This window comes from Arvicanthis niloticus, chromosome 4, assembly GCF_011762505.2.
Source record: "Arvicanthis niloticus isolate mArvNil1 chromosome 4, mArvNil1.pat.X, whole genome shotgun sequence".
Classification (NCBI taxonomy): Eukaryota; Metazoa; Chordata; class Mammalia; order Rodentia; family Muridae; genus Arvicanthis; species Arvicanthis niloticus.
Window position 1 is genome coordinate 21,334,798 of NC_047661.1, and position 61,306 is coordinate 21,396,103.

At 41.9% G+C, this 61,306-nt stretch overlaps 1 protein-coding gene and 1 pseudogene across 1 annotated transcript; both read right to left on the bottom strand.

Annotated features, from left to right (window-relative positions):
* Nucleotides 1-5,120: 5,120 nt before the first annotated feature.
* LOC117707522 (pyroglutamylated RF-amide peptide receptor) lies at nt 5,121-45,724 on the bottom strand. The gene is made up of 6 exons (XM_034500912.2): nt 45,311-45,724; nt 14,832-14,990; nt 13,553-13,614; nt 8,063-8,298; nt 6,547-6,644; nt 5,121-5,868 (listed from the first exon to the last, which is right to left on the bottom strand). Exons 1-6 carry the CDS (start codon nt 45,648-45,650, stop codon nt 5,462-5,464), a joined length of 1,302 nt encoding a protein of 433 aa, XP_034356803.1. The 5' UTR covers nt 45,651-45,724; the 3' UTR covers nt 5,121-5,461.
* Nucleotides 37,032-37,680, bottom strand: LOC117706743 (POU domain, class 5, transcription factor 1 pseudogene; annotated as a pseudogene).
* Nucleotides 45,725-61,306: the final 15,582 nt, after the last annotated feature.

Genomic DNA, 61,306 nt, shown 5'->3' on the forward strand with positions numbered 1-61,306 from the left:
GATTCTCCTCTTGGAAGAGACCTAACTGCACAGAATTTTCCAGGTACTTACCTCATATCCATCACCTCCAGAGTGGAGAAAATCCTTTGTGCTCTCTAGAATACAGGTGGCTGTCACTTAGACTGGTCAAACAGGGCTAATAATGCCATTTATGCTTCTCTGCAGAAGTCTCCAGGAAGCATTGGGGATTTCTGTCGAGTTGAGAACAAGGCTTGGTGTGGAGTGTTGAGCAGCACCCCAGCCCACATCTGTTCCTCTCTATCTGGCTCCTGAGGCATGGTTGACCTCAATGTTGCTGGAAACTCTGGGGGTATCCTTGCTTCTCAGGTCTGGAGGCCTAGCCACCACACCTCTGTATCTGGAAACTAACAAAGGATCATTCATCTGGCTGACTTGATTGCCTGGGCACTTGTCGACCTTATCAGATCTGCAGACTTGATAACCCTTAGCACGCAGCCCACTAACGTCCAGGCATGAGTCATCTCTGCTCATTGGTGAGCTTTATTTGTTCTATAAAGTTCATAAAGAATCAAGCTAGTCTAAAAATCATTACTTTTCACCAAAAGTACATCTGCTTCCCCTACCAGGTGGGTGTTATCAATGTGTAAGTATGATATGACTCTCATGATGTCTACAAGACCTATGAGACTTTGTGTGCGCTACATACACATTGGTAGCTGGGTGAGGTCAGATTCCTAGAATTGGAGTTATTGGCAGTTGTCAGCCGTGCATGCTGGGAGCCTAACCTGGCTCACCTACAAGAGTGGTAGAGTGGTGCTCTGAACTGCTGAGCCATCTCTCTACCCTACAGTACAGCTCTCTACTCCAGTTTTGAAATGCAGGTCTCCACTTCTATGTGTGCCCATCCTCTTATTCATTTCCAATCTTGTTAAGACAATGTTTACAAAACTCTATTATAAGTCCTAAAAATGTATTCTCTCTTAGGTTCTTTCTTCTCACCTGTACTAATCTTCTTCTTCCTGCTCTACAAACTATCCTTTTGAAATGGACCAAATTCTTGGAATGATGTGTAAAGCACATAGTGGATTCTCACGTTTTGTTTCAAACCTAACAGGACAATCATCTTGTAAGTTTGGCTTAAAAGGTGTGGCTGATTCATATTCTCTCTCTCTCTCTCTCTCTCTCTCTCTCTCTCTCTCTCTCTCTCTCTCTCTCTCTCTCTCTCCAGCTTAGCACTAAGGGTGCACACTGCTCTTGCAGAGAATCCATGTTCAGTTTCCATCATTCATGTCAAGTAGTTTAAAACTGCCTATAAACCCAGTGACGCACTCCACTGACCACTGTGGGAAACTCCGTGTACACAAGGGTTTGTTGTTGTTGTTAAGAGTATTTATTTATGTATTTCAAAGATTTCTTTATTTTATGCATGTGTTTGCCTGCATGTATGTATGTGCACCATGTGTGTGGCCTGGTGTCTGTGGAGAGCCAATAGAGTGCTGGTTATTGTATCCCCTGAAACTGGAGTTATAAATGGTTGTGAGCTTCCACGTGGGTGCTGGGAACTGAACCCAGGTCCTCAGCAAGAGCAGCAAGTGCTCTCAATCACTGAGGTGCCTCTCTTGCCACCTTAATAGTTTTAATTATGTGTATGCGTGTATGTCTGTGTGTGGGTGTATTCACACGAGTTTGTGTGTCTGAAGAGACCAGAAGGGGGCGCATATATCCTGGAGCTGGAGTGGCACATGGTTGTAAGCTGTCCAACGTAGGTGCTGTGAGCTGAACTCTGGTCCCCTTCAAGAACAGTAAGTGATCTTAACTGCTGAGCCATCTCTCTAGCCTTACCTCCAATTTCTTTAGAGAGGAAAGTGTGTATAGAATAGTAAAGAATGAGAATTAATTATCTTCTGGATATAAATTATGTTCATCATGTCCAATGAATACCCTGCAATGACTAACAGTTCTGTAGATAGTGAGATACCATCTAAGAGAGCCTCAGTTTCTCCAAGATGCTGCCAAAGTAAACTGTTCTTTAGTGCAGTTGTCTTCTCTGTCTGGGCATGCCTGATGGCTTCCTGTATTGTCTTCACACTTATACACATTTGTCATTAAATGTCGGTTTTGGTTACTAAGACATTTATTGTGATTTCTCGTTTACTCTGGCTGCCCTTCCCTTTCATTATTGCTGTGGTGTTGTGCATTTGTTACTCTTTTATCAGCAACCTAGCAGGATAAACACATGTTTATACAACCTGCCATTTCAACTCAGGAATCATTGCTCATTTACTTGTGAACCAACCCTGTCATGGGATCTTTAAGAACAAGCACACACTTGCCCTGGTTGCTCCCTGCAGAGAAGAAACTCGCCAGTGGCTTTGCAGGTGCCCCTTTGCCTTGGAGTCGTTAAACATTCTTTGATTGATTCAATTGTGAGGTCTTCTTTTTGTGTACATTTTCCTAATTTAATATCACTGTGCAGACACAGAGAAAGCCAAAGACTGTGGCATACTGACCAGAGGCTGCTGGAGGCCAAGCAGTGCCTTATTTCCTACTGTCTTTTCACAAGTACAATAATCAAATAGGTTTATTTTTAAAAACTATTCCTTACCTCATTTATTTCTAACCTTTTCTCCTATAAAATAAATCCTGATCCATGTTTGCAGTCTAAGAATTTTGCCATGTAAGAGGAAAACATGTTTAATATCTTAGTTGATAGACACATGTTCCATTTTAAAACTTATGGGTTGACTCTGTTATTTCATTGGTCAGCCAACCTAAAATCCTTCAGTCAATCAGCATTACCTGGGTTAGAGAGGGAAATGTTCATGATTTCGGAAGGGAGAGAAGGTGTCTAGGTCCGACACACTGCGGGAGCTTCAGAAATACTGGCTGATTCCATACCTAAGGCTAGGGGGAACCTCGAAGAAGAGGGAGCAGACAGATAATAAAGGCCTGAGGTCAAAGAGCTTTGCTATGAGATTGTGTCTCCTAGTAATGTAAGAAGCTTCACCCAGAAAGTCTCACCAACATGTTTGCCCACACATGAGCTGAATAAGAACAACAATGGATACGCTAAAGTGGATGGGGAAAGCCCATGAGGTCTCAACCCTACACAAAGAACTATAAGCAACTGAGGAAAGATGAGAGTGGGAGAGGTGGTCTTTCCTGATGAAGAGCACACCCATTGGCAGCCCAGCGCCAAACAGTCAGCCTTGAAAACGTACACATAGGTAGCATTATCCAGACTGAACAGGTTATAGTTAAGAACGTGTGTGTGTGTGTGTGTGTGTGTGTGTGTGTGTGTACATGTACATATATATGCATACAATAACAATTAGTAGTAAAAAAGACAATGAATCTGAAGAGGAGCGGGAAGAGGTATGTGGGAGGGTGTGAGACAGGAAAAGGGAGAGAGAAATGTTGTAACTGTATTATAATCTAAAAGATAGAATTAAAGAAAAATAATGATAGCTGAATAAATGATAGCACCTACTGTCCTTTTTAAAGCATAGTCCATAAAACCTTCAAATGCTACCCATGAAGGGCAGCAGCAGGCTCACATTACCTGTGAGGAACAACAGCACATCCGTACTACCTAGGAAGGGTAGCAGCAGGCTCAGCTCCATTTTTACTCACAACGACGTCTCAACTCTTCTGCTATTCTTACAGGAAATGAAGTTAAGTGGTTACGTGGTAAACTTCGGGCAATAAAACTGTAAATTGTCAGATTAGGGCAAAAATAACTAAAATTACGTCAGCCATCACACACATCCATCAGTGATGCTTGAAAATACGGACCATGTTGAGGTTGCGTTATTCATTCAGCTGTTCTTCTGTTGGAAGCCGTCAGGAGTGACTTTCTCCTTTGAATTTATTATTTATGGATAAATGCATAAACATACACACAATTTTTTATTGTCATATTGATGCCATATGACTTTTTATCAGTTAAATAAAGATAACCCAAATCAGCACATTAGGTCCATTCGTAAGGATTTAGCAGTGTAATGATCACTGTTTTGTCACAATGTAATTAGACAAAAAAGGTGACACGGTACAAAAGCAGTCCATAAGAACCAAGTATCTCTCCCTTCACTTTGCTAATTTTCCTGTGTCATGCACTTTGTCTTTCTTATTCTACACCATTTTTCCCTTTCTCCTTTTCAATAGCACTTCACTGATGCACAGGACATGAAATGCCTGGAACGAAGGGAACCCAAGTAGGTCGTGCTCTTTGGTTTCCAAATCTTAATGCTTAAATTATAAAATATTCTGAGTTCTTCAGATAGAAAATGAGTGCTTGAGGAACAAGTTAGGCAATGAGGCTGTGGCAGGGCCTTGGGTTCCTTGACTGTTGGGAAGGCCGCAGCCACAGTGGTGTCCTGATTCCCGATGTGTGGAACACAGGAGCGAGGGGCTGAGCTAGTGGCAGCTCTGTTCTTCCCGACCCACCATTTGGAGGCTGGCCTTGGACATAGCAATATTTCACAGGCTTGGAGTTGCTTCACACCTCTACATTAGTCTACTACAGAGAAAGTCTCTCTTAAAGTCTTCCATTTCACTAGAGGAAATAAAGTGCCAAACAGAGATAAACATCTGATATCTTTGTCCATCAGCTGTTATCTCTCTGACATCTATCTCCTATCTATCTATCTATCTATCTATCTATCTATCTATCTATCCATCTACCTACCTATCACCTTACTAATAAACGAAGTTACCTACTTCCTTTCTTTTAATGGGAAACACGTTACAAACAGGAGAGGAAAGTGAAACAGCACTAGAATAAATCTTAGCAAGGAAAGCAGGGCGGGAAGTGGGGGCCAGAGACAGGAGGGGCAGGGCCAGGACTCAGAGTTCATCCCTTTAGAGTGAGAAGTGCCTTCCTTCCTCATCACACTTTGTTTCACCACGACTCTATGATGTAAACAAGGTAGGGCCTCCATTCATACAGAACAACAGAGATTTAAAATGATGATGTCACTTGTCACCACAGAGGCAGTGTGCATTTGTCTCTTAAGTTATTAGTTGTTACTTGCCCGATTCTTCATCCTCTTTGATTTTTTTTTTTTTTTTAAATTATGGTACAATTGTCAGTTGCAAAGACTGTTCTCCAAATTTCAACAGCACACTATAAATTACAGTATGATACTCAAATGCTTAACATTCAAGGATGATGGTACAGTTTTAATACTTTTTCATTCAGTTTAGCAATACACAAAAATCACATCACATTGACTACATGGATAAAACTGCTGCCAAAGCCATTGCTATATTATGCACAAAGTCTTTCATAAATCAACTTTAATAATCTACAAAGCTGTTATAATAATTTTTCAAAGTTACAGTGTTACGTATTATGTTCATTTAAATGGAAAAGTTGTCTTGTGTCTCTTCTTGTCATTAAAAAAAAGTAGTCCTGACCTTTGCTTTAAATAGCTTTCCATACAGATGATATTAACTATATCAGAATCAGATGATATAACTATATCAGAAGATACTGCTACAATTCATGTGCACTGCCGAATGTAGAGTTTTCAGAAAGTTCAGAACCAAGGAAGGCAAGCTGCCGCTTGAGCTGTCTTTTCTCCCTCGGCTGCTCACACAGTCTGACATCAGTGTTGGCACTGCTGAATGCGTCTCCTTTGGTTTCCTTCACTGTGCGCTGTGGTCGTGATAACTTTGCTCTCTTCTGCGCCATTGAAATTCCAGAGTTTCCAGGCTTCCGAGCTGGGGAGAAGGTTTCTTTTACTATGCAATAACAAACCGCTGACAAAAAATTCTTTTTGAAGTTTTCATTCATAAACGCATACACAAAAGGATTGCAGATGGAGTTGAAAAAGCCAATTGTTTGCGCGACAGCGAAAACCATCTTGATTGTGACATCATCATATTCCTTTTCAAAATTACCTGAAATAGAATGGTAGTTTAGAACGATGGTTGGCTTTATCAAGAAAATTAAAAACCACTTATCATGTGATGTTGTCAGAGGCAAAAAAAAAGCATGTGAATGTCTGAAGACAGCTTGCGGAGAGGAATCTGATTATCCAGAAACAAACAACCTTTGTGAGGACCTTTCTTACATACACAGTGTGGTGTCCAGCATGTTACTGGGCCCGCAGCTTTTCAACTAAATAGTTCAACTGCCAGGTAAACTAGAAGCAGGAGTGGCCTTTCAAATATTCACCTGCCTTGCAGAAAACACAATCTTACAGAAAACCATGTAGAGTCCTCACTTCCCAGAGAGAACCTCCTGAGGTGCCAACTGAAATCCCAGGTATTAAATTAATAAGGTGGGAGTTGAGGTTGTAAAAAGATGCCACATTGCCCCCCTTAGGAATCATGGGAGATTATGGAAGCTTTTCTTTACTGTACACAACAACTAAAGTATGCTTATTTACCCAAGTGTTTTTCTCACACACAATCACCCAGCACACAGAAGGCTGGCGCTCCTTGAGCAGGAAAGAACCAGACTCAAGGCTTGGTATTTAATTAAGCCAGTGAACAGCAAGGGGTTTACAGTCGTTACTGTCTGCTCTAGCGGGAAATGGCCTGGAGAGTCACCGAACAAGAACGCCAGGTACTCACTGTACTCAACCATCATGTGAACAACATGGAACGGTGCCCAGCACACAGCAAAGAGGGCCACCACTGTCACCATCATAACGACAGCCCTCTTCTTCTTCCTAGATCCGAAAGAGGTTATTGTGTTGGTTCACTTTCCCGTGGAAATGCGTTAGACAGCAAAGCTGGAATAAAAGCCGAGCTCAGCCCACTCCAACATAATTGCATTAACGCCTTTTCCAGTTTGTTTCATCTGTCTTCACCATCTTTGTGTAATAAACATGCTTATGACATGTGCTCGTTGTGGGCCTAGTATTCCATTAGGTTACTGACACGGATTATATCATTAATATTCAAGCAAATCGGTGAGCCACTGCAGAGACGGAGTCACAGAGAAGGTCTGTGGTTTGCAGTCAGATGGCTAGTAATGGCTGTACTTTGGGTTTGGATTTAGGAGTCTAAGTTCAGTGACTTTAACTCACTGTGTATTGAAAATCATTCATGTCTGTGACAGCAAAAGATCAATATTTATGAAATACAATAAGCTTCAGGATAGAATTAAAACCGTTTTACCGGGAATCCAAACTCATTTCTTTATTCTTCTTATAAGGTAGACAAACATCTGCACTAGAACTATGTATTTGCTTTATATTTTAAGAGTTCACACCTGGCATCTTTCTTTTCAACTCAATAGCTCTCCCTCCTCTACCCCCCGCCCCAGGAAAGGGACAATTAATTTAATAAAAATTCCCATGGTAATTAAGTCTTGGTACTTTCATAGAGAGGCCCGTCTGTACACAAACAAGCCACTAGAGGGCGCTGCAAACTCGCGATTCAAATAAACCCTTTCAAATCCCTGGAAGTCTGAACAGGAGGCATTAACTGGCTTTTTTCCATTCGAATGTTCAATTAATATTATAAAGTACATCTTCTATATAATATATGCAGCATCATAGTGTTTTTAAGTGGATACTAACGAATAAAGTCAGAAAGACAGCTGTTATGTTAAAATTAATTTTCAACATAAATCATTTAATATACATAATAGGCTCTGATTTAAAAATATTTTTATACATTCCATCTCATGTACACTAATCAGCACCTTCTTTGAGTATCAGAAAGTAGGGATGCTATAGTAAGAACAACTCGGTTACTGGAACCATTATGTAACTTTGTATATATGAAGAAACAGGTGGGGGAGCTAAGATGCGGAACTGTGTCACGTGGCCAGCATACCGACAAGAAGAGATCCCATTGGATCGCACAGCTGTGACACTGGCTCATAGTTCTTCTTGCAGATTATATTTATATAGAGATGAAAATGTAACCATGATCTTACCCCACCCTCACTTCTGATTCAAGGACTAATGATTTTGATCTAGCTTTCTGCTACACATTACATTTCAAAAAGCTTCAAGGGTTTAAATACTCTCAACTGAGGCTACTTTGGCTAAATTACCCGAGAGTTCTGGCATCCTTGACAACTATCCCTTCTAGTACGATGAAGTAAAACCTTTGACACAGAAGTGAGCAAACAGACCTGGCTATTTTGGACATTTCTTTCCCGTGGATAGTTTGCAGCGCTGAACTGTCTCCCACTCTCTTCTTGATCCACAGCTCATAGCCAATCTTGCTGTAAAGGACCAGCATCACCACAAGAGGCAGGAGGAAGAGGATGACGAGGATGACGGTGGTGTAGATTCTCTGGTGCACCGGGCTGGCCCACTCTTCCAAGCAGCAGACATGTTCTTTTTCATATAGGAAGTCATACTTAATCTTTATGGTAAGAATAAGTGGGTTACAAGAGCCAGCAGTCAGCACTAGAAGCAGCGAGTGCCCCTGCCGTACACCTTTGAAAGACTTTCCACCTCTGTCACTGAATATTTCAAATGCGCAACACTGTTTTGTTGCTATGTTGCAGTGAAATGCAGTTTCCCACTCACCTGCTTAGGTTTTTTTTTTTTTTTTTTTGAACTTTGAGCTTTTTAGATTTGGATTGGAATTGAAGTCTCTGCGTGTTTCCTTCATTTCTGGCCTTTCTCAACCTTCTGCTTCTTACAACTTGCCAATGAGCTAAAAGACCTTACTCACCGCGCTGACTGTTGATAACACCATATGCTCTCTGCCATCTGTTTTAATACTAATTAAACTAATATATTTTGCTTTCTCACGTGTTGGGGAAAAAAAAAAAAAAAGGAACAGACGTGGAGAGTCGCCAGATCCCCTTTAAGTATGAGATTCTAATAAAGGCATTAAAAAGGCAACTGGTAGCCTTTAAATCCTAAGACAAGTGGGAAATAAGATCCAAACCATGGCCAATCTAAAATAATCCAAATGGCCCTTGCTAGTTCATTTACCAGAACTATTCCTGGCAGACTCGGTTTTAACTCAAACATTATTAACAACAACAGTAAGTGGTGTGGCTCATTTCCAGGTCGCACTGAAGCCTTAAAGCTCTTTCAAAGGTCACCTCTCTCGGCAACAGGAATGGAAACGTGAGAATTTACCGGGAATGCTGTCCCCATGCAGCCTGGATCTTTTCAGGTGAGTACTCAGGGTCTGAACACAGCTTCGCTTATGTTTATGTGCTTATGTGCAAATTCCGTCACAACCTTCGCTAGCAATTGAAAAGGCAAGAAAGTCCCAGTTCTGGCCTAGGTGGTTTTTTTGACAAAAATAACTAGGAATGATATAAATCATTGGAAAACTACGTCAAGATCTGCAGTTTACTGTGGTAAAACCACAGCTTAGTGTAAAGTCTGAATGTAGGGAAATGATATTATGACAAGTTCTGGGAGGGGACATAAGTGTGACAGTGTTCATTGGATCACTTTTCTGTCCATCCCCATGAGAACGGAGAATTAAGCCGCACCTGAGAGAAGCAAGGTGCTAGAGCACAGTGAAGACTCGCCAGTGGCCGAGCCTCAAGTCCCAGCATCCACGCCCCCAGAGACTCAGGTCCCTGTGTGCTCTCACACACACTAATTGTGCTGAGGAATGAGGTGGCATGGGATGCACACTATTACAGGACAAGAAGCAAATGTGATTGGCTGGCCTGACAGTGAGCATGGTTTTGTTAATTAAATTGTAGAATAGAGATTTTCTACCAGTGAGTCACGAATTTAAGGTATGTTTAAAGTATATCCTGGAGTAATGTTTCGTTTTTCTCTTTCTTTCTTTCTTACTTTCTTTCTTTCTTTCTTTCTTTCTTTCTTTCTTTCTTTCTTCCCCCCACCTTTTTTTTTTTTGTTTTTGGTTTTTTTTTTTTTTTTTTTTTTTTTTTTTTTTTTTTTTAGACAGGGTTTCTCTTTATAGCCCTGGCTGTCCTGGAACTCACTCTGTAGACCAGGCTGTGCTCAAATTCAGAAATTGGCCTGCTTCTGCCTCCCAAGTGCTGGGATTAAAGGCGTGCACCACCACTGCCTGGAGTAATGTTTCTTTTATTTGCCATATCTGTTTTCTGTGATTAAGAAATAGACCTCACGATCGGGATGTGTCATTTGTGAAAGAGCCCATGGTTCTACACCCTGCTGGTGGGGAAGGAGGTCTCAGCAGAAAGGAGCTGGCCATGTTTGTGGTATAGAGAGGGCTGAGGAGTGGACAAGCTGCCAGAAGCATTGCGTGTCTTGGGAAAACCCAGAAGAGAAGCGCCAATCAGGAGTCAGAGTGACACCCAGAGGTACTGTTTCCAGACCACATCTGCTCATGGGCTTGTAGGAGAGAAAGGGTCAGCTGCACACGGATGGGCAGAGACACCCAGAAGACAGCCACAACAATTTACGTTGTTAGGGCCAATGTCAATTCAAGCCGAGGAAAGTGCCAAGTTTTAAATTGATTATATGAACTTAAGAGACTAAGGCTGTGGACTGGACTTCTTGTAACAGATGTACAACTGTTTCCGTGTGGAAAGTGGACAGAGAACTTTAGTGAACTGAATACCGGCACAGCTGGTGTGCCAGGTTGGGACATCCTCAGAAAGCATTTCATAAGTTTGTTGAACACACATAAAGTTGTTCTCTGCTTGCACACAGTTCAGCTCACTCAGTACTCAAATCCTAGAACAAACATCAGACTCTTGGTAAAATCTACCTTTACCTTATGGCTCACTTGATATTCCTTGCTGCTGGGTGTGGCAAGCCTCGTAAAATTCCATATTTGCCTTTCTGTTTAAAAAAGTAAAAAAGAGAACTGTGGGGACAACCCCACAGAAAGACCAACAGTGTCAACTAATCCTGACCCCTGGGAGCTGCCAGAGATTAAGCCATCAACCAAAGAGCATACACATGGGCTGGTCCATGGCCCCAGGCACATATGTAGCAGAGGACTGCCTTGTCTGGCCTCAGTGTGACAGGGTGCACCTAATTCTGCAGAGACTTGATGCCGAGAGAAAGGGGATGGGGAAACCCCTTGCAGAGGCAAAGAAGATGGGGGGATGGAGTAAAGAACTCTGGGAGGAGGGACCAGGAGAGGAGGCAACACTTGGGATGTAAATAAATAAAATAATTAATTAGAAAATAATTTTCCAAACAAAGAAATCCAAATGAATTAGTATAATAAGGCTTGTGGTATACTTTGTTTTTAGTTAGATATATTTTGATAAGTCATTTTATGTCCTAGTAACTTTATTACTTATGACTACAAAAATGAAATAAAATTAATTAAATTTTAGAGGATTAAAAAAGTAGAAAAGAATATATCATTTTATAAATTTGGTTAGGGGTTATGTGAGCAATGCTCTGTTGCTTTTGAGGATTGTTGTCTGTGTTAGACTACATCAACAGACAGGTTGAGTCACACCTACACCCATCTTTCTCTACTGTGAACCCTCACGCATGGCTGAACCTAGCAGACCAGACAAAGGTGGAGAAAGAAGAGAGACTGGATAAGATGCTCTTTGAATGTGTTTTCCGCTCAAATTTCCATTTACCAATGAAGACAAGGCTGGCAAGAAAGGCCTTATGAAAGAGAATCAACTAATCTATTACAATTTGTTGCATGAGTTAACAATAAAAGAAGATACAGAGAAGGAAGGAGAAATAGAATAGTTAAGGATGGAAAGGAGGGTCAAATGGGTAGTTCAGGGGGTGGTAAAAAATATGGACAGAGGCAGCTAAAATTAATAGCCACACGAGGGTGTGTGTGGAAACAATGCATTAGCAACTTTCTTAAATTCTATACATATATGAAGGTGATCCAAATGAAATCACCAAATAACGGGTGCCAGCAGCAGCAGGTGATGGATATCTCTCATCACCAAATGAAGTTTCCAGTACCTGGAATGGGTTATATCTAATCACATTGTTAGCCAAAGGGGTCCAGGGGAGCCCCCAAATAACCCAGGATGTTACAAAGGCTCTATGTTTCTCTCCACAAATTGATGGCAAGGCCGTATTGCTGAAAACAACACACAACCCATAGAACACCGAGAAGCCAAGCTGGTGCCTGGCCTAGAGCCCTCTCCTTACTGTCTAGAGCTCTTGGTACCAGATGCTACTCTACATGCTACCAAAGGAGAATCAGAAGCTCCAACCCAGCTACAAGCTTTTTGATCTACAGGGATGTCTTGCCTGCAAGATACACTAGGGCAATGATGCCACAAAGCCTGTGAGAGTTGCCAACTAATATCTGTGTTGACTTAAGGCCCACTCCATAAGATGGAATCCATACTCAATGCTATTTAGGTGACCAAGAACCTGAGACTAGATAGCCTGGGAACCAAGGTAAAAAACAAATGCTACTGTCATACAAAAGGAACATAGCAATAAGATGACTCTTGATGACATTCTGCTGCACTCATAGCTCAGCTGTCATCACAGACCCTTCCTCCTGTAACAGATGGGAACAAATACAGAGACCCACAGCCAGACAATACACAGAGAAGGAAGACCTCGGAGCACTCAGCCCTAAACAGCGTGTCTCCATCAAATCCTTCCCCTCAGGACTCAGAGAACCTTGTGGATAAGGAAACAAGAAGAGTATAAGAGGCAGAGGGGATGGAAGACATCAAGGAAAGCAGACCTTGTAAACTGCAGCAGGACAGAGACACATATGAACTCGCAGAGATCGAGGCTACCTGCTCAGGGCTTATATGGGGCTGCACCAGTTTGGTGTCCTGGAGCTGAAAGGAGAAGTGGACATATGTCCCCTCCTTAATCCAGATAGCGTCTCCAATTAATATCCACTTGTCAGTGAAAAATTAGGGTTTTATTTCCCAAGGGAGTCTCACTGGGGAAAACAAACATCTCTCAAGGATAGACTGGCCAGCAGGAGTTGGCTGACAGAAATCCAATTCAATGGCATATTTAGAGGTTTCTTGGCTCATAATGTCCTTTCAGGGTATGTATGTACATATGTATGTATGTATGTATGTATGTATGTATGTATATGTGTATGTATGTGTGTATTTATATCACACAGGTTTTGCCTACACATTATAGCTTCTGCTTTTGTGTTTTTATGAGACTTCTGAGTGTGTGTGTCTTTGGTCTGTATCTGTGTCTTGTGGCTTTTCCTGTGCCTTTTCTTTCTGTTTTGTCCTACTTCTAATTGCTGGGTTTTGTTCTGTCTTATGTTTTATCATTATTCCTTAGACGCCTGCTTATTTCTAATGAGGGACAGAAAGGGGTGGACCTGGATGGTAGGGGACTTGGGAGGACCTAGGAGGAAAAACTGTAATAATTATATATTGTATGAAAAAAATCTATTTTGAATAAAAAATACAGAGTAGTCATTGGGTTCTTAGTTATATCAAAACATTAGAGTGTTCTTGGAACAGCATGTTTAATTTATAGGAAAAATGGTAAAGTAAATGGATTATTTTTAAAAATGTTAAGCACCAAAGTCTTAGCAATACAATTTCTAGAAGAATTAAGTAAAATGGAGAAAACGATTTTAACTCATTTGAAAGATTTCCAGTGAAGGAACTGGGGTCATAGAGACTTGCTGAGGTGCTCTTGAGATGGGTAATGTTACGGGTGAGTGACGTGGAGAAGTATCTCAGTAGTATAACGAGCCACTTGACCCTGTGTACCTCGAGGCGCTGCACGTGCAACATGGGTGATCCTACGATGATGGCCGCCAGCCAGACCACACCTGTAAAAACGCAATAACCATCAGAATGCGGAACAATGGAGACACGCTTAACCTACAGGCTCTCTGTCTTCAGTGTTCCTGATAATACAATACCAGCTACATTTTTATAACAGAAATACTGTTTCTGTTATTTCACCTGGCATATTAGTTAAATTTGCTACCTTTGATAATCCTATCAGGTGTACACTATACATCGGATTACTATAAATTCAGATCATTGTCAATTAAGCATCTTGAGATTTTTAAAGACTCAATGATAATTACTAAAATAGAAAGATTAATCTACTACCATACTGGACGTTAGGATATTGCTTCAAATTCACCATTTTGTTTTGAGATATGTTGTATTCATTATGTCTTACTGAGTTAGGGACAGTGACGGCAAGCCAAGCATCTAGAACCGCTGAAGAGAGTGGAACGTGTCACTCACTGCCCTCAGGCACTTGCAAGCTCTGTGTGAATGATTGAGAGCCCACCTCAGCACGACCAGTCCTGCTCTCTGCTTCCCTCAAAGCACAGTCCTGCTCTGTAGCAGGACTGTCTTGCTCTTGTACGCTCAGCGCCTTCTCGTCTCAGGGTCAGATGAATGTTAGCTACAGGTAGGTATCTTTCATTAGCTAAATGTAACATGTAAGCATTGAAGATGTAAACTGTGCAAATACACTATCCACAACAATATATTTAAGCATTAGGGTAGAACCAAAGGTTGATATCAGGTAAATACAGACAGGATCAAACTCCTCAAGTTATACAGGAATGCTTACCCAGAACGGACCAAACCATACTTCAGCTGTACATATATGATATTACTCTATAATGAAGAATGGCACAGTAATAGCCTCACCTAATGTTACACTTTGAGTATTAAATGCCTTCAAAGTCTTGAATGCTAGTTCACGGACTTTGTCCACTGATGGATTCATAGATGAACGGACTACTAGGAAACAGAGCCTGGTTGGGAGAATAGGTTACTGGCATAGGACTTGCTCCAGACTGTTTCTGTCTGTGTAAGTGTGTGTGATCTGCAATGAGGCAAGCCAGTGCTCCACCAATGGTCATGTCACAGTGTTCTGCTTTCTTGCCCAAAGGCCTGGAAGTAACAGAGCCAAGTGGCCACCGACTGGACTTTCTGAAGTCATATGCAAACACAAATTCTTCCACTTCCAAATAGTTAATATCAGATATTTTTGTCAAGTGACAAAGAGTGGCTCACATACCCAAGATTGTGAAAGCCCTTCGGGTGGTGTACTGCCACTTCATTTTAAAAGGATGGACAAGTCCTTGGTGCCTCTCAACAGCAATGCAAGTCATGGTGAGGATTTCCGTCACAACGGCAGTGGACTGGACGAATGGTACCATCTTGCAGATGAAGGCACCTGCAGCAAGGAAGCAAGCCATGTCATACAAAAGCTACATTGTGAAGTCTTACCTGAATCTTTGTAAGTTTAACAAATCATTAACCCTGAGCTGCTGCTCAGAAGCGCCGTTAATGATGACCATGCCATAGATGCAAACTAGTGAGCGAAGTCTAGTCTCTTCAACTAGAGTTCTATGTTCGTAAGGGGGCCATGGTACTGAACATAAGGCAATGGGAGACACAAATTGGTACCAGGCAGGGTAAGATAGTTTATGTGTAAAATCGCGCACACCCCTAGTTCCAGTGCATAGGAGATTGGGGCAGGACTGTCAAGAGAATCAGAGTCCAGTGTGGGCTACATAGCAAAACCATGACTCAAAAACCATGAACAGAAAAAGCCGTGAGACTATTATTTGCAGAAGAACAAAGTTGAAATGGTCAACTGGAATACAATCTACAAAATAACCTTTAATCTTTCTTTTCATTTGGCTCTGTGTGAAGTCATAACAAAGGAGTAATTCTCATCAAAATTCAGTTTATCAATCTCTCCCCTGCCCCTCTGTGCAAGCATGTGTGTGTGCGTGCGTGTGTGCATGTGCGCGCGCGCTGCGTGTGTGTGTGTGTGTGTGTGTGTGTGTGTGTGTGTGTGTGTGTGTGTGTATGTGTGCATGTGTTTTCATGTGCATGGGTGCAGATGCACATGGGCCATAGAGTCCATGTGGAGGTCAGAGGACAGCCTTGGGTACTTGTCCTTGATGTCCACCTTGAGGTAGAGTGTCTTCACTGCTAATCACTGTTTATGCTATTCCACCTGGCACACAGGCTTCTGGGATGGTTCTCTTCCTACCTCTCATCTTCCCATAAGAGCATCCAGATATTGTTACTGAATCCTGGCTTATGGGTTCTGGGATTCAAACCAAGGCTTCACATTTGTGCAGCAAGTTCTTTACCCACTGCGCCTTCTCACCAGCCCGATACACAGATTTACTTTTTTTTTGTTTGTTTGTTTTTTTTTTAAAGTTGAAAATAGATTTTTTTTCATACAATACTGTGATTATGGCGTCCCTTCCCACTAGCCCTCACAGTTCCTCCTCTCCCATCCAGATCCACCCATTTTCTGTCTCTCATTAGACAACAAACAGACATCCAAGCAACAACTAAAATAAATAAAAAGAAAAGAAAACAAATTAGAACAGCACACAATAAACAAACAGAAGAGCCAAAGAAAAAGCACAAAATCACATGTAGACACATACATTTGCAGATATAGTGATGTGTTTTTAAAAAGATAAAGAGAAAGAGAGTATGTTCTGTGGGTGTGTGGTGAGGTATGGAAGAAGGGGCTGTCTCAGCCCCTGCCGAAGCATCTCTTCCCCCTGAGGGACCAGCCACACAATGGCTTAGTATAGAGTAGAGTTTATTCAAGGCATGAGGAGGTGAATTAAGAGGGTAGTAGAGGCAGAGAGAGGGAGAGAGTAGAGAAGTAGAGGCCAGCCATGAGCACATGGAGAGGCGGGGAAGGGAGGGGGAAGTGGGGAGAGGACAGAGGGATCAAGAGAGAGCAAAAGAACAAGCATCCCCTTTTATAGTGAGTCAGGTCTGCCTGGCTGTTGCCAGGTAACTCTGGGGGTGGAGTTTAGACAGAATGCTAACACGTAGGAATCCTTAAAAACACAAAATCAGAAACCATGTTTCACACACAAAGAACTCGTAAGGCAAAAAACCCAAAACAAGCACCCGTGACTCAACATTAGGAGACAAAGAAGTCCAAAAGATGTTATTGAGTTAGCTTTGTGTTGGCCATCTATTGCTGGGCATGCATTACAGTGTTAACTTCCTTTACTTTTCTAATTTAAAAGTCTCAAAGTCATGGATAGAAAAAAGCTTCCTTTTATTTTTTTAACTAAAAAAAAAAAAAAAAAATTGAGAATTGCCTATCAGCCAGTCCACCCACTGCTTGGCTCTGGGACAATGTAGACATTGGTCTAGAACCTCAGCTAGTTAGAGACCCCCAGGTCTTCTAACTGCCCACCTACCTGTCACCCCACCCATCCCTCAGCTACAGAACACTTGGAGTCTGACTGGAATCCCCAGAACAATTGTCTGCCTGCCAATTGGCCACCCAATCCACACTACCAACCTGGAACTGTGTGAGTTTTGAATCCGAATTCCAGGTTGGAACCTCCAGAGCCAGTCCTTCCACCATGCATCACCCAGCACAAACATTATTCAGCTTCGGAATTGAGTGGATCCAACCCAGGACCCCAGTTAGGAACCCCCAGAGCCAGTCCTCTGGCCTGCCCACTGCCTATCAGCTACCTCACACACCGTTTGCTTTTAGGACCAAGTAAAGTCTGATGTAGAATCCCAGAGTGGTCTCAAGACCGAAACCCAGTCCTCATTCAGCGAGTCCACTAGCTAATAGTTGTTTCAACTGTGACGTGTTTGTCATCCCTAAGGCTTTCCTTGTCAACTGCTATAGCTGCTCATTTGATGGGTTTTTGACCTTCAGTTCCCTGGACCACACTGACATTGTAGACTGGCCAAGGCAAACACTAGGACTCTATGTCTTCCACCCTCTTCGGCAACTGAATCAAAATTTAGCACCAGCCTTTGTACATTTCGCTGTTTGAATACTTATGCTGCAGTGAATCAGCTATACCACGTCTTGTATAGATGTGACATTTTAATAAAATATAATCTTTGAGCAAAACATTATTGCTGGAGTTTTAAAATTTTAGTCAGAAATGTTTTCTATTCTTTCAGTGAGATAGTTTATAGAATATATTAGAAGAAATTTTTAATGAGATGGGCATCATCAATACATTTTTAAAATTATTCCTGTTGTTACTATTTTTTATCCTTATCAATATCATGCTCTGTGTGTATGTGTTTACGTGACATGGTGCACATGTGGCCAGAGGTCAACATTTGGGTGTAGTTTTTCTCCTTCCTTGCCGAGGCAAGGACCTCTTCTGCTGTTTCTGCCAGCTTCATATTTCCTGGTACCTGGCCTTGAGCTTCCTGACGATTCTGGGATCACAGATGCATGTCATGACATCTGGCTTTTATCTGTGGGTTTCAAAGATCAAATTTAGGCAACCAGGTTTGTGTAGCAAGAGCTTTTACCAGTTGGGCCATCCTGTTTACAATATGTTTACACACACACACACACACACACACACACACACACACACACACACACATATACACACATATATATATGAATATATATTCATTTTGTCCATCATTATCTGACAGGGCACATATCACCTAAATTCCAGACTTCAGGATGCATCCCTGATCCTTACTTATTGAATTAGAGACTCTAAGCCTCAGATTCACCCTTTATAAAAGGGGATTGGTAATACTTTCTCCATAGGCCTAGTATATTTCCTAAAATGATGTAAGTACCCAATACATGTCTTACATGTCTTGCTTCTTAATGAATGGCAGCCTTTCCACTTGGGGACAGCGAGGCAGAAAGAACAGAGGCCCCCATAAACTACTTGGGGCTGATACATTCTTTTTGGCTAACAATAAAGAAGCTTTGAATTGACAGCCGCATTTTTCAAAGGAAAAATGCTGTAATTCATAGGACTCAACCACTGTGTCATATTCATTTGTCTATTTACAGACAGAATGAGGACATGAAGCCAAGCCTTCTTCATTTACAGCTTTGCTTACTTTTGTGTAGCCAAGCTATGTGTCAGTTTTCTGTCTACAGTTTGGCATGCCTTCTCTTTAATATGCAACTTGGAATTTTCACCTAAGCCTCTGTTCTATGATTAACAGTGTGCACTTTTTTGTTTTGTTTTTGTTTTTCAAGACAGGGTTTCTCTGTTGTAGCCCTGGCTGTCCTGGAACTAGCTCTGTAGTTCCAGCTGTCCTTGAACTCACAAAGATCTACTGGTCTCTGCCTCTGAAGTGCTGGGATTAAGGGCCTGAGCCGCTGCCACCACCCAACAACTGTGCACCTTTAATATGTCCAGGAAGCACTGTCTCAACTTCTGACATTGTTCTATGAACTTTGTAAAAGTTCTTGACAGTAGCTCCTTGGTCACAATGGCAAGTTGCTTCTGTGTGTGTGTGTGTGTGTGTGTGTGTGTGTGTGTGTTTGTGTGTGTGATGTATAATTTGTTAGGATGTAACTGTGTTTTTTTTTTTTTTTAAGTATGGAGGGTACCCTTTGCTTGCCTACTCAGTTATTTTAACTTTTTTCAGTTGAGAGCTTATTTTTTGATGTCTGTAATACTGAAACAGAATAGACATTAGCGTTCGTGATCTTGAGCTGTGGTAGCTTGATTGGTAGCTTGGTGGTAGCCTGCTTGCATGGCATAACAAGCCTCTGGGCTTATCAGCAACCCCAAAGGGAAAGAAAGACGAGTTCGATTTTTTCTCTATCCTTTTCATTAAGCCTTTGTTACCAACCTACTCTTTATTATTCACTTCCTTGATCTGAGCAGCCCTGAGGCTTGAGGCTCTTCTGTTAGCCTGCTCCAACCTTCCCAATGCAGTTTTTCTTATTGTAAATAGCTATTCCTTTCTTTAAAGATGGGAAATTAATTTATTTAATAGTCTTTTTTATATTCATTCCCTCCCATAAGTCCTTCCAGATCCTCTCCTCCTGCCAACCTTTAAGTTTTTCTTGAAAGACTAACAAAAACCCAATGTAACATTAAAATTCCCCTAAACCAAGAAAACAAAACAAAGCCATGTCCCCAAAGGAAAACAAACAAACAAACAAACAAGCAAACAAAAACAAAATCCACCAAACTATAATCAAATAAAAGCACACACAAAGGACTGTGGAGTTCATTATGTGTTGGTTAGCTACTCCTGAGTACACGGCCTGTTGTCCTGGAGTGATATATCCAGTGTCACCATATTGGAGAAAGTTGATTCTCCCTTTCCCAGCAGGTATAAATGACAGTTCAATTGTTAACTTTTATCCTAGTGGTTATGTATTCATTCACTCATGCATTCATTTTAAAATATGTAAAAAACTAAAGTATAAGATAAAACAAAAACTATCACTTAGTAGGAGTTGGACAAGACAAACCAACAGCAGGAAGAGTCCAAGAGAAGACACAAGAATCAGAGACTCAGGAGTCCCATAGAGACACTGAACTGGAAGCTATAATATGTATGCAGAGGACCTGGTGAATGGGGAGCCGACAGAAGGCGGCTATCATCCTTGCAGCCATCTTGAGCCATATACCCTGACAACAGACTTGTTTTCAACAGCCTACAACAGCTGAGCACACTCTGATAACATCTTGTTTTAGATACCCAGGATTTTCCCTTGGGTGTGTGTGACTTAAAGGTGTGACAGAGGCAGACAGAAGAGGATACTGGAAAACTTGGAACTGCGAGGCACTAGGGACTAGAAACTAGGGACTAGGAACTTGAGATTGGGACTTGGACTAGGAACAAGAAACTTGGAAAGAGACAAGAAGAGAGACATGAGAATAAACGGGACTGAATCACACTCTGTCTGGTCTCCATTCTTCCTGTCTGCCCTCACTCTCTCTCTTGTTGAACCCTGACCCGCGGACCGGAACAGCAGTACGAGCTGGGACAATTTAGCCCCCAAAGCTTGGGGCAGTGCAGGTTCCAACATTTGGCAGAGCGGTCCCCCGGCACTGGTGCAGGCCATGTGCATGTTGGTTCAGTCTCTATGATTTCATACGAGGTTTGCTGAGTTTAAGTGTTTCTTAGCCATTTGAGTTTTCTCTATTGAGAATTCTCTGTTTAGATCTGTACTCTACTTTAAAATGGTTGTTTTCTTGATGTCTAGTTTCTTGAGTTTTTTATACAGATTGGATATTAGCGCTCCATAAGATGTGTAGTTGGTGAAGTCTTTTCCCTCCTCATAGGCTGCTGCTTTGTCCTAATGATGGTGTTTAGGCTCCATGTTTAAATTGTTGATTGTATTACCTGAGCTAATAATGTTCTGTTCAGAAAGTGTTTTCCTAAGTCAATGAGTTTGAGGGTATTCCCCACTTGCTCTTTTGTGAGCTTCAATATATCTAGCTTTATGATGAGGTCTTTGATCCATTTGGAGTTGAGTTTTGTGCAGGGTGACAAGTATGGGTCTATCTGGATACTTCTGCATTTGGACAGCAGAAGTTCGACCAGCATTATTTGTTGAAGATACTATCTTTTTTGTAGTGTGTATTTCTGGCCTGTTTATAAAAAATCAGGAGTCCATAGATGTGTGGGCTTATTTATGTATGGGTCCTCAACTCAATTCCATTGATCAACGTATCTATTTTTGTGCCAATACCATGCTGTTTTTTATTACTATAGCTTTGTAGTACAACTTGAAATTGGAAATAGTGGTACCTCCAGCAGGGTTTGTTTATTGTTAAGGATTGTTGTAGATATCCTGGTCCTTTAATGTTTCCATGTTAAGTTGAGTATTGTCCTTTTAAGATCTGTGGAGAATTGTGTTAGGATTTTGATGGGGATTGCAGTCAATCTGTAAATTACTTTTGGTAGGATGGCCATTTTTATTATGTTAATACTACTGATCCATGATCATGGCAGATCTTTTCACCTTCTGATAGCTTCTTCAATTTCTTCCTTCAATGACTTGAAAATTTTATCATACAAGTATTTCACTTGCTTGGTTAGAGATATTTTATATTATTTGAGGCTCTTGTGAAACATGTTGTTTCCTCTGATTTCTTTCTCAGACCATTTGATGTTTGTAGATAGGAAGGCTGGTTTCTGTGAGTTATTTTGTATCTAGTTACTTTGTTGAAGGTGTTTATCAGCTGTAGGAGTTTCCCTGTGGAATTTTTATATTGCTAATAGAGATATTTTGACTTCTTCCTTTCCAATTTAAAATGACTATACAACTTGCTGCTTAGGTCCATTTACTTGGAATATCTTTTTCCAACCCTTTACCCTGAGGTGATGTCTGTCTTTGATGTTGAGGTGTGTTTCTTGGATGCAGCTGAAGAATGGATCCTGTTTTTATACCCATTCTGTTAGTTTGTATTCTTTGTTTGAGGGAATTACGACCATTGGTATTGAGAATGATCAATGATGAATGGTTGTTGATTTCTGTTATTTTGTTGCTGTTGTTAATGTTGTTGTGGTGGTGGTGGTGGTAGTGGTGGTGTGTATACCTGCTTTTTTCTATTGACTTTGCTGTCCTAGAATTATTTATCCCCTGTAGGTTTTTTTTTTTTTTTTTTTTTTTTTTTTTTTTTTTGATGTAGTTAGTGTCTTTAGGAGTTTCCCTTCTACCAACTTCTGAAGGGCTAGATTTATAGATAGATATTGCTTAAATTTGATTTTATCATGGAATGTTTTATTTTCTCCATTTATGGTGCTTGAAAGTTTTGTTGGGTATAGTAGTCTGGATGGGCATCTATGGTCTTTTAGAGTCTGCAGCACCTCTGCCCAGGCTCTTTTAACTTTTAGAGCCTCCACTGAGAAGTCAGGTGTAATTGGTCTGCCTTTATATATTGCTTAGTCTTTTCCTCTTGCAGCTTTTAATATTCTTTCTGTATGTGTTCTGTATGTTTCATGTTATGATTCTTATGTGTCAAGGGGATTTTCTTTCTTTCTTTCTTTCTTTCTTTCTTTCTTTCTTTTTTTTTTTTTTTTTCCTTTGATTTTTTCGAGGGCGTGCGCCACCACTGCCCGGCAGGGGATTTTCTTCCATGGTTCAATCTATTTGGTGATCTACATGCTTTTTGTACTTTGGTTGGCATCTCTTTCTTTAGGTTAGGGAAATTTTCTTCTATAATATTTTTGAGGATAAATTCTTGGCATTTAATCTGTGTTTCTTCTCCTTTTTTTGTTTCTTTTATTCTTAGGGTTGGTCTTTTTATAGTGTCACAGGCTTCCTCCTGGATGTTTTGTGCCAATAGGTTTTTAAAATTTAACATTTTTTTTTACCAAGGTATTCATTTCTTTTATTATGTCTTCAGTGCCTGAGATTTGCCTCTATGATTCCTATCAAGTTTCTAAATTTTTTTATTTCCAGATTTCCCTCTGTTTGAATTTTCTTTGTTGATATTATTTCCACTTTCATGTTTGGAATTGTTTTATTAATTTCCTACCACAGTTTATTCATGTCTTCATATATTTCTTTAAGGGATTTATTTGTTTCCTCTTTATGGACTTCTATCTAGCACAAGGAATGTTTTAAGGTCTTTTATTTATGCTTCAAGATTGAAATACTCAGGGCCTGCTGTGATAGGACTTCAGGACTCTTGTGGAGACATATTGTTCTGGCCATTATTGATTGTGATTTTTCCCCCTGGTGTATGGGCATCTAGGATTAGGTAGCTTATAATTTGAGATACTGATATTTGGTCTTGTCTTTGTTGGGTGGGTATTTATTTCTTGGTTTGTTTTTCTCTCTTGTTCTTAGGAAAGTGTGGTGCCTCTGTTTTCCTTGAGAAAATCTTTTGGGGACCTAAAAGGTGTGGGCACTGGGGGTTCCAGGTAAAATGTGTTTCTGGGTATTAGGGCCTGAGATTTAGGAATGGGGATGGCCTGGGGACAGTGGAGGAGCTTCACAAGAGGGAAGAAATCAGGGTGTTATACCAGAATCTACTTAGTTAGTCCCCTGCTAATGGGGGCAGAGAGTGAGGAGAGGTCACAGCAAAAGATCTGCTACGGATTTGGGGATGAGACTGGATGACTGGATTTAGAGGAATGGAGGGAGAGGTAAAGATGTGGAGTTAGCCTGGCCAGAGTGGCTGTGGACCTGGGGGCTGGGAGAAGGCAGTGAGTGAGGCAGGGGATTTCAGAGGGGAAGTCTGCCCACTGGAGATAGGTGTAGGAAGGGAGGGCTCAGCAGGTGTCTGCTGCAGAGCTGAGATGAAAGCAGGGGATTATTTTAGAGGAGCAAAGGGAGAGGCAATTAGCTGACCTACTTCTTTGGCTGTTGACAGGGAGTGCCTGCTGGAGTTGGAGGTGGAACATAGCAACCAATGGGGAAGGGAGGTTAGGAGAGGAAGATATGTGGGATCTGCTGGAAATGGGGATGGGGTGCTGCACAGGTGTTCTGTTGCAGTGCAGGAGATGAGACTCTGGGATTGTATTTGGAGGGGCAGGAGGAGAGGGCAGGACCTGCTGTTAGCCTATCTGATTCCCTGGCTGGAGTTGCAAATAGCTATTTCAAACTAAAATGACTTAAACTCTTTCTATTAGACACCATTATCTGATTTTTTATATCAGATCTTTTTTTTTTTTTGACTGTCTCTAATGGATATGTCTTCTTTCTTGGTTGTCCAGAATCCATCCACATTTTTCTTAATGGAAACTCAGTTTCTTTCTAAAACATTCACTCTTCTCACTTTGGGAGGCTTAGGTTATAGAGCAGGTGAGGAAGGGAAGACAAGCATACGTGGATCCTTCATCATTCTGAGAGAGGGTAACACAGATGAAAGGGGTGTGTGCTGGTGGCTATATGGTGCCAGGCCGCAAGTGTTCACAGATGCTTGTTTAATACTGCTGCTGACCTCTGATGACCTATGTCAAGTCCCCCGTGCCAGCTTCATACTGAGCCTGTGAGCTTCCAGCATCTCTCTTTTGTATTCTCTTAAGCTACTACTTCCTTGTTGCTTGTAAGCGAGTGACTGTGTTCATTATGCCTTTCTGTCGCCTTTCCTTCTGAAGGTGGATCTTCTGTAATGTAGCACAGTAAGGCTGATGTTCTTTCTCTGTCCTGTTAACTCTAGGATAATCCAGATCCCGCTGCCGCAGCTACCCATCATTTCTGTTTCATTTCTATGGTGTCTGGCATAGAAACGTACAATAGCTCACATCCTACCGGCTAAGGAACAAATGCTTTGTCTTACTACCCACTGCTTCTTATCCGCTCTTAGCTCATGCACACACTTATTTCCTGCAGCATAGACCTCCTTTTCCCAATGGGAATCATACCAATATCCTACTCACTCACCCCACCTCTTGACCCACCTCACGCAGCAGTCTCAATGATTTAAATAGAAACCACCTTACTTGAAAACATAATGCTTAAAAATCGAAAATAGTCTGTATTCGATGGAGTGTACCAGTGACTTCAAAAAGGACACTTGGAAAGGTCAGGAATTTCATGACTATTCATTTGTACAAAAGATTAAAAACGTTGCTTTAAAAATTGAGAAATGGTGTAATACATCATAGGTGGATGAAAGCAACTGATGGTGGTAATGGCTCAGCAATGAATTTCCTCTTTTGTTAGCAGAAACACATGGGCAGGCATTTGCGGCTGATCAAGGAAGAGAGGGCTGTATATCTCCAGCATTTGAAACAATAGTCTGACAGATAACACAATTAGGCATGTTATTAATTTAGCATATCACAAAAGCACGCTGTATTCAAACCTTTGTCCACTATAGCCTGTAAATTTCTAGTCTTATCTAATGGGGTTCTTAGGATCCTATTAATGAGTAACTTTGCCAGTTGTGAACCCCATTTTATCCTGTTCAATATCCACCAGAAGCAGAGTAAAGAGTAAAGAACAAATCAAATACAGTCAAAGTTAGAATTGTTATATAAGTGTGGCAGAAACCCACAGGAGACTCAAACTAACACCTCCATTGGAAACCCCTCTGAAGACCATCCAAATGTGAAATTTCCATCTCTGTCCCAGGGGTCATCTTTGCAGGCCCTGTAGGGTAGGTCAGACCTGTGTGGAACATGAGGAGGCTCCTTCTTTTAGTCTTGCTTCAGCAGCAGCAGTTTTTGCTGCACCCAGCTTCATGTGCTGGACTCTAGCATATAAGCTAAATGTATTTGCTGGACTCCAATGCACAAGCCAACTGTAACTTTAAAGAAGATGTTACAAAGTCCTAAGGCAGTATACACAGAGCTCTATTTTTAGGAGAAGACTAAATACCCCAAAGCCAATAAAATAAGAGGATTGTGGTATTTTGGCTGTTGGAATAATTTATTTTCTCTCTGGGCTTGTTTTTTTCTATATACTAATTAGAATTAGAATATATACATATGTGTGTATGAGTTAGAAATAGAAATCTAGTATAAGAAATAAAAATTGAATCATATTCATTCAAATAATAAAGAAGATATATTATTACAACATTAGGAAAATTCAGAGGCAGAATGTTAGAGAATAGTAATGTCCACAGCTGAAGTCAACAGGGCTGCCTTCCTTCTGGAGGCCCTAGGAGAAAAGTTATCCCTGAGCCTGTTTCAGCTTCAAAAAGTTATCTACATTCTTTGGTTTGCCACCCGGCATCACCCTGTCTTCTGGGGTAATGTTTACATCTCCTTGTCTGATTCTGACCCTCCTGTCTTCCTTTCAAGGTGGTATTTGTTAGTTACTTGAGCCATCTCTGAACATCTGGGTCAACCTCCTCCTTGGTAGATTTTTAACTCAATCAGTATTGGCAAAGTTTCTTTTACAGTGGAAGGCAGCGTAGTAGTAGGTTGTAGCAATTGAGAAATGGAAGTCTTTAAAGAATCACTACCCTATCAGTGTAATCATTGAACATTTTCCAGCTACACTGAAAAGTGACCAGTTTCATCTAAAGCTTAAATTTAGGGCATTATCAGTCAAAATGCTAGGCATATTTGTTTAAAGTTAAAAGTGTTAGTTTTAACAAGCACAGAAAACTGAAGTTCCCCTTACATAACTAAATCAACTCTGGGAAAGATGCCCAAATGAGTAGAAAAACTTACTCTGAGCAATATTTAGAACAGCTAAAGATTTTTGCAGAAAACACTGTCATGGGATCAGTCAATGAGGCAGCATTTCAAATCAGAGAGCTAGAAAGATTGGAGAAGGATAAAGGAGTACCATAGATCTGCGATGAGAGAGATGGCAGGCTGTTCCACGGGGGTATAGGAAAGACACAAGCAAATTTAAGATTGTATATGAAACACACTACTATAGCAGTCTATGAGAGGAGGGGAAAAGAGAGAGAGAAAGAAAGAGAGAGAGAGAAAGAGAGAGAGAGAGAGAGAGAGAGAGAGAGAGAGAGAGAGAGAGGGAGAACAAAATGGGAGAGAATTGTTAGGAGCCATGGTGAGCGGTGATAGTGTTCGCCATTACAAGATGGTGCTGGCATCCGGTGCTCCCACAAGTAAACAACTAAACTGCGCAGGTGCAAGAGGCAAAAGCGCGCCAAGCCACTGCCCATCCCGGGGCGTAATATGGGGTGATGAGTGAACAGCCAATCAGAAGTGAACACGCCACTCTAGGGTGCATATAAGCAGTGCCTTTTCTGGGCTTGGTGTCTTCTGCTTCAGCTGATACAAGAATAAAGCCTCGTTGTAGTAACTACCCGAACACTGCCTCACGTGTCTCTTTCGCGGGCGAAGGGGACTCAAAAAGGGGCACGGAACAGAGAATCTTTACCCAAATGGTGATGACAATCCACTGTAAATTTAGCACTGTGAATCTGAGAGTAGAAAAAGAATGAGAAAGAAAGGAGAAAGGGAGAAGAATGGGAATGAAAAGAAGGAAAAAAAAGTCTAATGGAACTTTTAAAAGTCACAACCCAGACTTCAGACCAGCTGGTGTCTGATGGCATGAAGTCATGGCTAGCGTTGGTAGCAGGTAGTCAAGCTCTCTTCTAAACCACAGGAAAATTCTGAGAAGTCCAAGACCTTGCCCCAACTCCAGGTCCTAAGCACTGCTCCCCATACTTAGCTTATGTTGGAATAACCTCTGGAACCCAAGAAGAAGGGCTTCATGTGATTCTAAATCACACAGTGCTAAACGTAACACTAATGTTGGTTTACCTTTACTCATTACTTTTTTTTTTTTTAATTTTAGACTGTCCCTTGCCTTGGCCACAGCAAGGGCTGGAATTTACTCACCCTCCCAATAGTAAAGAATGAGTACAAAATCCTAAAAATACAGACTAAAGAAAAAGATTAAACATATCATTAAAAAGTCAGGTTTAGTTTTTTATTTTTGTCTTTTTGAGATTATAATTTAATTATACGTCCCACTTCTTTCTCTCCCTCTAATCCCTCCCATATACTGCTCCTAACTCTCCATCAAATATATGACCTCTTTTCACTGATTGATATTGTATGTACGTAAGTGTATACATGTATGTTGCTAAATATAATGTTCAGTCTGTATAACGTCAACTGTATGTATGTTTTCAGGGCTGATTGTTTTGTATTGAATAACCAATTAGTGTGTGCTTCCTCCAGAGAAGGCCACCTCTCCTGCTCCCAGTTTTCTTCAGTTGCCGGTAGTTCGTTGTGTAGAGATGAGGCCATGTGTGGAGAGGAGCACAGTTGTCACAATGCCAACTTTCCTCCTGCCGAGCTCTGTTACTGCAGCTGTGGATTCCACTTCAGTTTCTACAGGACTTGTCACTCAGGTTTTTGAGAGTCTCACTCTGTAGTCTATGCTGACCTATGGTCATGCCTCCTCTGCCTCCACCTATTGAGTGTGAGAAGTGTAAGCATGAGCCATCACACCTGTTTTTATTTGAGGTAAACTGAATCTTTGTTCTTTGGAACCAAACAAGCACAAATACAAAGTGTATCAAAAATGCATGTGTTGGTTTGAACGACAGTGGACACATAGGGCTTCAAAACTCTGTTGAGCAATTCAGGCGAAGATCAACAGTTGATAAATAGGACCTCATGAAACCAAAAATCGTCTATAGGGCAAAGGACACTGTCAAAAGGACAAAATGGCAGTTGCAGAATGGGAAAAGCTCTTCACTAACCCTACATCCGACAGAAGGCCAAAACCCAAAATATGTAAAGAACTCAAGAAAATAGACATCAATGAAAAAAATAACCTAATTAAAAATTGGGGTACAGTGCCAAACAGAGAATTCTCAGCAGAGGAATCTCTAATGACTGAGAAGCACTTAAAGAAATGTTCAACATCCTTAGTCATCGGGGAAATGCAAATCAAAGACTCTGAGATTTCATCTAACCGTCATCAGACTGGCTAAGACCAAAAAACTCAAGTGACAGCTCATGCCGGCAAGAATGTGGAGCAAGGGGAACATTCCACTATTACTGGTGGGCGAATAAACCTATACAACCACTTTGGAAATCAATTTGGCAGTTTCTCAGAAAATTGGGAATAAATCTACTTCAAGACTAAGCTGTTCCACTCCTGGGCGTATTCCCCAAATATGCCTCATCATACCACATGGACACTTGTTCCACTATGTTCATAGCAGCTTTACTCGTAATAGTCAGAGAGACTGGAAACAACCTAGATGTCCCTCAACTGAAGAATGGATAAAGATAAAATGTGGTTCATTTACACAGTGGGATACTACTCAGCTATTAAAAACAAGGACATCATGAAATTTGCAGGAAAATGGATGAAACTAGAAAATAACATTCTGAGTGGGGTAACCCAGACCCAGAAAGACAGATATGATAGGTAACCACTAATAAGTGGATTGCAGCCATAAAGGATAACCATGTTACACTCCACAGACCCAGAGAGGCTCAGTAACAAGGAAAACCCAGTAGACACTTAAATCTCACTAAGAAGGGAAAGCCAATTAGATTTCGAGGGTGGGTGGAGGGAGGGGACTAGGAAGGGGAGGAGGACCAGGATGGAAACAGGTATGATCAGGTGCAGGGAGAGGCAACTGGAAAGGGGGAGGTGTTTCTGGGAGCTAGAAAACTAGACCAAGGAAACTCTCAGGAATCTTTGAGGGTGACCCTAGCTAAGACTCTTAGAAATGGAGTTTATGCAGCCTTCTCCTGTAACCAGGCAAGACTTCCAATTGAGGGACTGGGACACCAACCCAGACACAAAACCTTAGACCCACAATTTACCCTGTCTACAAGATGTGCAGGGGTAAAAGAGGGAGCAGAATTTGAGGCCAACCAATGACTACTCCAGATTGAGACCCATGCCATGAGAGGAAGCCAGCCCCTGACACTATTAATACACTATTAATGATATTCTGCTATACTTGCAGACAGGAGCCTAGCATAACTGTCATCAGAGATGTTTCTGTTAACATGTTAACATTCCTTCTAGGCTCTGTCCAATAGTTACCTAGCAACAGCCAGGTAGGCATGGCTTGCTATAAAAAGGACTATTTGGCCTGCCTCTCTCTCTCTCTCTCTCTCTCTCTCTCTCTCTCTCTCACCCCTCTCTTTCTCTCTCTCTCTCTCTGTCTCTCTCCCTCTCTCTCTGACCCTTTTCTCTCTTTTTCTCTGTCCCCCCTCTTCAGTCCTGTCTCTGGCCTCTCCTCCATCCTCCCTGTGTTCCTTGCCAGCTTCTTTCCCCTCTCTCTCTATCTCTCTGTCTCTGTCTCTGTCATGTGTGTGTGTGTATCCTTCTCTGTCCCCTCTTTTTCTCTGCCTCTACTCCCTTCTTAATACCCCTTCCCATGCCCCCAAATAAATTTTATTTTATATTAGACCTGTCATATAACTGGTACCTTGGGGGATAAGGCATCCCCTCCCGCCATTCTGTGCTTTACAAAACATATCAGCTTCGCCCAGCAACTGATGGAAACAGATGCAGAGACCCACAGCCAAATACTAGGCAGAACTTGAGAAATCCAAGGAGGAAGGATATCTTGATATCTGTGGGAGGCCTCCCCTTTTCTAAGGAGAAGGGGAGGAAAGATGAATTGGGGGGTGGGAGAGAGTGATAGGAGGAGAGGAAGGAGGGGAAGATGTGATCATTGGGATGTAAAATAAATAAATAACTTAATTAGCTAAAACATCTGTGTTGAGACTGGAAGACTATGGGGACTTTTGAAGTTGGACTAAATGCTTTTGAAGCTTTGTATTATAATGTGGCTATAAGCCAGCAGGAGTGTGGAATGTGGTGGTTTTAATGAAAATGACCTTCATAGGCTCCAATGTTGGGATGCTTGGTACCCAGTAGACTGACTTATACTGGAAGGATTAGGAGATACAGCACCATCAAAAGAGGTGTGTGACTGTTCATTCTCTTTCTGCCTCATGGCTGTGTTTGAAGATGTAAGTACACTCTCAGTTGCCCCAGCAACATGCCTGTCTTCCTGCTGCCACGCTCCCTTCCTTGAAGACCATGGACTCACTCTCAAAACTAAAAATCCTTTTATAGCTTTCTTCTGTAAGTTGCCTTTGTCACAGTGTCTCTTCATAGCAATAGAAAAGTAACAAAGACAAGATTAAATCCCATTCTTATGTACACCATAAAGCCAAATATAGCTAATTTCCAAACAGTGCCAAATATTATTATGGTAACAAGATGATTGATACTCCCTAATTCATTCGAAACGTTTTTATAGAATTTCCTGTCTGCTACTGACAACTTCCTGTGCTGAAAACGGAGTGTTGGGTTTACAGTAAAATGTGCCTTTAGCTGCAAGATTCAGATAGCTTGTTTTTCAATACTGAAAATCTAACCTGAATTTTTGAATAATGTGTTCATTGTGTTAACTGGTGTGTGTGGCATCTTGCAAACACATTACACTTACTAATTCTGTTGTGGGTAATTTAAACTTTTAACAAAATCCATATCTTGCTCAATTCTTTTTATTTCATTAGATCCTGGCTTCATTTGTTGGAAGAAGCTGGTCGGCACTCACTTTCAAGGCTTGTTCTCCCTGTCTTGAAAAACAGACTCAAGCTAGTCTTCTATTATGTATTACCAATGTTTTTCAGAACCTGTTAAGAAAACCAATACTTGAATCAGGCTCGTTGTGACACTTAGATGAGCTTTTGATGAAATGAAATTCCTCCTCATAAAAAGGAAATGCTTGATTGTTCCTAGATATCGCAGTAAGGGAAGGTTTTAAACTGATGCAGTGTCATTGAATGGGCTGTAGTGAGCATAAACGTGTGGCTTCCAGATCAGGGTTGAGGAGAGTCAGTCAACAGGAATAAATTTTCGTGAGGGTTTCTAAGGCAAAGGTCATATCAAATTTCCATCGCAAAAACTTTTCTTTAAGTTCCAAACCAGCCATCTGAGCACAAGGGTAAACTGTTGTGGTCACAAGGCACCATGGTGACAAAGTGAGACAGAAGCAGGTAGGGTGGGGGAATGGGGGGTGGGCAGGAGTAACTGAAGAAAGAAACCTTCCTTTTCCACTGTAGTCACTGCAGAAAAACAAAACAAAACAACAACAACAACAACAACAACAACAACAACCAACAAAACACCCAGACAGAAACAGATTCCTAAGGTTCAAGTATGTGGACCAACACTTCCTAAGGAAGCTTAGACAATTCGCTTGCTGTAAGAAATTGTGAGACAGAAGGACAAAGGCTCCAGATCTCCTCCATCACAGACTTCAAGCCCCTTTGACTCCTTCCTCCTCACATGGAGAAACACTTGCCTCTTTACAGCTGGAGCAGTGTTCTTTATCAGCGGAGTGCCGAGTGGCCGGGCAGCATCCTGTACTGGGGTCCACAAGAGTATCCTTCAAAGCTTCTGCTTTTGCTTGTCACACAGCCACTCTGCGTGAAGAAGCCTAGGCTACCCCATACAGGAAAATGCTTGGACAGAGATGGCCCATCTCTTCCTGAGACCTAATACAGTGAGTCCCCTGGCAGTTCGCCAGCTTAACTTAGTCTCATGGGTGACTCCGGTGAAGCTAGCCTAAGAACCCCTCGAGGGAATCAAGCTGAGAGCAGTGCCTCGGGATTGTGGGATTGTGAACAACGATATCCTTGATTACTCCACATTTGAGTGGTTTGTTTTGCAGAATAGACAACTGATGAGCTAACACCCTCGGGTCTCCCTTTCTCACCTGTAAAATGAGGGAGAGTTGTTGGTACGTGGTCAGGCTGGTGTTAAGATTGGGTATTCAATTCAGGCAGGCTCTTCCAGCTTCCCTGAAGAGCACAGCAAGGCTCGGGTGTTCAGCTTTGCTGAATGCAAGCAGAGCAGGATCTGCACCATGGGGAAGCAACGCTCAGCGCATGACTTCGGGATGGGGCGTGGGGGCAACGTGAAGAGCCCTCAGCAGTATGAATTAGACAGCACGGCTATTTGAAGGGCGAGGGAAGACAAGTTGGCCTCATGGGGTTGTCTTAAATGCCAGGGGCCTGGCAGCATCTCTGTGTGAGCACATGGTGTGACTACCTTGTGCTACAAAGCCAGGCGGCCTGGAAACATTCTCGAGCCTTGCAAGTAGCTCCAACTCTGGACCGGCTATAGCAGTGTCCACTCCGGCCTCCTCTAGGGGTGTGTCACCGCTTTGGCAATGAATAAAACAAGCACTATTTTCTGCTGCTAAGCACAAGTGATCAATTTAAACCGTTATAATTTAAGAGCAGAAATAACTTTTCATGCCACTTGTTCAATATTGAATACAAATGGGCTATAAATTTATGACTGGCACCATTTTGTTTAAATTCGTGTTGTATATATTTGAGATATTTACTAACTGCACCTTTTTAATAGCATTTAATCAGACTCACTGGACACAAACCTACTATACATACAAGCAAACACATTCAGAACACTACCACTCAATCTGTGAACAACTGCATCTGCAGAGGGCCCTAAGTCCCCAGTCCCTTTGCTCATAGAATCAGTCATTCTTACATCAGCTCTGTGCAGTGGGTGGGTGGTTCTGTCAGGCTTACCGATGAAGACATCACACCGAGTATTTTAATGATTTCTTCGACATCAATTGCTATCCTCTTATAACCACTCAGAGGCTTTATATGCATTGCAGTTTCACTAGGGGAAAAATGTCTCTAAAATAATGTTGCTGTCTTTTTGTGCAGTATTGGAAGAGATTTCCAAGTAATAGCTTACAGGCAAAAATATGTACAGAGTACTTACTTCATTCTGAAGTCAAACTGGAATCCGTAAGAACCAGATCTGCATGGCAACTTTCACCCACCCCTCCTGTCTCCCTTCTAACTCTGACCACACCCTCCCTCCACCCAACTCTTTACTCCTGACAAGTCCCTTTCTCATGTTCATGTTGTTGCATTTTGTTTTGTGACCCACTGGGTTTAGCCAGAGCTGTGGTGTTCAAAACCAGAACTATTCCTTGGAGCCTGGCAGGCTCACCTGTGAATACACAGTGAAGACAAAGGGCTGCTTTTCCCCTGGAATCTACCACTAGCCAGCATTTCATCAGGATGGAATAAGGTCCCATGAGTCTTTTTCCAGTCTTGACTGATGCCAGGTCCAGTCTTGTGCATGCCCAGCCAGTGGAGGCAACAGCAGCTGCTGTCAGATTACTGCGTATAGCCTGGCCATGCCTAGAATGGAGGATCCCACAGTCCATTTCCCTACCTATCTTCCAGCTCTCACGTCTGTTCTGTCTCCTTCTTGGTGATGTTCCCTGAGCCTCAGAAGTGGAGGTATAGGTACTGCTGAGAGTTGACACTAATTGTCATTTTCTCTCAGCACCCTGAACAGCCATGAGTCTCTGCATTCACTACCGACCATTTATCACAAAGGGAAGCTTCTTTAGGCAAGGCAGGGAATAGCATCTGCCTATGGGTATAAGCATAAAACATTGATTTAAAAACAAACAAACAAACAAACAAACAAGATGTAAAGCTATGTTCTGGTAACAGTTTCTGCAGCATCATCTGCCACCAGATGGCAGCATCAGATATTATTTTTAAGCTGCTCTGGTCTTCTGATGATGCCAGGCAATAGGATACACAGAAAGCATCATGTCCACAGTGACGCACCGCAGAAGCTCATCTTTGCCGAGCCACTGTCTATGTTCTTTTAGAGCAGGCTGCCTTTTAAGGTTTCTGTGATCTGCACTGGCTCACTTCCTAACGAACGCTTTTAGTTTTAGTTTCACAAAATCATATAAAAACAGAAAGCATTTCCCTAGCTGCTGCAGGATTAATCATTAGGAGCCCATCACCCTCAGATGGGAAACAAATACAACATCTGCCGAACTTTCCTCGATGCCACAGGCTAGGAGAAAGCTACAAGGGAAGTTCTCCAGTGTTTGCTCTCAGACCTATCTGGGATTCCTCAACAGCAGAAGAAAGCAGTTGGGGAAACTGGCAATATAGGAGTCGGTCTGCCATAAAGTGTATGAACTTGAAGGGAGAGGCAGAAAATGGTTCTGTTTTCCTGATCTACCGAACCAGCTGACACATCCCATGGAGGATATAGTGGCGGTGAAGACACTGTTGAGGATGATGTGGGGTTTGTAGTTTCTTGCAAAGTTACTGTGTCTTTTCAGATCAGCCAGTCCAGGAAAAGTGGACATAGAACAGCTTCATCATTCTGGCTAAGCTCAACCTTAAAGCCTCACGCACGGACTGACTAGGTCACAGAGGAGGATGGCAAAGAATTTTCAAAGGCAAAAGATGTATGTCACATGGCTTACTGGCTATTGGATGAACTCAGTCCTACAATCACAGATAGCCAACCGTATGATGTATGGCCTCCTTCAGAGCTCCCGGCCCAGGGGCCAAACATCCAAACATTCAGGAGGAGCTTGGTGGCTAACAGGATCACAGCTGTCAATGCTGCAGCCATGAGTTTGGCTGGTTATACTTTCATATCTGTAACTACAAGGAATCAATGAGTGCGTACACACGAGCCCCTGAGAATCCACACACATTCAGGAAGTTTATTACTTAGACATCACAGAACAGATCAGGTCCTCATGCCTCCAGTCCCGTAGAAAGAATGACATTCGACCTGAATGTCAATTATGACTAACAGCAGAGACAATGGATCTCTGCTAGAGTGGAAACAAACTACGAAGTAACTCTCAGAAGCTACAGCCTGTGGTTAGGCAGGAAACCCCGAGCTTAGCTGGAACCAAACTCGGCAGATGGACAAGAAATAAATATCTATGAAGTATCCACAAGCTCCCTTCCAAGAATCAGGGGGTAAAGTCCTGCCTGCATTGCCTCATGGGAAACATACAAGGCTCTCAGAGTACGATGTGAGCCTCATCCTGAATTTCCCCAGAGTGGATCTACTCTATGTAAGCCACTCAAGTGGGAGCGACCCTAACCTACCCCTGTCACAGGGCATGATGAAGCCCTGAACAGAGAATTCCACAGCTTTGTCCACAATAACTGATTCTCTGAGTAAGAGTGAGGCCCACCTTCCTAGAATCATTCCAGAAATTTCCAGATAATCCAAGAAGTATCCTTTTTAATCTTCTGAGGTAGAGATCAATTTTAATACAGATACCCTTCTCTGTCCTTATTTTCATTGTCCTACAGAGAGAAGATCTTCTACATAAGCTCCTGTGGCTGCCAATTCCCTCTTCTACTTTCTATGAAAATTTAGTGATTTTTCTTGTAGTAACAGAAAAGACACTAGATTTTCTTCTCTCTCTCAAAATGTGCACAAAGCTTATTTGAAAAAGAACATTCAGGTTAGTCCTGTGGCACAATTTCTGAGTTTTCTTTCAAATAACTGTTTCTGTATCTCTCTCTTTTTTTAAAGATTTGTTTATTTATTTTATGTAATTGAGTACACTGTAGCTGTCTTCAAACACATCAGAAGAGGGCATCGGATCCCATTGCAGATGGTTGTGAGCCACCATGTGGTTGCTGGGAATTGAACTCAGAACCTCTGGAAAAGCAGTCAGTGCTCTTAACCACTGAGCCATCTCTCCAGCCCCTATGTTGTATCTCTTGAGTATTTTTCTTTAAAAACCTGTATTTCTCCTTCCTCCCCCAGAAGACTATTACTAGCTGCCATGGTTACCATTAATAGATTTTGAAAAGCATCCCATGGGACTCTTGATTTCACAATCAATTGGCCTATATGGAAATTCCTATAATAAAATAAAGCTCCATGGTAAGCCCTCTGATCTGAACTGGTCCCATAAATTAATATCTTTTCAATAAAATGAATTTCAACAACTTCCCTTAGCCTATTTTTTTTCCCACAAGACGCAGGAGCGCGGGATTCGAACGCACGCACCTCAGCGGGCAGGCGCCTTAAGGGCCGAGCCACCAGCAGTTCACTCCTTTAGCCTATTTCTTCACTTACTAGTTTGTAATCGCTAAGATTTCTCCAACTGTTCCAAGGCACGTCTTTTTTTTTTTTTGTCTTCCTCCCCAATCCCATCCATCCAGTAAAATACACACACACACACACACACACACACACACACACACACACACACACACAGAGTCATAGGCAAAGTTGTACTTGTTAGAAGAGTGACGGATGCTGTTCTGATAAAGCCTGAGTGTCGCACTTCCTGGTTCCTCCAGACAGCCGGTCCCGAAGCTGGTTGTCAGCTTCCCCCACATGCTTCTGCAGCAGAAGCCACAGCTCACACACATTCCTGAGACTGAGCTGCTGGTCCTCCAAGTGGCAAATGGTCAGCTAGCTGAACCTTTCCACAGAGAACGCTCAGGGCAAGGCCCGCATTGGCCGGGATTCTCTGCTGTTTGAGAAGCTTGGCAAGCTGCTCTGCTTCTTTCTGCAGGCTTTTCATGTCTTAGGATTCTCTACCATCTGGACTCTGGGCCCAGGGGAGGCCCCCTCCGAGTTACTCTTTACTCCTACTCCTGCCTGGCCCTTAGGCTCTAAACTCTATGGGCCAACTTGTGCATTAGATCCACTCCATCCTGAAGTCTACAGTATGCCACCCCTCCATGGATCTCATACAGCAGGGGACATAGGGAGAGCCCCAAGATCTCTGAGTCTTGGATGGCCCACTAGGAGGGTCTTGGAATCTTAGTCAGGTCTGAGGGTCCACCCAGCCTAGCTCTAACCCTCCTGACCCTATCACTCGTGGTGGGGATGAGAAGGCAAAGTCTGAAGTTAGATGTACGTCTATGGGGAAGACAGGCATGCCGCGCTTGGGCCTGATGGAAGCACGGTTCACCTAGGCATACAGAAGTAACATTTTATATCCACTACAGAAAAGTTAATTTTGTACATTTCTTTACAATTTACTATTCTTTTCAAGAATAGTGAGTATATATAGATGTACATTTTTTTGAAGGCACTGCCATTACTTGAGATACTTGGGGAGCTTTTCCTTGGAATTGCTCTTAGTCAGCTTGCCAGCCACCATTAAACAATTCTTTCCACTGCCCGCCACAGGACTGTGGAGAAGCCATAGACTTGTATGCACTACAGGAGACTACTTTTCCACGGCAGAGCCTGTACCCATAGCCGGGTGGAACAGGCACAGAGCTTGGAAATCTCCTAGCAAGGCTACTACTTGTGCTTGCCTTTAAAGCGTTGGTTCTCAACCTGTGGCTCCCGACCCATTGGGGAATCAAACAACAAAAGACAGATGTTTACATTATGATTTATAATAGTAGAAAAATTACAGTTGTGAGGTCACAACAAAAATAATTTTATGGCTGGGCGCCACCAAAATATGCGGAACTGTATTAAAGGATTCATGGCATTAGGAAGGTTGAGAACCACTGCTATAAATTTTATTTTACTTTACTTTACCGATGACTGGAATCATGAAGGAGGATAGAATCAGAACTTATTATTTCTTTCTGAATCTTCAGATTCCATACCCCAAGTTTCCATTCAGTCGTCCAAGTCCCACTCTCTCTTAGACACCCTCAAATCCTCACCCCACCCCTCCATATCCAACTCTTCACACTTACACAGTATATTCTGTATATTACATACTTACACAGTATATTCCTCTACAGTTATAAATCCCCCCTGCATGCTCCATCTTTTTGCTGAATACTTCTTTCCCTTCTTGATCTAACTAAAAACTAGCTAGCTATTCTCCAAGGATACAGCTTTCTCAACACCTATGGTAACTTACTACCTAGAGAACTTATCCAGGAAATATGGACTACAACCATGATTGTACCATGATAGCACCATTGACCACAATTTAGACATTGGGTAAGAGGCAGGAGATGCTGAGAGATCAGAGATCAGTGGATATCGTTAACATTTCACATTGGCTTTTATATATGGGGATTTCTGAGGAGTAATAGGAAGATAAAAAGGATTACACTGTTATGATGCCTAATCCTTGGGTCAGGTGCAAGACCGTGTCTTCAGACTGAAATTAAAGTTCAGGGTCACCCATCCGTCAAACATGAAAGTTCTGACCACAGTCTCTTGATGCAGAAATGAACAACGAAAGAAAAGACTTTGCAAGGTGAGAGGAAGCATAATAACCACCAAAAGGCAGAATATTTTTAAAAGAACATGAAGAAAAAGAAAGACTAGAGAAGACAACATTGCTCTTGATTGGTGGTCAGAGAAAAATCAGCTGCTGTGAATTATCCAGAAACAACAGGGTCAGGGAAGTCACAGGAGGCTTTTATGCATCAAGAAAAGTTAAAAAAAAAAAAAAAGAGGAAGAAACAGGCAAAATGAGAAAACCTCGACGAAGACAGGTAAATCCAATGGCCATGGGAGAGCAAAAGGCAAGCCAATGTTGACATCTGACCAAACAAATCAGAGGGGAGGACGGAGACAGAGCTCGCAGGCCCCATTTGAAAGCTCTGCCACCCTTAATCAGTATAAAAAAAGCCCTAAGTACAGGGAGAATCACACTCCGCTACCTAGAATTTCCAGAGACTGAGAATTCTTAGAGGTGAGTCAAAAAAAAAAAAAAAGTTGAAAATACCAATGGACAAGTCCCTGGGGGTGTGGGTGTGGGTGGGGGTGTGGATGGGGAAGAGGTCACTAGTTTTAACCATCAGGGAATGTAAATCAAAAGTGCTTTGAGATTCCATCCCTGACCAGGTAAGGGATGTGGAGAAAGAGACATCATTATATACTTCCGAAGAGATGCAAACTGGTCTATAGCCACTAGAGAAGTCAGTATGGAGGGACACCAAAAAACTAAAATACATGTACTACATGATCCAGCTGAACTACACTTGGGTCTATAACTGAAGATTCTAAGTCAACAAACCACAGAGATATTTACTTATGTATTTTATTTACTTATCTATTTAATGCTATGCTAATCACAATAGCTTAAAATATGGAACCAACCTAGGTGATCATCAATAGACATGTTCATAAAGAAAATGTGTGACTTACACTCACACACACATACACACAGATATACACAGAGAGAGACATAGACACATACAGGCACCTACAGATGCACACACAGACACACACAGAGATACACACACACATGTAACACACAGATACATATACACAGATGCACACACACACACATACACACAGATATACACAGAGAGAGACATAGACACATACAGGCACCTACAGATGCACACACAGACACACACAGAGATACACACACACATGTAACACACACAGATACATATACACAGATGCACACACAGACACATACATACACACAGATGCACACACACAGACACATACACACAGATGCACACACACAGACACATACACACAGATGCACACACACATAGCTATAAGCTATAAGCTTTAAGCTATAAAGAAGAATAAGATTGTTATTTGCAGGCAAGTAGATGGGACTGGAGGTGGTAATATTAAACAAAACAATCCAGCCTCAAGAAGACAAATAAGAAAGACAAACATTTCTTATTTTCTCTGAAATGGATATTGAAAATGTTGAAGGAGAGAAAGGAATGCAGAGAGAGGGGAAAGAGTGAGGAGAAAGGGTTAATGGGAGGAAAGAGATAAAATGTTACATATTTTCCATCCCATGTGGAATATATATGACTCTCTCATACACACATACAGATACACAGATGTGTACACAGAAAGAGAGACATAGACACATACAGACACATACAGACAGATGCACACAGAGACACACACAGAGACACATGCAACACACACAGATACATATACACAGATGCATACACACAGTGTGTGTGTGTGTGTCATGAAAACAGACCATGGAATATTTGGGAGAAGAAAGAGATACAGCATGAGGGGGAGGGGAAGAAAAATGATATTAAGGATGAATCATCTGATCAAATCACAATGTTATAGATGCATGAAGATGTCAAAATTAAACCTGTTACTTTGAATGACAACTGAAAATGGATAAAAAATAGAATTTTAAAAGAAAGGAAAGCCGACTAAAAGGAGGGCAAGTGTGGTAGTTTGAAGACCATGCATGTGCACACACACACACACACACACACACACACACACACACACGCCTTGGACTTGTGATCAGTTGTGATCTCTCAGTTACTACTCCAGCACCTTGCCTGTCTGCCTACTGCCATGATCCTCACCATGATGGTTAGGAACTCACCTCTGACACTGTCAAGCCCTCAATTAAGTGCTATGTATTTATAAGTTGTCTTGGTCATAGTGTCTCTTCACAGCAATAGAAAAGTAGCTAAGGCAGGAATGGAGAGGGAGAGAGAGCTTCCATATTAGCTTTCCTTCTGCTGGGTAACTTGTAGACGCTACAGATGAAGCATCTCCTGACTAGAGTGTGGTCGAGTAAATAAATGCAGTATTTGTGAATATATTTTCCTACCTGTCTTTTATGGGATATGGTGGTTCTTTTATGGGAATGGCTCCAGAGGCTCACATATTTGAATACTTAGTCCTCAGTTGGTGGAACAGTTTGGGAAGGATTAGGATGTGTGGCCTTTTTGGAGGAGCTGTGTCACTGAGGGTGGGCTTTAAGGCTTCATAAGGCTTGTGGGATTCCCAGTGTGTTCTCTGCCTTATGGCTGTGTCTCACCATGTGATCCTCCATGGCTTTAATCCATGGGCTTTAGCCCTCCTAAGCCATAGGCCAAATTAAATGCTTTCTTTTATAAGTTACCTTGGTCACTGTGTGTTTTATTACAGAAATAGAAAAGTAAGACATCAGAGAAAAAGAGGAGGAGAAAGGAGGAGGAGGGGGAGAAAGAGGAGGGGGAAGAAAAAGAAGAGAAGGGGAAGGAGGAAGAGGAGGAGGAGAAGGAGGAGGAGGGGGAGAAAGAGGAGGGGGAAGAAGAAGAAGAGAAGGGGAAGGAGGAAGAGGAGGAGGAGAAGGAAGAGGAAGGGGAGGGGGAGGAGGAGGAGGAGGGGGAGAAGGAGGAGGAGGGGGAGAAGAAGGAGGAGGGGGAGAAGGAGGAGGAGGGGGAGGGGAGGAGAAGGGGGAGGGGGAGGGGAGGAGGAAGGGGAGGGGGAGAAGGAGAGGGAGGAGAAAGAGGAGGAGAGGGAGGAGGAGGAGGAGAAGGAGGAGGAAGAGGAGGAGGAGGAGGAGGAGGAGGAGGAGGAGAAGAAGAAGAAGAAGACGAAGACGAAGACGAAGACGAAGAAGAAGAAGAAGAAGAAGAAGAAATAATAATTTTTGCTCTGTGGTGCTCTGGAAAGACAAAATGAGCTGTTTGCTTTCCAGCCATCAATTGTAGCTGTTGATTTCTGCCGTGACACCCTAGAATGGATTACAAACCAGTAGCATGACATCTCTGAAGCAGGCCCTGGATGGAACTGAGGACCATGGACTCCATCTGGAAGTTCCAGGAAGCTCCTAGTCCCAGCAAGTCCTGTCACTGGACTCCAGGCTGGCTAAGGCCATTTCTCAGAGCCCTTTGGGAGGTTTGTGTGGTGTGTGTTTGTGTGTGTGTGTTTGTGTGTGTGTGTGTGTATGTGCTGGGGGGGGTGTTCTGAGAATCACTGATCACCAAATTTTAATTTGCAATATTCATCATCTGGGGAATCTTGTTAAAATGCACGTGCTGATTTAGTAGGTGATGCTGGTTCTTCTCAGGGGAAGCAATAGATTGAAAGAAAAAGCAGTTGTTCACCTCCTACTGCCTGGAATATTTGGGACAGTGGCTTGTTAGAAAACACACTAACTAGAAATGTGAATTATTTATGACCTGAGCCATAGAGATGTGGTTTTGTTTTTTTGTTTTTTACCTCATTGTGTTTTGCTTTTTAGTTTATGTTACATGTCAAAGTCATAAAACCCATTTTCTTGGTTTCTCTTGGGGAACAGCAGTGGCAGTTCCAACAGAAAAGGACGTGACAATCCCCAGCAGCCATCCTTCCCTTCCTGGAAGCAGCTACTTTGGGCCATCACTTCCTCCTGCTGGACTCCAGTGGATGCTTTTCTCCCCGCCCATGATGACAGGTCTTCTTATTTTTGGCTTTTACACAACACATTTCCTTCCTTAGTTGCAGTGACCTGCTTTTCTGTCTCTTCCCATCATTCTCTATTTGATAAAATTGATTGAAATGCCTTATTCGGCCTTCTTAAAATACAGCATTTTTTTTCTCTTTTCAAACTTAGAGTGGCAAGTATTCTTGAACACCATGCCTGGGAGTGTTGCAGTGGCAGAGGGCCCTCTTCTACCACATTTTAATTTTGCTTCCTTTGGGGCCTCTTCTCTTCTCTAAGGCCCCCACAGAGACCTTGGGCTTCATTTACTTTGTCCCATAAGAAATTTTTCAATAGGCTTGTCAAGTAACTAATGAATTTCTTCTTATCTTTTACATTCTTGTGAGCTCCCCTTTGATAATGTATCATGGTTATTATCCTACTTACACCCTGAAGTTAATTCTCTATATACCTATCTGCAGGTCTGCTTTGGGCTTTTTCTTCTTATCTTAACTAATTTTGCTGTTATAGACTCAACTTATAGACCATTATTTATCTAGTCCTGTATAAACATAAGCCACCTCCAGCTAAACAGCTCTGAATAGAATTAGTCATATATGTCCACAGCATAACCGCTTCACCCCCAGTTTGTTTCTGTGATGCAGGCTCTCCTTATACAAACTCACAGCATAGCCCAGGTCTGCTGAGGACTGGCAGTCCCCCTGCTACTAACGTACTAGATTACAGGTATGTAACCATGCTTGATGGGATCATTTTAAAAACACTTTCATGTTTTCATATACTAACCCTACAACACACATGTGCAGCATATTACCCTCTCTTTTTAGCATTTAGAAGCTAAAGTCTCCTGTAAAGCAGGAAGCAAAGGGAACGGAAGCATGAGGCAAACCTTGGTCATTCCTACCTATATTCTCTGCGTGGAAGAGGTGCCTGGCCATCCCTGGGAACCACACCTCCCTCTGGCTGGGGGCAAATGATCTGCTCTATTCCTCTTCTCTACTTCCCAATACTTTATTGAAAAACTGAAGCCCAAACATGCCCAATTAGCATGTGTTAGAGCTAAGGGGCAATCTAGTCCTCGGACTACTCTCAATGATCCCACATTGCTTAAGTCCCTTTTAAAGTGGAATACAATTGCTTTCTAAATCTGTGTGCAAGCATTCAGATGTGTCGTAACTCTTAAGTCCTTTCCTCCAAAAGAAGTTCTGTGCAAGGGTCCAGAATTCCCCTTGGGAATTCGTTGGTCCTCGTTGCAGCAGGTGACTCTCAAAACTCAACCACAGTGATTTCACTAGGCATTGTGAGAAAGTGTCATCTGTGGACCGTGACATCACCACTGTCAGGTCAATGTCGCATGCTCAGTAACTACTCATGTCTTAGAGATGCATGATAGATGAGAGGAGAGCCAGCAACTTAGCAGTCTCACTAGCTGAAATAAACTCGGTACAAATCCATGGAAAACAGCAGTGGTGGAGAAATAAACCAGTGATGCCCAGTGGGCAATGGTGGGGCAAGAAACTCCATTTATGCATTAGAAAGACACCAGTAGGAAGGCGGAGACGGCAGAGCACCACAGCAACATGAACCATCTCTCTTGTTGAAAATCACTTATTTAAAATGTGGTTACAAGAACACATTTATTTATGAAAACACATAGAGGCTGTAACCCTCCCCGGGGGCCGCGGAACAGTGGGATGAGCACAAGTCCATGGATGCTAGCTGTGTGCCTGGGAGAAGACTAGAAGTCTAATAGTGTCCATACACCGTTCCAAGCTTAGTGACCCTGCCCAGGGGGTTCTTTGTATTTCTGACCCTTTTCTAAGGAGGTGGGGGGCGGTGCAAATCTCATCTCCTCTCATCTTGTTTTCTGCTGCCCTCTCTACATGATTCTATTAGTATAATTTCTACAAAGAACTTGTCCAGGATACTTTTTTTGCTGCAAATATATTATTTGTTGTAAAAAAAAAATTGTAAAGATCATACATTAGCCAACACTTATCACAAGCACTTATATTACAAGTTCTTATCTGGAAGCCACACGAGTAACTGGTAAGCAAATCTGGAAGTTGGAGAATGAAAAGAGATTTTATTTTTAGCCTTGGGGGTTTTATTACTTCATTAAACATAGAGGGAACTCTTACCTTGTAATTATGGAAAAGGGTTGAAATCAGTTGGAGGCACAGGCTCCCTGAATTATTCCTCTCACCTCAACCCGTATCTGGTCTGTACCATAAGGACAAATCCCCAACCACACTTTTTGTCTGCAAGGTTGCAAAGTGGGGCATTTCCAAGAAGGGTACAGGATTCAATTCGACAGAAAGAGAAATATAAGATGAGAGAATTGTGTAAACACAGTGTGTGTGTGTGTGTGTGTGTGTGTGTGTGTGTGTGTGTGTATGATGTATGCATGTGCATGCGTGTGCACGCATAATCACTGTCTTACCACCCAGCCACTTGTCGGAGATGTTCTGGAGCATCGTGACAGGGATGCAGAAGAAGGCAATGAGCAGATCACTGAGCGCCAGAGAGCAGATGAAGATGTTGGTGACGGTGCGCATGGCCTTGCTGCGGGTCACCACATAGATGACCAGAGAGTTGCCAAAGAGCGCCAGAGAGAAAATGAGTGCTCCTGCCAGCGCAAAGGCCAGTTTAGCGCGCGCGGGCAGCTCCGGAGTGTAGACCAGCGGTCGCAGCCCGTAGCGATGAATGAACTGCTCCCGAGTCAGGTTGTGCGCACTCAGCAGCCGGGAGAACTGTTCCGCGGTGATGTTGAGCGCCTGCATGCTGAGCACAGAGTCCTGCCAGCCTCCTGCTCTGGCTGTTCCAAGTCTAAGTCTCAGCTGACAGTGCAGAGCTCAGGAGGAGCCAGGCGGCGCCCAGATTTAACTTGCCTGCAGGAGGCGGGGCCAGGCGATCTCACTCACAAATGTTTGAAGTTCGCAAAAGTTCTGGGATTGGTGGGAATGTCTGAGCCCAGTGCTTCTGACTCAGATCTCTCTGGGCGTGCAGTTGCATCCTCAAGTCTGGAGACAGGCTGGAGGCTGGTGAGGATAGGGGCGGAGCAGCCTTCCACCTGCTGTCAGCTCCTCTTAGTCCTTGGTCATGTTAGGTTGAAACTGAGAATTGAGTTTTTCCATCTCTTATCCATTCGCCTCTTGAGAAATAACGTGAGCCAGGGCTACCCAACGCAATTTAAAACAAAATCACACAAGAGGAACTTGCAATTATAGCTCAGTGGTCCCTCGTACCCTTCACTCTGCTTGGCTGCATTGTATGTTAAATATGCAGCAACACAGACCGAGGATCTCTCTCTCTCTCTCTCTCTCTCTCTCTCTCTCTCTCTCTCTCTCTCTCTCTCTCTCTCTCTCTCTCTCTCTCTCTGTTATCCCTAGTGACTATCGATCTTCCCCTTCAAAGTCACACTCTGCTAAGCCCTATCTGTTTCTGTAACCACTGATTAATTGCTGGATATTTTAGTCACTTCTGGCTTTGTTAGATTACTTAAGAAGTTGCTACATATGATTTGTGTATTTAATTTGTAAGGCGATCACCGAGTTATTTTCCAAGGCTTCATTTCATATTTCTAGTGTCGATGTGTGAGCCCGAATTTTCCTCGCAGCCTTGCCAGCATCTGATTTTGTTAGTGTTTATTATTATTTGTGTGTATGTGTGTGGTGCTTGCACACGATTGTGCGTGTATGAAGAGGCCAAAGTAAAAGTAACATATCACTCTTGGACTTATTGGGTAGATAGGCTCTCTCATTGCCCCCTAAGGCTGCAGTGTAGGCTAGGCTGGCTGGCCATTGAGCCCTTGAGATCCCAAGGAGTGGCTGTATGTCTTTAAGCGCATGTAGGGGAGGGGTGTTGGACACAGGCATGCCCAGCTTCCAGATTCTTATGTAGATGCTTTGTTAAACTATGGCTCCCGTGACTGCAGATGAAGTTCTCTTACCCACACAGCCCATCAATGCCTATAGTTAAAATCCTAGCTGTGCGAATAGATGTGTGTCAATCTCAGTGAGGTCATCTGTACTTTCCACAGGCCCAGTGACACTGTATTTTCTTGTGCTTACTCTGCTGCCCCAGTTTCTCCTCCACTGAAATGTTTCCACATGATTTGCTCATTTTCTAATTGAACTATTTACTTTATATGTGTTTTGGGGCTCATTTAGGTTATAGATGCAAGTCTTTTTTTTCAAGGAGGTAATCTGCTAATAATTTTCTTACAGTTTGCAGCTCAGTTGCTTTCTTAGCAGTACCAGAATGATATTTTAAATGTTGATTGCATTGACTTTGCTTTCACTTTTGTATTCTATAACTAGCTATTCATTTTGTTCTTTGCTTTCTTACTGATTACCTTTTAGTTTTGGCATACCAAGCAATGATTTTTATTTTCATAGCATATGTCTTCATGTTATTTTTTATTTGATCCCCTCCATCATTGCCCTCCCACTCTCCTTACTCCTCCCATGTCGCCTATATCTGTCCACAGACAGATCCCTTTCTTCCATGTCACATGTTTTCTCTTTCCCCTCCCCCATCCTGAAGACCTCTGTTGCCCCCTTACTTTCATGACCCTCAGTGCACGCACACCACACAGCATACCCCCCAACACCACACACACAAACACACCACACACCATACACACATACACACACCACATGCACACACAAGCACACACACACACACACACACACACACACACACACACACACACCACACCACACCACACTCCTGCAAATGGACGAAAACATGTAGTATTTCCAAGTCTGGTTTATGTTGTTTAGCAAGATCTCCAGTTATGTTTTTTTTTCCTGACATATTCTTTTTCTTTTTTCTTTATAGCTAGAAAAACTCCACTTGTGTATTTCTTCTAACCAAGGACACATTTTTCCTTATCCATCCATCGACCGATGAACATCTAAATTGGCTCTATTTTCTGGAGGTTTCCCGAATCCGTTAACTTCTTTCTCCATGAGTTCACAGTTAGCATATGGAATTTCGTAGGGTAGTTTTGCATCCTTGTTGAAAGTGTGCACCAGACTAAGAGTTTTCTAGAAGATCTGTTTAGGCTCTTTTAAGGATCATGTTGTCTGTGAAACTACTTTGGCTTCTACCTTTCTTGCTTGCATCCATTTTCTTTCTTTCTCTTGTCTTATTGTTCCAGCGAAGGCTTTGAGCACAAACTTAAAACACGTTTACCTAAATGACAATCTTGGTGCTTCCCAAAACCTTTCATGAGGGTGCCTCCCCAGTGTGCGGGGGTGGGGGGCCGGGTGTAGGAGCAACCACAGGGTTGAGATCTGTAAGTCAGAGGAACTGTCTTTGTACTTTCAAAAACTCCTAAGTATTCATCAAGCTGCTGCTAACACTGGGGTACTCGACGCTGTTTGGAGATTTATCTACTTTCAATTCAGTGGGCATTTGCTCCACATAGCCTGCAGAGTTTTGCCTTATGAATACACACACTGAAGTGGTGTGTAGTCACTGTGTGTTGCTTTTCTCTGTGTCAACGGTTCACTTGTTTTAAGGGTTGCTCTCCAAATAATAACATAAGAGTCCTGATCAGTGTTTTCCTGCCATGTCCTTTCCACCCTTTACTTCCAACATAGACATAGCTTTAAGTGAGTTTATGATATACAGAATAGCTTTGGGTCAGGATTGGTTTGTTTATTTTTGACTCTGGTCTGTGAGTCTCTGTCTTTTGATAATATATTTACATTTAAGTTCCACTTTAATTACTGATAAGTTAGGCTTTCAGAACGTCTTTGTTTTCTCTTTGTTCTGTTATTAATTTATCTGATTTCTTTTCCATGTCTTCCTTTTGAGTTATATAAACATGGTAACATTATATAAGCATTGTAACACTCCTTCTAGGTTTATCTTTAGTAGCTTTTTGTGTTTTTTTGCATACCCTCTGGCATGAGTTCTCTATTACATTATCTGTTCATAACTTACCACAGTCTACTGGGGTCAGTATTTACCAGGTGAGTCAAGTGTAGATAGCTTACCTCTTATTACACCCTCTTAATCTTGTCTAAATTTATTTCCTTAAATACTGCCTCTGCATTTGGAAGAGTAATGGTCACTGTTTTAACTTTATTGTCAACTATTCGAAGAAAAACCTGGTGTATTTGTTAGTTGTTAGAAGTCCAACCGCAGCTCAGAACAGACCACTCCAGACCACACGGTTCCAAGGGGGAGGAGGTTTATTCAGGAGATAGGGCAAAGGTGGGAGAAGAAGGTGGAAGGATAAGAGAGAAGAGAAGTAGAGGCCGGCCATGACCATGTGGAGAGAGGAAGAGGGGGAGAGGGGACAGAGAGGCAAGAGGGTAAGAGAGAGAGGGTAAGAGAGTAAGAGATTAAGAGAGTGAGGAGGGGGGCAAGCAGCCCCTTTTATAGTGGGCCAGGCCTACCTGGTGGTTGCCAGGTAACTGTGGGGAGGAGCATACCTGGCTGTTGCCAGGTAACTGTGGGGAGGAGCATACCTGGTGGTTGCCAGGTAACTGTGGAGGTGGAGTTTAGACAGAATACTAGCAGTATTTTATGTTACTCTCTCTACTATTCTTTTTTTTTTTCTAATGTTTCTTCTTGATACTTCCTTTTCTGATAGTTCTCTTTGATTCTAAGGGGATTTTATCTTCTTTCTGAAATGCAGGCAACAAAGTCATTTTTTTTTTTTTTTTTACCAGAAAATGTCTTGATTTCTCCTTTATCACTGCAGAACATTTTCACTGGTTATAAAATTCTGATTTGAAGGATTTGTTGGTTGTGTTAGTTGGTTTTTCGTTGTTTATTAAATGCATCACAACTTTATTTTGTCTTCCATGGTCTCTCATATGAAGTCCATCACCATTCAAATAGTTTCTTCCTGATGATGGTGATGATGGTGATGATGATGATGATGGTGATGATGATGGTTTCTTTGTTACCTTTAATTTTGCAGAAGATTTGCTCTAGTGTGTCTTTGAGTTGCTATCTTTGGCTTATCCTTTGCCATTTCCTTGGCATCTTGAATTCTCAACATTGTCTTTTACACACCTTGGATTTTTTTTTTCCAATCTTTATTTCTTCTCACAGGGTTTTAATCTTGCCTCCCATCTTCTCTCCTCTGGCATCTTAGTTGTTAGAAGACTACAGATTTCCCCTCTTCTTGGCTTCCTGGGAGAAGGAATTCATTTAAGAGCTGCAGACAGTTTGAGCAGAAGTTTATTTAGCCAAACAACAGTACACTCCAGAGGTCTTGGGGTAAGCTAACTCAGAGGTAGATAGGAGCAAGATAGCTTGTTTTTGTGTGTTTGTAAGAGTTTTAATGAATATTCACAAGGTGGGTGGTTATTCATGGGAGCAAGGTGACCCTTAGTCTTTCCCAGGTTATGGTGAGTACTTTTTGGCATGATAATGAATAGCTTGTGGAAGGCATGTTCAGAACCACCAGTAAAAACGATATTTTAATTAAGTTGAGGCCTTTTGAGGATGCAGACTTCTGGTGTTTTGGATGAGAATTGACTCCGTAGGCACCACAGGAACTCTTAGGAAGAATTAGAGAGATTAGGAGGTGTGGCCTTGTTGAAGGAGGAATGTCACTGAGGGGTGGACTTTAAGGTTTCAAAAGCCCATGCTGGGCCCAGTCTCTCTCTTTCTCTCTTCTCTCTCTCTCTGTCTCTCTCTCCCTCTCTCCCTTTCTCCCTCTCTCTCTCCCTCTCCCCCCCCACTCCTCTCCATCACCACTCCTATCCTCACCTGAAGATCAGGATGTAAAACTCAGCTATTTCTCCTGCCCTGTTCCTGCCCTCATACTGCATGCTTTTCACCATGACGATAGTGGACTAACTTCTGAAACTGTAAGCAGTTAAATGCTTCCTTTTGTAAGAGTTGCTTCAGTCATGGGGTCTCCTCACAGCAATAGAACCGTGACTAAGACAAGGTTTTCATTTGTGTGTTTGTGTGTCAGTTGGGAAAGCTGGCTTGTCACCTGGGTTTCTGCTAGACTGTAAGGGGCCTAACTCCAGCTTCAAGGGTGTTTAGCCACTAAGGGGCAGCAGTGTGACCTTCAGGAGACAGCTACCAACACACAGGTACAGTCTCTTGGTTCTCTCAGGTCTAACTTGCTGCCTGCTCAGACTCAGGATGACACAAAAGCCAGCTGTTCTGGTATAGTTACACAAGTACCTGAGTCTCTCTGTCCATTTTGAGAGTGTGTGGTCAATTTCCCCTCTTTTACTTAGATTGGGTAATTCTATACCTAAATGGTTCACGGATTCTTTCCTGTTTTCTACTTCCTGATGTTGGCACCATTTATTGAGTCATTCATTTTCATTATTATATTTTCAACTCTAAAGTTTCTTTTTGATCTCTGATGTACTGTATCTCACTATGTAGCTTAGGCTGGGGTGGAATTGAATTTACTGTGTAGCCCAGTCTGGCCTTGAAATTACAATTTTCCTACCTCATCTTTCCAAGTGATAAGATTGTGGATGTGCAGGGTGCCCGTTTAAAGTTAGCTTTTTTGTTTGTTTGTTTTTCTCCATGCTGAGAATCAACCCCAGGGCTCTGCATATGCTGGACAAGTGTCCTACCACTTTGTTAGGCCAGGAACCCCTTGGTTTTTCTTTATTTCCTCTATTTTTTTTTTTCAATCAAACTAGGACTTTCTGTTTGGCTTATTTAAAATGTTTATTATCACTTGTTAGTTTTTTGTGTGAAAAGCCAGGTTTTTTTGATCCATCAGGAGTTAGGAGTCACAGATATATACATGAGATAGCAGGGTTTTACTCAGGTTCTCCCCCAAGCAAAGGTTTGGGAACATACTCTAAACAGAATAAACAGTCTTTTTACAAGAGACCTTAACAGAAGAAATAAAAATAAATAATTAAATGAAAACCACTAGATGACATGTTAGTTGCTACACAATAATTTAAAACAATTGCAAGTATGAAATGCTTTAGGTTGAAACTGGCCTCTAATTCTTGCCTTACAAACCGTTCAGTTCCAGAGGTCCGTCAATCGAGATGCTTCATGGACAAAAGAGACAAAGACCCAAAGCATTTTCTGTCAAATCCACTACAAGTTTATGTGGTTGTGGTATGCACCAGTAAACAGACGTTGAAGAAGACGAGGCAGGAAGAACAGAAGTTCAAGGCTAGTGTGGGTGTATCTCGAGAGCCGAGCCAAACAAAATGTGTGGAGGTTTGATCATGTGGACTTATGTATACGTCAAGGCAACAGACCTTGGGCAATACTTACAATGTACCCTTGCTTTCTCTCTCCCTAGTGTGGCTCATTTTACTACACTTTAAAAGATCTGAAGTATTAGGGCATGAGAGTTTACATTTAACTGATTTGGTTCTTGTGATTTTTCTCACTCCCATAGCTGTCTAGCTGGGGAAGGAAGGATGATGGGAAATGCTGTTAGGTTAGAAGCCTAGCAATACCAGAGGTTCACAGTTTACCCATTTGCCTTATTTCAATAGAAGTCTGTTTGTTTGTTTTTTCTTTTCCATTTCAAGGTGACGTCTCCAGATACTTGGAAAGAGAAAATGAAATTTCATATAAAATTATTCTCATCCTATCCACGGCCCTGTCACCAACATTACTGCCTTCCAATCCAAATACTAGGACTGATAAGACCACATTGTGTCTCAGATTCATATATGGAAGTGCAGCTCCCACGTGACCGTCTTGGAGGGGGCTCTTGGAGGAAAAGTCAAGTGAGGGTTTTGTTGTTGTTGTTGTTGTTTTTCAAGACAGGATTTGTCTGTGTAGCCTTGGCTGTCTTGGACTCTATCTCTGTAGACCCACCTGGCCTACAACTCACAGAGTTCTGACGCCTGAGTGCAGGGATCAAAAGCGCGTACCACCCCTGCTGGGTAAACCCAGTGAGTTTTAAGGGTGGGTTGGAATGCATTAGGACTAGTTTTAGAGCTCTGCAGAAATCTTTCTTCTCCCTCCCTCTTTATTTCTTGAGGCAAATGAAACACACGGAGAAGCAGCCGTGGGTGGGCAAGCCAGCAAGAAGCAGCCGTGGGCAGACCAGCGAAAAGCAGCCGTGGGTGGGTAAGCCAGCAAGCAAGCCACCGGGAACACTGGTTTTGAACTTCTAACTGGCAGAACTCTGAGAAAGTGTCTATGGTTCAGCCCATCAAGAACAACTCTTTGTTATGGTTGTCCAAGCCGGCTACCGTAGCTACAGGTTTGTAAGTTTGCTCCAATCCCCTTTGATTAATTAATCCCACAGGCCCATAGATCTTGTTTTCGTTTACTTTCAAGATAATATATGAGTTAGAAACTGCAAATGTAATATTATTTATTTATGCATAGAATTGAAATGTTCTGAAATCTATTTCTGACACCCTCATGCTGCATAAAAATGGATTTATCTACCCAACCCCTACATGTGGTCACATGTTGTTATAAAACATGATGAAACATCCCCAGATGGGAATGCATGTTTTTTATTATTTAAAACACTCTGACGTTCTAAAGGAGCAAAAATAAATAAAAGATATTATAACCGTTGATGGAAGCTGAAGCCCTGACTGATGCAGCCCAGCCTTGCTCCCTTACAGGATGACTCACAGTTGCCACCTCAATTCTCTGGCTGGGATGGAAGGTTTGGGTTTGAGAAACCTGCTGTCAAATGACACAGGAAGTCTGGAGGTAGAAGGACATGCTCCCTCCTCCAGCTCTTGTGTTGGGCTCAAGAAAGACACCTAGTGTAGCTTCAAGCCCAATCCTATCCCGTAAGTGACACAGAGAGGTTCTAGTGAAGGTTCTCAGGGGCATAAACAGCATCCTTGTTGTCTTAGGGTTTCTGATGCTGCCACAAAACACCATGACCAAAAAGCAAGTTGAGGAAGAAAGGGTTTATTTGTGTTACATTGCCACAGCACTGTTCATCATAGAAGAACGCCAGGACAGGAACTCAAGCAGGGCAGGAACCTAGAGGCAGGAGCTGATGCACAGCCATGGATGGGTGCTGCTTACTGGCTTGCTCCCCATGGCTTACTCAACCTGCTTTCTTATAGAACCCACGACCACCAGTCCAGGGATGGCACCACCTACAATGGGCTGGGCTATTTTCCATCCATCACTAATTAAGATAAATGCCTTACAGCTGGGTCTTATGAAGGCATCTTCTCAACTGAGGTTTCCTCCTTTCAAATGATTCTAGGTTTTTTTTTTTTGTTTGTTTGTTTTTGTTTTGTTTTTTGTTTTTGTTTTAAGCTGACATAGAACTAACCAGGACACTGTTATTAAAGATTATATAAGACTAAACGACTGACTAGAAGTTTATGATTGTAGAGAGTTGGAATGTTGATGGCCCACAGGTAAAGCCTTTGAAATGCATTCTTAATAGAATACTAGTCTCCATTCATCCAAAATGCAAATGCAGATGACATTGCATTCTCTTATTAATCAAACTTTAAATTTAAAACATTTTATCTCACTTACTTGTTTGTTTAATGTGTTTTGCCTGCATATATGTATGTGCACTATGGATTTACAGTGATCAAGGGGAGCAGAAAACGGGTACCAGATTCCCTAGAATGGAGTTATAAATTGTTGTGAGTTACCATGTGAGTGCTGGGAACCAAACTCAGGTCCTCTGCAAGAGCAGCCGCGCTCTTACTTTCTGACCCAACTTTGCAATCACATCAATCAATCATGCTTATTTACGATGACACATGCAGACTACACCTTCTATTTTACATAAACTGAGGTGTCCTGATTAGAAAGTTTCATCTTTTCCCACTGTTCTCATAAAATGATCTTATTGTTCAATATACTTTAGAAGAAAATTTCAGAATTTAGACTAGCATAGTGCTGTTTTTAATCTCCCACAAAGGAACTCATTTGGGGAGTCCCTTTGTCTTAGATTTAATTTTCTACAGCCAAAAAAATCAATATAACAGCTACTAAAAACATAATACCTGTGTACAGCCAATTAGTTTACTGTGCCGCTAGGCTGGAGAGATGGCTCAAAGGCTAAGAGCATTGGCTGCTTTTGCAGAGGACCTGGGCTCAATTCCCAGCATGCATGCGGTGGCTTACACCTGTTACTCAGGGATCTGATGTGCTTTTTCTGATGTGCTTTTTTTGGCCTCTGTGAACATTTTATGCATCTGGGGCACAAATTCACATGCATGGAAAACACTCACACACCTTATTTTCTTTTTTAAATTAAAAAAGTTACGATGAGGTACCACCATCAGGCTCTGAAAATTCCTGTGAGGTACCCAGTCTTCTGCCTACCTTGGAGTAACTCTGACGACTCTTTTAAATAAATTATATAAAAACAATCAGTCTCCAGTGACAACGCAGATAGTGCTTTTCATAAAAAAAAATACAATTATTGCATGACTTTTCCTGGGGGAAATTTTAACAAACCTTTATTCACCCCACGTCAGACACCAGTGACAGACCAAAGTCTGTTTTGTACAAGCACAGACATCTTACAGGCAACCGCATCACTGAAAAGCTCTCTTCTTCCTGCACTTTTACAGGCAACATGACAGGTCAAGATGGGGAACCTCTCCCTCAGCAGTACCCACTGCTTATCTAGGCTTAGGGGAGCAAATGGTCCTGTGATCCAGTTAATATTAATTTGCTTATTTCCAGAGTCTCCCTTGCTGCCTCTCCCTTCTAGGAGAGAATGTTTCAACTCAGAAGAAATTGCTACATAACAGTGGTCTAGAAGTCACATTTGAATCTTGACAGTGGCAAGTAGGGGGTCAGTATTTCAAGTGAGTCACATTTTCCTTTTTTACTGTGAAAAAAATTTAATTAGGCGCTTGAAATACAGAAAATCCTGATTTATCATAAACCTGGCGCCTTGTTTTTATAGCTGCCACTAATAATATGGGCAATTTTATTAAAAAGAAACTCAAAATGACACCAAATATTTATCTGATTTTTTCTGTAGTGTAACTATCCAATTGTTTCCCTGAACCCTGAATCCGATGTTACACCTAGAAAATGGACCATGTGAAAATCTTAGCTATGAACAAAGATTTCTAAATCAGAACGAGCCACCCCTCATGACGTAATGACTATAAAACAGTCAAAAGTCTTCAAAATTAAAATATCAGTAAATTATTCCAAACACTCCAATCATCAAATACACTATTTTATAGTGTGCAGTGACTGCAGACACAGAGCAGAACCCCACAGGCGGCCTGGTGAGGGGGCTGATGACATGCAGATGACCCTGCTCAGGCCCCTCCCCTTTCACTCTCGACCTTTGCTTCAGGGCAGAGTTCTTGGTAACTCAGAGATGACTTTTGGGTGATGCTATGTGCTGCATATAAAATGTGACGCCAGCTACAAAGGATAAACAAGCCGAATCGGCATCATGATGCCTAGTGACAGAGACATGATGAGGGAGGACTTCTGCCTACAGCAACCCTACCTTAGTCAGATCCTAGAAATGAGCATTCCTAGTTCCGTGGGACACAAAACAACATCAAGGAGTCACATCCACAAAATATGACCATGGACAACAGGGTGAACGAACTGCTAATTAAACTTCCCAGAGAGAGAGAAAGAGAGAGAGAGAGAGAGAGAGAGAGAGAGAGAGAGAGCAAAAGAGAGAGAGCAAAAGAGAGAGAGCAAGAGAGAGAGAGAAGAAGAAGAAGAAGAAGAAGAAGAAGAAGAAGAAGAAGAAGAAGAAGAAGAAGAAGAAGAAGAAGAAGAAGAAGAAGGGGAGGAGGAGGGGGAGAGGGAGGGAGAGGGAGAGGGAGGGAAAGGGAGAGAAAGAGAGAGGGGGAGAGAGAGAAAAAGAGAGGGAGAGAGAGCGAGAGCAAACACACACACACACACACACACAGAGAGAGAGAGGCATTTTTTGTCTACCCATGCATCTAACCTAATATCTTTTTTATTATAGGGCAAATCCTTTAGTGTGGTGTGTGTGTTTGTGTGTGAATTTGTGTGTATAATTCATGAGTCCTGTAACTCAGACCGGCCTTGCATTCATTATAGATCTGAGGATGACCTTCGATTCTTGTTCTTCCTGTCTCTACTTCCTGAGTACTGGGAATGTAGCTCCCCCTTTTTATTGAAAATAGATTTTTTTCCTCATACAACATATCCTGATTTTAGTTTTCCTTCCCTCTACCTCCTCACTTCCCCAGCCCTCTGGGATCCACTCTTTTTGTCTCTTCTTTAAGAGACAACAGCTAAGCAAAACAAAATAAAATATAATAAGATAAAACAAAAAACCATCTTATCAAAGTTAGATAAGGCGTCTCACCACAAGGAAAAGAGCCCCAGAGCAGGCACAGGAATCACAGACCCACTCGTTTGCACATTCAGGAGTCCCATAAGAATACTAAACTGAAAGCTATAACAGATATGCAGAAGACCTGGTGCAGACCCATGTAGGCCCCATGCTTGCTGCTTCAATCTCTGTGAGTCCACATGATCTTTGCCCAGTTGATTTAGAGGGTCTAGGCTTTACTATTTTAGAGACCACTAGGTTCCATGAATCCTAAAAATTTTATCAATCTCTGAGGTCTACAGTGCAGGTCTCCTTGCTTTGCTCTAATTCACCTACATGCAAGTTTCCACCGTCATGCTTACAAAACCATATTCCTCAGGTGCCATGGTGGCCAGAGGTGCAGGATTCCTGAGGAGCTGAAGGTATAGGCAATGGTGAGGTGCTCGACATGGGTGCTGGGTGAAACTCAGGTCCTCTGCAAGAGCAGCTTTTGCTCTAAACCATGAAAGGTAAATCACCTTTCCAGCATGCCCCACCCCATTGTTGTATTTGATAAATACCTTGATTTTCAACTTTATTTTTGCACCTAATTAAATCTCATGTAACTTCCTCCCAGGTAAAAAAAAGTCTTTGGGACAACCTAAATCCTTGTTTGTAGGCTCTCATTACTCATATTTGGCTTAAAACAAATTATCTCTTATTCTACTGGGGTTAAGAGTTATGTTCAGCATTGACAGAAGATTTCTTACAGAACATTTAGGCCTTTCCTAAAGGTCAGCTCAATCTGGAATGGGTTCTATCCATCCCTGCTTCGCAGACACAGTGGCCAGGAGTGCTGAAGTGAACACACAGACCCTGTATACTCAAACCTCTTCAAAACACGCCAAGGAAACCCGGGAGGTAGAGAAGCAGAGTGCTACCTGGGATAAATCTGGGACATCTGAAAGGCCCATGGAGCCAAAGCAGAAACTGTTTTGTTGAAACAGTGCTGTGTTAAGGCAGCATTTGATGGGACCTATGTATAAGAAAATGTAAAGGGCTCAGGAGAATTAGTTCTCTGTTCTGAATTATGGGCAAGGTGGAAAAGGCTGGTGGAGATGGGACTGAACCGAGGCCGAGAAGATACTGCTGCCATCTCCAGATGAGGGGAGTACTGGTCATTTCACACATCATCAGATAAGAAACTTCGAGAAACCAAGGTAATGATGTTTAGAAAAAAAATACATTGTTTTTATAGTCTCTAAAACAGGTGCTTACATAAGATGGCAACGAGCTGTAATATTTACATTTCTGATGGTGTAGTATCAGAGTACCATGAGGAAGTGGAGCATGGGGAGCAGTCTCAGTTGCTATGTAAGTACATAGATACAGGATGCTCATTTAATTCTAGAAAAGTAACACATACCTGTGAACAGATACAGCAGCAACATGAAAGCATAGTGACTTCAGGATGGACTACAATTATTTTGTGAAAAGAGCTTCCACAAAGAGAGGATTATGTAATTGTTTAAATGATTTTATATCCATACTAATATCCATATGAGATGTTTGGAATTAATTTTTCCTTAAAATCTTCATACCTAAAAGCTGTATGTTAGAATTAATGAATCCAGCAAAGTTACAGGATACAAAATTAACAACAACAAAAGGATTCTTTGGATAAGAATTGCATTTACAATAGCATTAAAAAAATAATACACACGGGGCAGGTGAGATGTCTTAACAATTAAGAGCATTAGCTGCTCTTCCAGAGGTCCTGAGTTCAATTCCCAGTAACCACATGGTGGTTTACAGCCATTTAAAGGGGGATCTGATGCCATCTTCTGGCCTGTGGATGCATATGCAGCAGAGCACTCCTTAAAATTAAAAAGAAGAAAAAAAAGGAGGAGAAAGAGGCCGAGAAGGAAGAGGAGAAAGAGGAGGAGAAAGAGGAAGAGGAAGAGGAGGAGGAGGAGGAGGAGGAGGAGGAGGAGGAGGAGGAGGAGGAGGAGGAGGAGAAGGAGAAGGAGAAGGAGAAGGAGAAGGAGAAGAAGAAGAAGAAGAAGAAGAAGAAGAAGAAGAAGAAGAAGAAGAAGAAGAAGAAGAAAGAAGAAGAAGAAGAAGAAAGAAGAAGAGACAGACAGACAGTAGTATAGTTTATCAATGTACAGGCAACTAAAATTTTTGTTTTATTTAATATTGTTAAGATGTGAGAAATACTCAAACTGACTTATAGACTTAAAGGGATTGCTGTCAAAGTCATGTGCAGCCTTTTCCAGAATTAGAAAATCTACATGGAGCCTCAGGCTGAGGGATGGCAATCACTCAGTGAACTTACTACCGTGCAAGTATGAGGTCTGGAGTTAGGATCTTCAGGCCCCAGATAGGAGCCAGGTCTGGCAGGACCTAGCTATGACCCAGTGCTGGAGAGGTAGAAGCAGATTCCATGGGACTTCTGCCCCAGCCAGTCTAGCTAATCTGATGTGTTCCTTCAATGAAAGTCTTAAAAGAAGGGTATAAGTTATCTGTTAATGACAGCTGACATTGGCCTCTAGCTTCCATGTACACACACACACACACACACACACACACACACACGCATGCACATGTGCACAAACATGAACATGTATGCACACATACACAAATAAAAATTTGTATGTAATGCTCAGGTTCTTGAAGCCAAAATAATTCTATGAAGAAGAACAAAGTTGGATATCTGACATTTTCTTATTTTTAAAAAACTTATTACAAATACAATAATCACAATAATGTGCATATTCACAATTCAGAGACAAATAGAATAGAATTAAACCCCAGAAACAAAGCCATACATATATCATCAAGAAACTTTTGTAAGAATGTCAGGACCATTTAACAGAGGAAGGACAGTATTTTCATCATGTGTTTGTGGGAAGCCAGATACATACATGTAAAATAATAAGTTGAAATCATACATATAGTCACATTGTGCCAGGAAGCATTAGTGAACCCCAAAAGACCACCAAGGAGTCCACTCAATAATCACATTAGGGTCTTTTTATGATAATCTCCAGTTTGGGCTTACCCACTGCCGCCCCACAGGATGGTTTGGCGAAGCAGCCCCGAACTCTCATCGGGACAAGGTTTTATAGGAAAATGGGAGCAAGTGGGGGGTGTCCAGCCTGGCAAGCATCTAATAGAATGTCTATCTATTGTAAGCTGACAGGTGGGTGATCTGAAACAAGACCATATACAATCACTAATGGTCTGAAAGTACATCAGAAAAACAATTAGACTAATCTTAAATTAGGAAGTAGCTTGGGAGTAACTGTGGGTCCTTCCTAGTATGTGGGTTTATCTGCAGGTCAAGTTTTCAGGATTTTTTTCTTTTGCTTTTTCTTTTAAGATGGAGGCCAGTTCCAAGATGGAGTAGGTTTAGCCTCTCAGTCATACAAAAAAATTGGATGGAAAAAAATCGAAACTATCCTAAAAATCATAAAGTTCTTAAAAGAGAAAACCAGGAAAAAATATTTATGAGATTGGATATAAAATGATCTCTTGAATATGATACTAAAAGTACAGGCAATAATATCTAAAATGGATAAATAAGAGTATCTAAAAATTTAAAACTTCTCTGTATCAAAGAATCCAGTCAAAGGAAGACAATTTGTGAAAGAGGAGAATTATTTGACAATTGTATATCTCATAGACTTAGTAACTTGAATATACTAAAATTCCTACAGTTTAACAATACAATTATCTTCTTAAAAATAAGCAAATGATTTTAAAAAATTTTTTTGCAAAGACTATGAGAATGTTCAACAAGTATTTATGAAATATTTATGAGCATCTATGAAAAGATGCTCAATGTGATTAATAATTAGGAAAATACAAATGATAAACTAAATAATAAGATAGCACATGCCCTATGTTAGAAAGATGATTATTTTATAAAAAGACAATGGATGACAGAAACAATGTGAAAACAGGGAGATGCTTTTTACACTATGGCTATCGTTTTTATAAACAGAATTAAGAATATAAAATAGAAGTACCATTTGATCCAGCAATTTTAGTTATACCCAAAGAATTCACAGCAGTGTCTAGCAGAGACATTTGTATGTGCAGGTGTATCAATAGCTGCATTGTTCTCAATAGCTAACAAATGAGAGCTCTTCAGAGCACTTCAGACATTCATCTGTGAGTGAATGAGAGAACAAACTGTGGCCGAGTATTCACACGCCATAAAGGATTTTTCAT

Excerpts from the sequence above, each read along its gene's own strand:
- LOC117707522 (XM_034500912.2), bottom strand. The coding sequence starts at position 45,650 with ATGCAGGCGCTCAACATCACCGCGGAACAGTTCTCCCGGCTGCTGAGT. Across the intron at positions 13,615-14,831 it reads AAGGGCTTTCACAATCTTGG|GTGTGGTCTGGCTGGCGGCC; the intron begins GTATGTGAGCCA and ends GCGTTTTTACAG. Across the intron at positions 5,869-6,546 it reads TCACATGATGGTTGAGTACA|GTAATTTTGAAAAGGAATAT; the intron begins GTGAGTACCTGG and ends ATTCTATTTCAG.